Source organism: Epinephelus fuscoguttatus, linkage group LG2, assembly GCF_011397635.1.
Source record: "Epinephelus fuscoguttatus linkage group LG2, E.fuscoguttatus.final_Chr_v1".
NCBI classification, from domain to species: Eukaryota; Metazoa; Chordata; class Actinopteri; order Perciformes; family Serranidae; genus Epinephelus; species Epinephelus fuscoguttatus.
Window position 1 is genome coordinate 1768298 of NC_064753.1, and position 72089 is coordinate 1840386.

A 72089-nucleotide genomic window follows, 5' to 3' on the forward strand; every position below is an offset into this window, starting at 1 on the left:
GCAGAGGCTCCCAGCTTCATTTGAAACAAACTACATTATAGACGGTCAGTTATTTATTAATCCCTCTGTGTGTTTATATATTTACTTTTTATCCGCTCCCATTGTTTTTATAAAGTTAACATATCGCACCATCATTTCAAACTCAACATTTGTTTCAAATTAAAAGCCCCTTATAACCTCGGCTAGAGAATCCCTCCATTTTCTAAATAGGCTTTTATTCTGAAACATTTGTCAGAACTTCCTGTGGAAGATACAGTAGCTTGATAGTTTACTTATGGCGCTTCAAATGTAGCTCCTGCCATCTGCTGACGCTTTTAGGTGACTACAACAACATGTCGGCTGGCACATCAACAGACACAGTTCTGGCAGTGACTCAAATAATAGTGAAAGTAATAAAAATAGGACAAGAATAACCTGATGACATCACACACGCCGTGAAAGACGACGGGATAATTGGTGAGTACCAGCGTGTAGCGTGTACCAGGCATAATGCAAGTCCTGAGTCTGAAATATGTCTGTCAGCAAGTCCTACTCCACCTATTTAGACTCCACCGTAGACAATGGCAGCATTTCTCCGACTACGTAGCAAGCCAAAAGCTCCGTGGCTTCTTTCAGACTGATAGGTTTAACATTACCTCCGTTATTAGAACCAAACGACAGCCGTTGCTGTTTCGGAGCTGAAGGACCAGCGTTCTAAAAGTAACGTAAGTAACTGATGTCTTGTTTGAAAATGTACTTAAGTATTTGATTACTCAAACAGCAAACTAACGCGTTAGGTTACTCGTTACTGCAAAAAGTAATCAAAGTACTCTAACGCTATGTTACTTTGTAACACTTTATACCCAACTCTGCTCTCAACACAGCACTGAGACTGCTCTGGTTAAGGTCTCCAGTGACTTGCTGCTGACTCAGGTCTGTTCTTAATTTTAATTATTCTGCTCAACCTTTGACACAGTGGACCATTATGTCTTAATCAACCGCCTGAAAAGCTTTGTTGGTTTAAGTGACATGGCTCTGGATTGGTTCATCTCCTATCTGTCGATCAGGTCCATCTCTGTCTTGTTTGAAGATGCCGTCTCCTCTCATGCGCCTCTCTTTTGTGTGCCCTCTCAGGGATATATGGATATGCTGGGTCCCCTCATATTTACCATACGCATGCTACCCCTTAGGCATATCATGTATAAATAATAGTACAGGTTTTAATTGCTATGCAAATGACATGCAATTGTATGTCCTGTTAAAGCCTGGCACCACCGATGTTTCATGTTTTATGTCCTGCTTCACTGAAATCAAGAATTGGATGTTCAAAAATCCTGAAAGATTTAAAATCTGAAATTATGGTAATTTCTAGTCCCAGTACTAGTTAACAATATCTCTTGTAGTCTGGAACAGCCATCGCTCAAGGATGCTTGGCATGCGGACTGGAGGAGCCGGGGATTAAACCGCTAATCTTCTAATTAGTGGACGACCCACTCTACCTTCTGAGCCACAGCCACCCTAGGTTACTAGAGTGTTGCACACCTGCTTTGCCCAACTTAGACATATAACGGAGGTCAGGTTGTTTCTTTCCACTGCAGATTTCGAAAAGGTGGTCCATGCTTTTATCTCCTCCAGACTTGATTATTGCAACATTTTATTCTGGCATCAGCAGGCGAAACATCAAAAGACGTCAAAATGCTGCTCCCAGGGTTTCAGCTGGTACTAAGAGAAGCGACCACATCACACTGATCCTTGCTGCCCTTCACTGGTTACCTGCGACATTTAGAATGAATTCTAAGATTTGTCTGCCTGTTTTGTAAAGCCTTTAATGGAAAGGCTCACAGGCGCAATCACTGCCTGAAATCCTCCAATAAAGCTCTTTTAATGATGAAGAAAAAATTGGGAAGTGCTGCACTGGGTCAAGACACTAGGTGTAGGTAATTGTAAAAAATCAAGTGCTCATCAAAAACAGGGCAAATAATCACATAGGAATAAAAAGCAGGTCCAGGAGCTCCTTACCCTCTGAGCAAGCAAGATCAGCTGCCATATAACACTGACAATAAATGACTGTTATTGAAACGGTAATGCTATTGTTGTTGTTTAGAAAGCTCTGCTGACGCATACGTTATATGTCATACTAGAGGCCGACTGATGTGTTATGTGTAATAGTACAGCGGATAAGCTCTCAAATTATGAGGAATTGTGCACTTTTTGAAAAAAGCATGAAATTTCTACTATAGTTACTACATACCATAAGGTTTATTTTCAGATGTGGAGGGAAGTCAGATTCGACTTCTGAGGCCCCGGAGAGGTCAAATTCAAGATGGCCGCCAATAATATTTGAAAAAACATTTAAGGTGTCATTTCCAACTAAGTTTAGGGTCCCCTTTCAGTTAGTGATACTTTTGAGATCAATGGAATTCAAGAAAATGCATTTAGGTCAAGGTCAGGGTAAAAATTTGCTTTAAAAAACAAAACATTTTCCTCTCTTTTTTTTAAATTTTTTTTTAATGAACCCCAAAAATATTTCAATTACTTTTTACTCTCATGCATTATTCAGTAATTAGTTATCATTTACTGGGATGTGTGGTTATTTTTTCCTGCTAAGCACATCATTATCAGCAGATGGTCCTCTAGAGCATCAGTAGCTAATGCCAGTAGCGATGTAGTCAGTAGGCAACATGATGAGTAGGCTACAGTATGCACAAGTGACGAGACAGAGAGCACTTCTGACATAAATAACCTACCAGCTAAACTGACTGACTATGTACAGACAATGGCCGTGTTTCACAGTTAAGAGTGATCTTAAGACTTAAGAGCACAGTTAAAAATGTCTTTGGTAAGAAGGGTCGCTAAGATACAAGTGTTTCCCAGATGCGTTCTTAATGCCCTTCTTAGGATCGCTCTTAAGTAGGGCTGTAACGGTACATGTATTTGTGTCGAACCATTCGGTACGCGACTTTCGGTTCGGCACGACCCTGTACCGAATTATTGGGCGCAGGATATTATTTTATTTTATTTTATTTTTTATTTTATTTTATTTTAATTCCGTTTTTGCGAGCCGAACCATTTAAAATATCTAGTTCCCCGACTGACATAATTGAGTGACGGACCGAGTCCGACCGTAAATCTTCGCTTTCACTTTGTGCAGCGCATTCTCGCATTTTGACAACATGGCAAGTGAGCCTGACGAACCTGAAGACCCACCAGCAAACCTTAAGTCCTCCGTTTGGGAACACTTTGGTTTCAGGGTAAAATACGAAGATGGAAATAAACAAGTGGACAAGACAAAAGCAGTGTGCCAACACTGCAGAACAGCGGTCGGGTATGTACTTGGAAACACGTCTAACATGCTAACGCATCTAAAGCGACACCACCCAAGTTTGAACGTTAACCGGCACAACTAGAAAAAGCAATCTGGTGCAAACTACAATATCGTCGTCGTTTAAAAAGAAAGAGCGTTTCCCTGACCATCGCGCTAAAGAAATAACCAGCGCCATTGGAGTTGAGTAAAATTGTTTAAGCTGCACTTTAGATATAAGCATGTTTTGTTTACTGCACTTTAACAAAGTGGGAAAGCTAAGTAAGTTCCTAGTAAAACTGAATCTGAGCAGGCTTTAAAGCTGACCAGCTGCACTATACTTTTTATTTTAATTGAATGAAACTGTTAAAGCAGAAATGTATATTTATATTTTTCATTCAAAAAATGTGTTAAAAAACAGCAGGATTTTATTTTTCACTTTTATATTTCTATTTTCATTCAAACAATGTGAAAAAGCAGGATTTTATATATATTTGTTTCATTCAAAAATTGTGTAAAAAGAGTTAACTGCTGTGGTGGTATGTTTTAATAAGGTTACCAATAAGTAAAAGATATTTAATAGTTGTCTATTTTTTTCTTTACTGTACCGAAAAATACCGAACCGTGACTTGTGTACCGAGGTACATACCGAACCGTGATTTTGGTGTACCGTTACACCTCTACTCTTAAGATCGCTCTTTAAGAAGCTCTTAACAGGAGCTGTCCACTACCATGGTGCTAAAACAATCGATGTTAGGCAAATGGATCACCCACCACTTAATCAGTGCATAAGTCACACACAGTACTGCTACCTAATGTAATAATTCCCTGCTGCTCATGTGTATGTGTGTTCTAATAATTCTAATGAAAAACTAAGACGATAAATATTTGTTAATGACCTTTCATGATGAAAACAAGACTACAACTAAATAAGTAGTAGTCTTGGTAAGAGAATCAAGGAGATGTAGTATATATAAACAAAAAAAACACAGACGCCTCGCTGAGGCCGGTGCTGTCTCCCACCACGTCCAGGAAGCTCCCCACTGCATAAAAACGCAGCGCAGCCAGGCATTGCACCTCTGGCCTGAGGGCAAAATTGCACCGGGTTGCCCTCTGGATGTGTGGAGACACTAGTTGATGAGACGTTGTATCTCGGTACTTCATTTGGACAGCTCAGTCTGACAGCACGTCGAGTGGGCTGAAGTGCTGACGCACAAATGCATTTACATATACGGTTTGGCTTTGCACACGGCGACGCTGTTGGTTAGCATCGAGAATATGTTGTAAAGCAGCCATGGCATCTCACACGTGTGATGTGGCAACGCCTTTATATAGAGTAGCGGGTGGAGCATCCATTGATGTGGTTCCAGCTGAGCTCAGTTACACCTGTCAGTTGCCTGATATCTGTGAAATGTCGCAGGTTTGGAGGGTGGATGTGTTTCTGTTGTGCCTTGACGCATTTTTCGGATGCGGTAAACTATCTCATGTGTTCATACAGATGTGGGATATGTGTGGACAAATTATGATAAATGATGGTCATGATGATTCATTTTATTTGTGTGCCTGATGTGCACAGCACATACAGGAACACACTTGTTATTTCTCATACTTATTTTTCTTATTATTATTTCGGTGCGTAACTTGTGCCACAGCTTTGAGTGCACATAGGGTCTTCATAAAACATGGATTCAAGATTCAAAGTGTTTCCCTGCAGAATGAAATTCGTTCTTTTCTGTCACCAATTAATGCTAAACAATATAAATAAATTAAATCTTAAGTATAAAATAGATCCAAATATATACGGTGCGCACTGTTTCAATATCTCCTTGCTTAGTGTAATATTAATGTGCCTGCCGCGGCTGGATCTGTGAGCGTTTGGTCGCTAACTGTGCGTTCACACCAAACGCGATAGACGCGATGAACGCCACAAGTTTCCATTCAAAATCAATGTAAATCACGCAATGTCGCTTCGGGAGATACGTTTCAGGCGATAAGAGCGACGCGATGAAGCGATGACGTGTCCATCACCTCATCGCGTGTGTCGCTTGAAGTTGAAAAAGTTTAACTTTTCAAGCGACATCCAATCAGCGTTCATTTTCATAAAGAAATTATAAGCAACTAACCGGAGACAGATGGACAGGCACTCTGCAGCTGGGATGGAGCGCCTGCAGTGGGTGTCCAGGCGGGAGATCTTCGCACCGATACGGGCCAACAGGTCCTCAAACTGGGCCAGCGTCAGCCTTGAAACGACTGTCATCCAGACGCAGCTCTTGCAGGAGGTGATGATATTCACCCAGCTGTGTGTTTCTGGAGGATATTGTGAACCCAGAAACGGCGGCGTTTGAGTCTCCAATCCAAATCAGATGTCCACAACAGATAAACAGCAGCTACGGTAGTTAACTCAGCCATTATCATTATTCATTATCATTACTGTTATTATGTTGGAAATAAACCATCTTTTTGCACCCTTTATCTCACTCCGTCTGCATAATTTGACCATGACTTTGACCTAAATACATTTTCTTGAATATTGGTGATTTCAAAAGCATCATCAACTGAATGGGCCCCCTAAATTTAGTTGGAAATGACACCTAAAATGTTTTTCTGCTGTGTTTGGTTCCAAAGTTAAGCATATTTGAATATTATTGGCGACCATCTTGAATTTGACATCTCCGGGGCCTCAGAGGTCAAATCTGACTTCCCTCCACATCTGAAAATAAACCTTATGGTATGTACTAACTATGGTAGAAATTTCATGCTTTTTTCAAAAAGTGCACAATTTATCTGCTAATCTGCTGTACTATAATGCTGTCACACATCTTATGATTTCGCAAAGCTGCGATGCAGTGTATAATCACACACTGGAGCAGTACGATGCTGCAAACATTTGGTTCTGTTTAAAAATGCAAAGGCGGCATCGAGAAAGGACATTGTCACGGAGCTATCTCTTAAAATAACAATAATAATAAATTTCATTTGCAACACACTTTTCATAAAATAACAAATCTCAAAGTGCTACAGAAGGCAGTGCAGATATGCTATGCTAAGAGTTAAAAACAGACAACAAAATAAAATACATCAAAAGGCTTTAGTAAAAAGGTAAGTCTTTATGTTGCGTTTAAAAGCATCCACAGGCTGCGGTGCTCTCAGGTGGTCAGGGAGAGCATTCCACAGTCTGCACTGTTAGACATTTCAGAGGGTTTTTACAGTAACTTACTGGCAACACTGTTGCCAGTAAGTTACTGTAATATAGTTTTACAGTACTATTACTGTATTTCACTTATACAGTAACTTGGTGTTACTGTAATTATGTAATACAGTCTGCTACTTTTTTTAAAAAAAAGAACATACTGCTGAAATTATTTAAAATATAAATTCTTTATTTAAAACATTTGAATGTGCAAAAACATGTAAAATATTCACATCCATTTCATTTAAAACATTAATATTTAAAACCAGATAAATAAACTTCATGATGGCTCACTGCCAAGCCAAGACAGTAGGACATAAGTCCTAAACTGAAATATGAACATATTCACCTTTCAGTGCACACAATAAAACAAAATTATACAAGTGCATCAACTCCCCTCTCAAACAATAATAACATAAACTTGACATTACAATCTGTGTAATGGAGGGATCTTTTAGATGACATATTAAGACATTAGCATATGCTTTTAACTCATTGTTAACTGTGTATATAGAGAACCCTCAGATGAATGTGATTCTTCAAGTAGAGCATTTTTCATTCATTTTTATTGTCAACTCACTATTTTTTGAGGCATTCTGGTCTCCAGACATAGGTACAGAGTGAGCGCTCTTCTCGTTGCTTGTCACATTGTCCCATCTGCTCTGTGAAGATGTTTCTGCAACATGCAGAGGCTGCAGGAAGGAGAGAGCTTTCCACTCGGAGTCTAAGGTAATTCACCTAGTCCAAGTTCTTCCACTCAAACTCTGTTAGCTGGTGAAGGAAGGAGGCCACTCGACTATTGATGGCTTCCGCCTTCCTCTTCACCACTGCTCCTGTCTTGCGACTCACTCCAGTTTTTGCAGTGCATTTTGTGCCTTCCTCCGGATTGATCCTCATGAAGAATCTTAAGGTCAGAGAAGATTGATGGGAAAAAACAAAACATTGAAGGTACACATTAAAATACATTTACATGGCTCAGAGAAGATGAAAAAAAGATCAACTTTGAATCAACAGCAACATGTGGCAAAGAAGAGAAAAGCACTTACCGTTGTATGAGTTCCAATGTTGCACAGGCAGGCTCCTGATATTCTATGTTGAAAACATAGAAGCATCCAAAAAACACTGACAGGGCATCTGCAAACCCCAGGTGCTCCTCTAAAACATAGGCCACCCTCCCTTTGATGCTCACCATCCATTTTGTGGCCGAGAGAAATGTGTTCCCTTGAAGACAAAAAAGGCACATTGCACATCTTGACAAGGCATACGGGACATGCTAAACTTCCTCAAAATCATAAGGAAGTCTTCTCTTACCAAGCATAATCAGTCTTGGTGTGGATGGGAATGTCATGTCTGTCTCAATCGATCGCTTTGTCGCAGTTGCCTTTAAAACACACAAAAAAGCTTGGGATTACAACTGGTTTAAAACACATCTTAAAAACAACAATACAGTGGGGTCCATAAGTCTCAATTGAACCACATGGCCCACTATATATATGATGCCATTTAATGTAATTCATTACACTATACTTACATCTGCCAAAAGAAAGATGGAGCCCTCTTGCTCCTGGAAGTGCTTCATCAGAAGAAGCACTGCAGCTATGCTGGTCCGGCTCTGCTGCATGGCTGTTGTGTTGCTCTCAATGTCTTGTAGAAGACGCTGAATGTCTCTGTTCTGGGTCTGTCTTTGGAAGAAGTTGATGATCCTCGTCCCCTTGGATTGAAGAGCCTCCCCCACTCGATCACAGATATCAATACCTGTGAGAGCTTTGAAATGGTCACAGAGTCCTCTTTTTGTAAAGAGGAAAGGCCAGTGTTCTTCAATCACACTAATACTCGGAGGAGGACAGGAGTTTAACATGTGACGCTGATAGATGTATGTCAACCTCATTGACTCGTCAACATCTGGCCTGTCCACAGCTCTGGGGCCGGCAGACTGGAAAATGGCCATTATATCTTTTCTTCTGTCTTCTAAAGACTCAGAAGTCTCTCCTTCTGGGACACATTTTGGCTGCCAGTTAATGCAGCCGTAGCTGTCAACTTTACACCGCACTGTTTTGGTGCTACCATCATCACTGGTTTGTGACATTATCCTCGGTCTTCGTATTTTCTCACTCACATTATTGCGATTCACGTGTTCAACTCTAGTCTTAAGTTGTTTTGCAAGTGAATAATACCCTACTCCTAGCTGTTCATCTTCCTCAGTCATGTCAGCAAAGGTGGAAGGATATTTTGACACGATCATTTTGCGATTTCATCACAGGCAGCCTTGTTTGGATTTGGACAGTGTTCCTGCATGGCACTCACCACGGTTCTCTTCCAGGCTCTTCTGTCCTCAGGTCTAGCCCTCTGCCCTGTTAATGTTGCCTTCAAGAGTGAGGCAGGCATCTTGTTCCATGGGATCTCAAACTGGCTGATCCATGCGTTTTGTGGTCTTGTTGATGGAAATCTGGAGGAGTGGGATTGGGTACGAGGAGGTGTAGGTGTAGGTGTCAGTTGTGTGTCCAAGGATGGGAAGAGTGCCGTTTGTTCATCCGGTATGGTGCTGAGAATAATGGACTGATCAGTGTCCACTGCTCCATTCAGCACAAAAGAAGAAATACGTTAACGGATTAGTTTTGGTTATTCACAGTATTTACAGTTTACATAAAAGAGAACTTAAAATTGCTTTATAGTGAACCTTAAAATCTGCCTCTTTCTTAAACAATACAACATCTGCATCAGTAGAACTGCTGAACTATTGTTATGCTTGCTTATTGTTATCCATTTTAACTTTAGAGACAACATTAATAGTAGTTAAAATCAATTTATTAATTAGCTCAAACCATAGAAGTATCAGAAAAAACTCTATCTAGACTCATACAGTATTTTCACCATTTTACATTCTCTTAGATTTATTTCCCCTCACCTACTGGCCTGAAGGCCTGGATAAGTCTGCGGCGTAGAATTGGCTTTAAATGCTGCTGCAAATCATCTGGCTCAAGTAAGGCAAGGTCCGCTTTCTTTGTTAGTCCAAGTTCAGATGATAGATGTTCAACAAGGGCCAAGAAATTCTCACTTTCCAATTCCGGTATCACTTTACGAAGTTCCTGAATGCATTCGGCCTCCATACCTAAAAGGAAGAACACACTGAGTGATGCAAGGAAACAGCAGGGAGGTCCAAGATGTTGTACACCAGCAGTGGATAATAGTCCTGCAGGCTATCTGCATTAATATATGCATATTTATTATCTGACAACAAGTAGTAGACACCAAGATCAATTAACAGAACTGAGTGATGCACCAAAACAACAAAGCACACACTTTTATCATCAGCAAGTATCAGACATATTTTCCCAAAAATCAGTGTTTCCCCAGTGTTCTCTAGAACAACAACAAGGCCTTTGGTGTACTTGGTCCCTTTGTAAGTCACTGCTGAAACCTCTGAGGTTTTATGTCTGTCAATATCAGCTGTGCTTAACACCATCTGTATATCCCTGTTATATGACTGTTCATCAATTTCATTTGCTTCATTGCCTGCAATCTGAATGGGAGCTGGGAATAACTGACCTTGCCATAAGTATGACTGAAGAAGCTGGTGTCTTTCAGCCAGTGTTTTACTTAAGTGAATAAAATTGTGAAGCTTTCTTGCACAGTCTTTAAAGTAGCAGTGCTTGCTCTCAAACCTCAGAGTCCACAAGCATATTAGTGGCCCAAATTTTAGGATAAGGTCAGGATAATGCAAAATGTAGTGATGCTTTGGTTTGAGAGGGGAGTCAGGAAACATGCTTTTCCATAAATACACATATTCCTCTAGCAAAACTTTCAGATATGCCACCTCATTCTGATGAATTTTTGTAGCACAAATCAACTCCGCAATTTCCCTTAGTTTCAGGCACAATTGCCAGGCCTCACTGTCAATAGGGTTTTTGATCCACTGACTGACATAAAGTGGTAAGAGTCGTAACAGACACCAATTTTGTGTGGCAGAACCACTGAGTTTTTTAGCCTTTTCCTTTATCTCACATGGTTTGTTGTGTGAGTCACTGCCCAGGAGTTTTGTCTGTGAGATGGCCCGATTTATCTGGTCATAGGTAAGTTGTTTTTCAACTTTTTCCAAATGTTCAATATAGAGAGCCAAATCATTCGCCACTACTCCCTCAAAAAGATCATGCCCAAGACACGGAGGAAGGCTAGAGCAGACATGAAAAGACTTCAGAGAGTTGAAACATGAATCAAATTTGATTCCATCTATGATGTTGTGTTCTGGGGTCAGTTGTTGAACACTGTCATTATAATTTGCTGGTGTTCTTTGTGGGCCAAGTACCAATGGCGAACTGACAAATGTCTCTCTGTCAATCAGGCAGTACCTGCAAAAGTGTTTGCTCGAGCTAAAATTTTCTGTGAATCCACCAACACCATGTGAACCAAGGTTGTCACCACATATGGCAATCAGTGATGCCATAAGTTGGCTCCTGTCTTCCAACTGAAAACCTGAATCCTCCAAGTCTTTTAGATCAGCAATAAGGTGGGAAAATACTTTGTTCTGACCAAAAGACTTAAAATCTTCCTCTCTGCAAAGCAAAACAAGCTGCGCTGCGTCAACAGTGGAACAGTTATGTGGTAATATTTCCCCAAGTGTCATGTACATGGCCATGATTTTGTGTTTTCTCTTGCCAGAGCCTAGGGGGTTAACCACCTCAAAGGCATCCATGTACAGAATGACTGACAGAGAATGTGATGATCCTTGTAAAAGAGCATTTTGTTTGAAGTATTTGCCATCATTAACATCATTTAGAACCATATCACTGTGCACATGTAATTTAGACTGTGCATACTGGTCTTTCACATTGGACTGCTTAAACAAGGCAGCAAGCGTATCCTTTACGGGTACATACTGATAAATGCGCTCTTTACCAGTCTTGTCTGTTCCAAGGTACATCTGAACGGGTGCAACATATTCAAATTTTTCTTTGAAATATGTTTTCCTGGTTCTGTCTGATCTCAAAATACCTTTATTGTAAATAGTTAACAGATCCTCTTGTTCAAGTTCTGTAACTATTTTCTGGATTTCATCATTAGTGATGTTTAACCCTTTCAGTCTCTCCTCTACCTTTTTAAGCACATGCTTCATTCCACTGCTATGGGCCTCCTGAAATTCTTCAACAATGCACTGCACTGTTGTGGCTGGTTACCCTTTTATGCTTCTCCTTCTTACCTGCTTGCATCGTTGGTGGTCTCACACGCATCTCACGGATCCATGGGGGGGTCTTCTCAAACGGTGTCCGTCACTGAATTGGCTCCCTCGGTATATGTTGGTTCCACACACAACGAAAAAATGAAGGGGTCTGGTAAAACGCGGTAAAACGCGCTAAAAGCAGCCGTTAAAAAAATACAGTATCATACATCATTTTTAAAAAACATAGTACAGTACTGTATATTGTGGATGTTCCCACTAAAACTTACCATGATGCAATGCAAATTACAGTAATTTACTACAAAGAGGATTTACAGTAGGCTATTATACTGGCTGATATGTGGTAAATAACTGTTTATATTACAGATCTGTCTAACAGTGTGGGAGCAGCCAAGCAGAAGGCCCGGTCTCCCATGCTGTGGAGTCTGGTCCTGGGGGAGTTCAATCAATCAATCAATCAATTTTATTTATAAAGCCCAATATCACAAATCACAATTTGCCTCACAGGGCTTTACAGCATACGACATCCCTCTGTCCTTAAGACCCTCACAGCGGATAAGGAAAAACTCCCTAAAAAAAGAGGTTGGCAATGCAGCGGGTGTGTGAGGAAGTCTGAGGAGTGAGGAGTTCTTTGAGATAGAATGGAACATATCCATGAACGCACTGATGTGTGAGGGGGGAGACCTTGTATTGAATTCTGTGTTCATCAGGCAGCCAGTGGAGTGATTTGAGGATAGGTGTGATGGTCATGCTTGCGCGCCCTCATCAGGATCCTAGCAGGGCTGTTCCGGATGTATTGAAGCCTCTGGATGCTTTTACTAGGGATCCCGATGAGAAGTGCATTACAGTAGTCCAAGCTGGAGGAGACAAAGGTGTGGACGAGCTTTTCAGCATCTGCCAGGTTGAGTGGTGGACGGAGTTTTGCAATGTTCCTGAGGTGGTAAAAAGAAGTCTTGCGTAGGTGTTTAATGTGGGTCTCGAATGTAAGATGGGGGTCCATTTTAATGCCGAGGTTGGTAACTGAATTAGACAAGGGATGTTCTCAACGGAGAAAGAGATGCTGGTGAGGGTGGATGATCTGACCTGGTGTGGGGTGCCAACAAGGATGGCTTCAGTCTTGGAGCTGTTAAGTTGTAAGAAATTTAACTTCATCCACGCCTTTTCCTCCTGGCAGGTAGTGAGTGAGGCAGATAACAGAAGTGCAGAGGGGTGGGAACTGTCTCTGTGTAAAAAGGGCTATAGAAACAACCATTCATGCTCACATTAACACTTTGTGGCAATTTAGAGTCATCAGCTGACCTTCACGTCTTTGGACTGAACCCAGAGAAAACCCACACTGACACGGTTGGAACCTGTAACCCTCTTGTTGTGAGGCAAAAAGTGCTAACCACATGTTAGCTATTCTTCTTCTTATTATTATTATTGTTATTATTATTATTATTATTACTACTGTTATTATTATTATTATTATTATTATCAGTTTTTGGTTCCACATGGTGAATGTTAGTCCAATACCAGATCCAGTGTATCATTTTGTCATATTAATTGTTTGTACTGTAATTTTATTGTGGTGGTCTGTCAAAACATCTATTGAGCATCTGTCCATCCTGGAGGAGGGATCCCTCCTCAGTTGCTCTTCCCAAGGTTTATTCCATAATATTCCTGATAAAGTGGCCAAATAGTTATACTCCCAGCTGATCAGTACCGGCAGTTCTACATTTTATCCTTGGTATACTGTGACTTTTCACAAGCTGCTGGTCCTCTTTTCTTCACTGTCCATATCAGGTTCTCGAGGCAGTTTATAATGGTTCTATAAACTGCAGGGACAGAGTCAAAAGATGACACAAAAGAGCTTTGAAGATCCAATCCTACATTATTAAATGCAGGCCGAGCTAGACAATGACAAGCGAGCATTGACAGCAAGCACTGCATTATTGACTAGCACACTGGATTTACTGTTGATGTCAACACACTCTGACCTCGTCACATACCAAGCGTTTGGCAGGGCTTGACAGTGCGAGCGTTTCACTCGCATTTGCGACTAAAAATAGGTGTGTGCAAACTGTAAAAAATATTTAGGGGCACATGTGCGCATAAAGAAATCAGCCGAAGCAGCCTATATTTTTGTCAATAAAAAAATATGATAATCTAACTGCAAATATTGAAGGAACTCCAGCCGCCTTCCCTCTTCCCTCTTCCCTGTGTGACACGGTTATGGGCGGTTTTCCAAGCCACTGTCGGCATAATGAATATAACGGCCGGGGTCCACAGCGTAGCGTCGCGGCGTATTCAGCTCCACTGACTGCGTACAGAAGTGACACGTAGAGAAGCCGAGCCGAGAGGCTGCATGTAGGCTGCATGAAATGTTAAAGCATTTTCCACCTAAGTTATTACATATATTTGAGTTATCTACAAGTTTACTGTACTGTTTGTCATCTACTCGCTTTCAAATGTCCGCCACGGACATTTAGCCTACACAATGTCACGGATAAACATGGGTAAATGCATGAAAAAAAAATCATCACGTATCACCTCTGATAATGGTTTATTCATTTAAAAACACATTGTGCTCATTTAGCACACTATTTCATGTAGTTTTTATCTGCTGGAGGGTCGCGTATAGGGAGCGTAGCCCGACAAAAATAGAAGAGCATCCTAAAATAGAGAGTTGTCGCGCCGCTCCCGTTGCCGGTGGAGCCGCTGTAATTGATTAACAGGGGGGCGAGCTGCTACGAGACTCGCGCTGCAGACGTGTCGCGCCGCTGACGTGCCCGGTGGATCTCGGCCAAAAGTCCCACTGTCGGCAGGGTGGAAATAAGTCAAAGTGTGGCGGAGGCAGGGACAGTTTTTGCTATGGACAATGTGGGCGACTGCCCAGGGTGCAATCTATGTGAGGGCACACGAGCACCCTCCAAAAAAACCCAAAACAAACAAACAACAACAACAAAAAACTCTCCAGTTTTCTAGACTACCGCTCATTTCCACGTCAAGTTAGTGGAGTGGGTGCTGGGGCGCCCCTATTATCACGGCGGTTGTGGGTTGAACGGGGGTCAGACAGTAATACGGCGGAGGATCATAGTGCGCAAGATAACGGCTTACCACGACAGAGAAGTCCGACTCCAGGTCCAGTAATTTCCTCTTTCGTTGGCGTCATGACTGCCCAGTAGTACCTGGACAACTGAGGCGTGGCGGCACACAGGTATGTAGCGTGTCAGAGGAGAAACGAGCCATTCACATTTCTCTCTTGTGGCAGCCAGGTAACGGTCCACAAACCTCACCGCACTTTCGGGACTGTTCTTTACTTATGAAGGGACTTTCGGGGGAGGAGGGTGGCTGGTTGATTTTTATCTTATTTATTTATTTATTTATTTTATTTTGATCCCCCCCTATGTTAATCACTTATTGATGCAGTTAGGGATCGTTCTCCACGGCCAGGCTGTCGGCTGGGTGGGAATAAGTCAAAGTGTGGCGGAGAAGAGGGACTGGGAAAAGAGGCTCCGTTCTCCCCGCAGTTACGGACTGTTTGCCATGGTACCGCTGCTGGGCAGGGTGGAAATAAGTCCTGCAGAGTTTCAGAGGACCTGGAGAATGTTTTAGGATAGTAATAACATTATATAGCCTACTGTAAGATAATCATATTGCAAAGATAATATATATAAGATAATAACATTAAAGACAAAATTAAATTGCAATACTTTTTCAAAACTTGATGATTTTACCTTTCTGTACATTTTGTATACAAATTCATTAAATCATTTTGCTTGTAAATGTCTATTTGCATCACGTTTATTATGGAAAACACATTATTTGATCAAATTACATTGTGCCCCTAAAGTTCTTTGTGCGCTCCTTACTTTTTCAACATGTGCTCCTTGGGAAAAAAGTTAGCATCAAGCCCTGGTTTGGTAATGGATTTTCCATGTCCGCATACAACATGCGAGGTATCCTGGGTGCATTGGTTGCTGACTTTCTGGGACGCTGTGTCAAGTTCAAGTCAAGTTCCTATTACATGCATTGTTTGTTTTCAAAATACACCTGCGTTTTCACAAGAAAAGTACCATTTGCATACAGTCTCTTTCAAAATAACTACAAATTGACATTGGTACATCACCACAAATTTACTTCTTTTTTTTTCCTCCAACAACACATGCACATGGTTATGATTAGCCAACACACAGACGTGGCTGTGTTTACAAAAAAAAGAACAGGGTTGGGCTTTACAATCTTAGGGGATTTGAACACCTGCCTGAAAGCCGGCGGTTGTTGGACCCATCCACCACCCCTCCTGCCTGCCCTACTCAGACTTCAGCTGCCTTAAATTTCACTGTCGTCCCGCTGTGTTTTTCCCTGATGCCGCCGGGCAATGTTAAACAATAACGGCTATTGGTACCACAGGCTATTGATAGGCTTTGAGGCCAAAGGAAGTAGAGGGGCACTTCCCTCAACAAAGGCCCTCTCTGCCTACTGAAGCTCAGACTGTCAGTATGGAAGCTCCTATTGGCTCAAGTGAAGTGTCAATCAGAAGGTCAGAGTTCAGCCACCATTTTGACAGCTAAGAGTCAGCAATGGGTGTGTTCCAAATCGCATACTTTTTCTTTTTACTTCAGTAAAGTACATTCTGTTGCATGCAGTCTGCACACAATAGAGACATACTACTGTCTCATAACATTATGCCCTGAACTTTGACCCTCTATCTCACATATCCATTGCCTTGGAAATAAAACAAAATGCCATTCACCAGCTCACCAGAGACGGAGGTCAACCTGGAGAGCTCTACTGTTGTAACTTTACAATGTATGTAGTTTAACTGTAAAGTTATAACTGCATACAAGGTAGACTCCAAATTATCATATTCACCATGGTAAAATAACAATACAGCAGTTGTTTACATATCATAATTATCAAATAAAATCTTACAAGGGCCTGCGGGTGGGATGTCAGATTTTTGATGTGTATAAGCTGTGATCCTACATAATGTGATAATTCACAATAGAATGGTTTAACTTTCTGCATTGTTGCAAAATACAATTTTCAAAGCTACCTAGAACTCCTCTCTCTGCATCTCACTTACTAGTTGACTATTGTATAAAACCTGGCAGCTGGTAAAAATCAGTATTGGTGAAACTACTTGTCTCCACTAACTCCTGAAAAAATGTGTAGCTCTTAAGCTGCTTAATGCTCCACTGTGTTCACTAGCAGCTAACTTTGTCAGTCTGCTGTTTGTTGTTGTACAGGTACCTTACAGTGGGTTTATCAAAATTGTTCCTGCTTTTGAAAGATTTATTAGAGGATATACATAGATATCAATTAATGCAGCTTTAAAGAGTCCATTACAGGAATAAATGACATAAGAGGGAGTTTATTAGCATTGCTGTGGAGTAGTTTTTGTCTGACTACTGAAGTAGAACCAGCCATACATGATCTGTTAACAAGGCATTACTGTGATTTGCATACAGGATGCATCAGACAGCTAGAGTATGCATGCATGTGTATATGGGGTCAGGGTGTGATAAAGCAGTCTGCAGACAGGATACACTGTATCCTGTGACCCGCTGTTTACCGTGACCCAATGTCTGTGTCTGCAGCCCTGCAGCTACAGCACAGTGACCGGCAGAGCGATCACTAAGCCCTGTCTGTCCCTGTCGCTCTCTGGGTTAGGGCAGACTAAGCTTTTCTTCCTCTCATTAAAAGGCATACGGGTAATCGCCTCTAAGCAGCTGGCTAACGCCTAATACCAAACAACAAATATCGGTGATGGGGATATTTGTGGACTTGTGCAATTCCACATAAAAACACCAAGCTCTTAATTAAATTCAGTAGCACTTTATTTCATCTGGTCCTAAAAGCTTAGGGAGAATTTTACACCAGAAATTTGAATGAATTTAAGGGTTTCATGATATGGGGAAAAGCTACACAACTTTTGATTTAAATGTCAAGAATGAACGTTGAACCTCACCATTTAAGCTAATCACACTAAATTCTTAAAGTGGTCAGAAAAAATGGAAATTGAACATGAGGTGACAGCTCGATGACTTCATCTGCTGATGAGCAACATGTGCTTTGGTGAAAGGTCCAGAACAGCTAAGGACCTTGATGTGAGATTTTTTTGTCAGCTAATTTTGTGATGGATTTTACATCCTATACGCTGAGGAGTTGTAGGGTATTCTGCATGCTCATATGGAAGGACTATATCGCTGGATAATTAATGGATAATTAATTTTTCAATCAGTGGTATCCCACCAGGGGGTTGGAGCTACAAAATAATTTCAAGACATCTCAAAACATAGAGTAAATAGTGAAATCATTCTGCACTAATTCATTTATAATCACAAAAAAGATCTGCACTAGTCAAAATCTTAACAAATGTGTGTCATGTGTTTTTCTATTTGCAGACCAGGATTTAAGAAAGTATGGGAAACTCTGCCTTTATAGACTGGAATTGGTTGAGGATATCTAGGGGGGAGCTGAGGTGTCAAATATTAACAGCAGGCTCCCATTCCATCACCTCCCTCAGTTCTTGAGCAGCTTCTCATTAGCATTGGTATTGTGCCCCAGAAATGGGGTGACAAAGCAAAGTGCTTCTCGTCTCAACAGTTCTGAATCGGCTTGAAATCACTATTGTGCTGGGACAACAGCAACATTTAACAAAGGTAACGGCACACAATTTGGCTCCATTTTTACTCACAAGTTTTACCGACAAAACAACTTTCATACTAAACACGTATCCAAAGAAATACAAAATGCTAACATTATTAGCGCAAGGCTACGGCATTTTACATTGTATAAATTAGCCTAGCGATGAACAGAGGTTTCCTCTGTTCATATGAAGCCAGGATAAATCCCTAAGTATAAATCCCTGAAGGATAAATCACACACAAGACTTAAAATGCTATTTTAATGGAGGCCTCATTGTCTTCACAATTTATTGTTTCTTACATGTGAAATAAAAGTAAATAAAAGCTTCGTTTCCACTGAGGGAAATGGTGTCAGTATACAGAAACAGTCAGGAGGTCTATGTCACCGAGACGGTAGTAACAATTCAAGGGAGGTGCACGTCAGGCTATGGCGTAGGCTCTATGTCGACATGGAGCCTACGCCGTAGCTACGGCGTTGATTCAATGCAGAAGTATAAATGAACTTTAAGTGTGTGTGCGTGTTGGCAAAACATAACCACGCGTGTTAGTTGTTGAGGGTGAAAAAAACCCCATCAATTTGCGGTGTCATACATACATAGTGTGTTAATTTTGAAAGACACTGTTTACAAATGATACATTTCCTGTGAAAACAGAAGAGTATTTTGAGATCAGACGATACGTGTAACAGGCTGAAGTTGACACAGCGTCCCAGAACGCTAACGCAGCTAACGCATCCAGGGTCCCTTGCACGTCATATCTGGATGTGGAAAGTCCATGACCAAACGTCCACATGTGACGAGGTCAGAGTGAAAACATGTTGTTCATGCTGGCTGGATTCAGGTTGGTACGGCCTCTAGCAAGGTGGTCTGAAGCCACAGAGAGTGAGACAGACAACACACTGTGATATGAGGCTCTAGCCAATATTAGCTAATTGAGGCTATGGCTATGAGCCTTTGGCTCTGGTTAGCAGAAGGCTAAACTATTTGCAACATATTCTGTCCATCTCTGAAACACGTTGCAGATATTGTTATCTTTTTGATAAGTCCGTCTTCCTGTTTTTTTATGTTGCCTTGCAGTGTAGGCAGTTGCTGCCAAAGCTGTAATAGAAACTTTATCTGCATGATTCTCCACCATTGAATCAGGCTTTCACTCAAGGGATGTGCACGCACATCTGCATTCGTAGATCATCCAATATGACCACCCCCTCTCTCATCACAGTCTAGATTATCTTCATCTTGAAAACAGAGCCAAGTTATGCTCAATGTTTATTATGGGAGTTTGGCCCAGTACAGCCAAAATAAAGCTGCCTACTCCAGCTTTAGCTGTTCACTGTCTACAACATTCAGACATGGTACCTAGACCCTGCAGTGTTTCTAGCTCCACCTTTTAGTACCAGATCTATGTGCTAGGTACCCGAAAACAGAGGGGTGACCAAAAATGGGGACAGTAGGCAACGGTTCTATTGGTACCATCCACAACTTTTCACAGTGGAAACAGAGAAAATGCATACTGAACTGAACTGAGCCCCACTGGACTGCTTGGTGGAAACAGGGTTTTAGAGTCACTTTAGCACCATACCTGCAATCCTGATGTGAATAAATAGAAATGTTATTTATAAATATTTGATATAAATAAAAGAATATTTAATGGTAACATTGAAACATACTTTTTAGAATAAAAAAATGGATGGTTGCAAATTAATTAAATTGTGTCTTTTTGTTTATTTTTTGTGTTTATGCCACTATCACCGTTAGTCTCAAAATGCTGTCCACATGTTGTTTAAAATTTCACATGAGATAATAAACTTTTTCTTAGCCTTTATGTGATGTGTCAACATACATATTTGCATTGCAGTATAAGATAATATTTCACTGTATTGCTGGAGAGTTTTTATTCACGTATTGAATACCTTTTTTTTTCCTTTGGACAAATTGATGATAAAATATAACAGGAGCTTGTGTCATTGTCTTTTGACACAATTGACCATCAAATTCTACTGCAGAGACTGGATCACTTAATTGGCCTAAAAGGTTCTGCACTAAGCTGGTTTAAATCTTATTTATCTGATCGTTTTCAGTTTGTTCACGTTCATAATGAATCGTCCTTACGTACCAAAGTTTGTTTTGGAGTTCCGCAAGGTTCTGTGCTCGGACCAAACCTATTTACTCTATATATGCTTCCTCTAGGTAACATCATTAGAAATCACTCTATAAATTTCCATTGTTATGCGGATGATACTCAGTTGTATTTATTGATGAAGCCAGAAGAAAGTAATCAATTAACTAAACTCCATAACTGCCTTAAAGACATAAAAACTGGGATGAGCACCAATTTCCTGATGTTAAATTCAGACAAAACTGAAGTTATTGTTCTTGGCCCCAAACAACTCCGAGACTCTTTATCTGATGACATAGTTTCTCTAGATGGCATTGCTCTGGCCTCTAGCACTACCGTAAGAAACCTCGGAGTAATATTTGATCAAGAGTTGTCTTTTAATTCTCATTTAAAACAAACCTCACGGACTGCATTTTTTCATCTGCGTAATATTGCGAAAATTAGGCCGATCCTGACCCGAAAAGATGCAGAAAAATTGGTCCACGCTTTTGTTACCTCAAGGCTGGATTACTGTAACTCTCTATTATCAGGTAGCTCCAGTAAGTCCTTAAAAACTCTCCAGCTAATTCAGAATGCAGCAGCACGTATACTAACAGGAACTAAGAAACGCGATCATATTTCTCCTGTTTTAGCTTCTCTGCACTGGCTCCCTGTAAAATCCAGAATTGAATTTAAAATCCTACTGTTAACTTATAAAGCTCTAAATGGTCAAGCTCTGTCATATCTTAGAGAGTTCATAGTGCCATATTATCCCACCAGAACACTGCGCTCTGAGAACGCAGGGTTACTCGTGGTCCCTAAAGTCTCCAAAAGTAGATCAGGAGCCAGAGCCTTTAGCTATCAGGCTCCTCTCCTGTGGAATCATCTTCCTGTTACGGTCCGGGAGGCAGACACCGTCTTCACATTTAAGACTAGACTTAAGACTTTCCTCTTTGATAAAGCTTATAGTTAGGGCTGGCTCAGGCCTGCCCTGTACCAGCCCCTAGTTAGGCTGACTTAGGCCTAGTCTGCCGGAGGACCCCCTATAATACACCGGGCACCTTCTTCTCTCCTTCTCTCTCTCTCGTATTCTATTACTGCATCTTGCTAACTCAGCCATTCTGGATGTCACTAACTCGGCTTCTTCTCCGGAGCCTTTGTGCTCCACTGTCTCTCAGATTAACTCATATCGCAGCGGTGCCTGGACAGCGTGACGTGTGGTTGTGCTGCTGCCGTGGTCCTGCCAGATGCCTCCTGCTGCTGCTGCCATCATTAGTCATTAGTCATACTTCTACTGTTATTATACACATATGACTATTGTCACACTTGTATACTGCCAGATATTAATACATACTTTCAACATATTGTACCGCAGTAGCCAGAACTATAACTATAATATTATTACTTTCAATAATGTTGTTGTAAGCTACTGTCATTACCTGCATCTCTCTCTCTCTCTCTCTTTCTCTGTCTCATTGTGTCATGTGGATTACTGTTAATTTGTTATGCTGATCTGTTCTGTACGACATCTATTGCACGTCTGTCCGTCCTGGAAGAGGGATCCCTCCTCAGTTGCTCTTCCTGAGGTTTCTACCGTTTTTTTTTCCCCGTTTTTGGGGAGTTTTTCCTTATCCGCTGCGAGGGTCATAAGGACAGAGGGATGTCGTATGCTGTAAAGCCCTGTGAGGCAAATTGTGATTTGTGATATTGGGCTTTATAAATAAAATTGAAAATTGAATTGAATCTCAAGACCTTCATGCACTGACCTCTCTTAGTTTGGAGTTTGTCATCAATCTAGGTTCCTCTCAGAAAATGAAAGAATTATAATGTAATCGAATTTTAAACTGAATTGTATCCCACAATCCTATCTTGATGCTCTCCTCTTTGAATTTTTGTGTTTTGTAGACATGCCCTCATTGTCTGGGGTCTTGCACTGTATTTGTGTCATATTAATAATGGCAAAATCTGAATTTTCTTCTTCAAAGACCACAGAACGGCTGAACTACCTGTTAGACCTCTTGTGAACACACTGCTGTAATACTCCAATCCAAATAGATTAGAATAGAATTTGGGACTGGTAGTGCTGTGTAAAAAAGTATTTTCAACCCTAATCATTGATATAGAGTAGACTGACATCTATTGTATTCAAATAGCTTGTATTTCTTTGCAGCCCAGAACAGAAGTAATGTGTCTTTTTCTGTTGTGGACTTCTGAAACATCATCATTTCAAATGTTTAGAAGCAATTCTCATACAATGAAGAAATGTCCTGAGGGATAAAGCTGATAAAACTATAGTGTAATTAGGTTCATGTTGTCAGCTCAAAATAGATTAAATGTAGAAAGTTTCAAGGTAAACTACATCTCCTTAAAAACTCATTGTCTGGTAAAAAGAAACTTTCTACACTTGATAAAACTATATTATGTGTGTTTTTGAGCTGTTCAGGGGGGGAGAGGCCCCAGACTAGGGGTGTGCCGTATCATATTATTCAAGGTAACACAGGTAAAATTTTTGATATGTTGTGAAAAACCCATATATTGTTCACCAGAGTGCCTCTAAAACTACCCTTCAGCCTCTTAATGTTATATTTAACAGACACTGTAGATTTATTTTAGGTTGTTCTTTCTTTACACACCACTGCACAATGTTAAACACACTCATCTGGCTCATCTGGAGACGTCAGTTTCATTGGTATCAGTTTTTTTTCAAATGCATTAACTTTCATTTTCCCTATTGTTTAAAAAAATTCTTTGTTCCTTATACACCTAGTTACTCACTAAGAAGCTCTGGTCAAACCCTATTTATGATCCCGTTTGTGTCTTAGGAAGTTGGTAAAAAAGCCTTCATGGTTCGGGCTCCTTCTGATTGGAATAAGTTACCCTTAAAAGGATAGTGCACCCCAAAATGAAAATTCAGCCATTATCTACTCACCCTCATGCAGAGGAAGGCTCTGGTGAAGTTTTAGAGTCTTCACATCCCTTGCTGAGATCGGCGGGGGGAGCGGCTAGCACACCTAATGGCTGACAGCACGCTAGACTAACATCCAAGAACACAAAATTGAAACCACAAAATATCTCCAACATGCTCATCCGTAGTGATCCAAGTGTCCTGAAGCCCCGACATAGAAAGTTGTTTCTAAAAACGTCATATGAACTCTGTTTTTAGCCTCACTGTAGCCTGTAGCTCTGACTGCTTCTCTGTGCTCCGCGCTCACGTGCGCGCGCTTGCACAAGACCAGTGAAAGCATGAGCTTTGCTTACCTGTGTTTACATCACGTGACACGTGCACCGCAGGGAGAGACAACAGTAACCACAGTAGCTAAAAGATAATTTGCACTAGGGTCTTTTAGCAAAGGACAGCCCAACATGTCTGAAGACTTTGAAACTGAGGAGGAACAGCATTTCTTTGTTGAGCCGTATTTGTTTGAGACCGAGTATACGGACGGAACTCAGGCTACGGGACGAAGAAGCCGCCACAGCTTATGAGCCTGAACCCTCAGCCAGCCACAAAATACTGGAGTTGAGCACTGGAAACCTGGTGGTGTAGTTGTTTCAAATGCAAAGCAATGCCAACGGATGAGGAAAGTCTTTGCTGCTTGGACTGGGAATTGGTGATGCCTGCACTTGAGAATCTGGACATCAGTACTGACGAGACTGCTGCTCTTCAGAGACCGTGCATCACCGATCATCCTGAGCGCGCACACGTGAACGCGGAGCACAGAGAAGCAGTCAGAGCTACAGGCTACAGTGAGGCTAAAAACAGAGCTCAAAAGACATTTTTCGAAACAACTTCTTATGTCTGGGCTTCAGGACACTTGGATCACTACAGATGAGCATGTTGGAGATACTGAGGGTGAGTAGATAATGGCTGAATTTTCATTTTGGGGTGCACTATCCCTTTAAATATTCGTTCTCTATCATAATCATTTATTCAAAAATGTCTTGTTTTCGCATCTTAAGGCAAATTGCCAATGTTTTTCGTAATGATGTCACTGTTCCTTGTTATTCCTTTTATCTGTAGATTGATCGTTTTTTTGATTGTGTCTAGTTTAAGATTGTAAATTACGCCCTTTTTGTATGTATGTTGTTGTTGTTATCTAGGTGTCTGTTTGTTCCTTTGTTGTTTGTTTTGTAAAGGTAACAGGAAACCTGTTCTGCATTATTGTACATTGTATTGTTCATTTTCCCACTTTTAAGTGTTTGGGACCCCCTCGAAAACGAGATGATACATCAATATATCATGATACTTGCAATATTTCGACTTGTTGACATATTGATGTCATATTGTTACCCACGGCAACAATAAGCATTGCTAATAGCGAAATTAGTATGGACTCTGCAGTGGTTCCAAAAATAGTAGCAGCTTCAGTAGTGCGGAATAAACTGCGTTGTCCTGAATGTTTTATGAACAGCCCCAGACTTCTCAGACTCTTATAGCGACTTACCGCTCAGAGGGATCTCACTCAGCAGCTCCTCTGGCAGTAGCACAGCGTCTCTTCCTCTCCTCTCTCGCCGTGCGCACTTGGGAGTCGGTGTTATCACGTGATTTTGTCATAAACCTTTGGTAATGTAAACCTACATGAAGCTTGCGTCTAAAACTAAATATATGTGAATGTGCAATAGTTATGGTAGCACAACAGCCTGCCACAGGTTACAGCTCAATGATTACAGGAGACATGGCAGAGCATAAAGGTCCAGGTGGAAAGAAAAAACACTCAGTCATTTAGGATTTGGCTAAAAGAGAAGGAAATCACCTGCTGATTTATATATATATGTACTATATATATGTGTGTGTTTGTGTGTGTGTATAGATCCCAGGGTACATTTTTTTGTATTTAGGAACTGTTTAAATGTGCAATTTGTGGTAGATTTTAAAATGCTTAACTATTATTATTGTATACAGAATCTCAGTCTCACTCAGAGTAGGCTAACTATTGTTCACAAACTACAGAAATATGAAATCTTTTTTTATTCAGCTGCTGGTCAGCTGTTGGTTGTTTATGGTCTGCAACTAGGAATCAGGAAAGGTTTGTTTTTTCTAAGGTGTTTGCCTGGGTGATATCAACAGCCTGTGTTGTAAAGAAAGACAATGTAGCTTAAACTCTTCAAAATGATATGTGAGGATTTTGAAAAGGACAGAGGAGATGCCAGTCCGCCCTGGAGGAAAAAACACATTTACAAATTGTATGACCCTGACAATGTCTTTTGTTTTGGTGCATTCAAATTAATGTTAATGTTCATTGTTGTGACATCTAACTGTAGGTGATACTGTATATTTATTTTAAAAAATGGCAAACGGGGAAACAGACAACGAAGGGAGACAAAGAGACTGAGAACAAAGAAGTGGGCGGCCCCCTAGGCAGAGACACGCCCGTTAATCGCATGTCCAGCCAATCAGTTCACGGATATGCAAATGGCCTCGCAGCACTGCATCGTCCCTGCCCAGCCGGTGACGTCATCCGCACATCTCTCTGTCTGGCTCCGCAAGGACTCAGAATCAGACAGAAGCAACAGAGGACCTGAGGGAAGTCAGCTAGGGAGGGGCACTTTGTCAGGAAGGAATAATTTTACTATCTCCACAGCCGGCTCTGGAATAACAACGCCTCTTCTTCACCGTTTTTCCGTGCAGCAGCTCGGACCGGGCCATCCAGAACACAAAGGGGGTGGATGTTTTTTTGTAGCTCCTCGCACTGCCCCCCCGCCCCCTCCACCCATCCCTTAGCCGGACTGATTTATTTGCACTGATCCAACCCCCACCCCCAAGGCGTCTTCCTTTACGTTCTTTCCTCTCGCCTTTATCCGGTCCCTCAACGCTGCAGAGTCGCAGAGATGCCCAGCTCGCTCTTCGCCGACAACAGCGTTCAGGGAGATGCACTGGACGACCAGAGAGCTCTGCAGATCGCCCTCGATCAGCTCTCCCTGCTCGGCTTGGACAACGAGGAGAATCCCCCGTACGACAACCAGGAGCCCCGGAAAAAGAGCGTCAACATGACCGAATGCGTCCCAGTTCCTAGCTCTGAGCACGTGGCTGAGATTGTTGGCAGACAGGGTGTGTATTTCTCTCTCTTTACGCTGTTAAGCTTCGGAGGCTATTTGTCATGTTTTGCAGCTGAACAGCAACACGCTGCCATGCTCCTAAACACTTGAGGTATGAGCACGTCCTGAGCCATTATCCTGTGTGGGAGGACCACAATGCCAATACACACCAGAACTATAATATATATAACATAATATTGAATATCTAAATGTGTAGGTACCACTTCTGAATTCGGCATCTATGAACTCCGCTAAGCAGTAAACAATTAAATTAAACGCCAACTTTTGTCTGTGGCTCGCCACATAGTCACACATTGTCCCTCCTCTATAAATACATTATTGTAGGCGGCAGTAAGCAGCAGGAACCAATTCAGAAAGTTGGCATTTAAATCAAACAGCAGCCTATTTGGATGTTTCTGTACATGCCGAATTGCTTGAGTGACCCGAAACAACTGTGTTGAAAGATAAAGTCTTAGTTGCTTGTGTGTACTCCTTTTTAGGCATTTAAAAAACCTTTAGAATATTAGAAATATGAACGGAGTTCAGTTTTGAAGAAAGACAAAAGATAAAAACCAGGGCAAAGGGAACTCCCTGCCTTTAAATAACATGAGAGACGTTTGCAATGGCCGATTATTTGTTTCTCTCTTTCGTAATAAACGGCATGGAAAGTAATTCCCGGATTTATTTTATGATTATGATAATGAGTTGTACAGGATCAAATTAGGACAACAGTCACGATCTTCCATTGCCACAGGCAGCAGACGCCCATAGCTGCACAGACTGAGCTCACATAGTCTTCCAGCTGTAGGGCTGCAGGGCGGAACTGGTGCTTGGTTACATATGCGAAATCGTTTCCCCTCCCTGCAATACTGCTGCTGCTGTTCCCAGGAAAACAAAGGAACCACATACTCCCACTTTCCACTGTAAAGCCACCACAGTGGGACATTTCTGAAGTACATCTCTTTTACCTTAGATACCCCCTTCAGTCAGGTTATATCAGGTTAGAAATTGGAAATGAGGCAGTGTATTAACCATAACCTCTGGGATTATTTAAAGGCAGGGGGCCTCCATAAAAGAGACCCCTTCCTCATTTAATCAGGTTGATACTGACACTTTATGAATTCATGCCATAGATTGAAATTGACTGTGTAGACTGAGTTTAGGTGGGTTCACCCTCCTCTTCATCCCTGGTTACATCACCCTGTACCACTCAGCTGACTTTGCTCTGCTAATTATGTCATTCTTCTAAGGCGGTTTCCTCAGCCAGTCCCATTTTGATCATAAAGAGATGTGTTTATGTGCTTGTGTTTGTGTTGGAATGCAACTTAATGCACCAGCACCAGGCTATGAAGTAGCTTTCCCCTCTTCTAATAATGCTATTAGTTTAAAATAAGGATCACGAGTCTAACAGCAGCTTTTGTAGATGCTAGCTGTGCTGTGGTAAAGGAAGAGAGATGATAACAGATCCAGAAGTGAGTTTTCTTTTGTGAGTTATTTTTATCCCACTGTATTTTTGCGGTGGTGCAGCATGTGGTTTGAATCTGTTCTTCTCCGAAAGGGTGGTTTCACTGATTTCTGAAGCCACTGGCCTTTTAAGAAACAATAATAAACATCAGCAGCTGTTTTGAATGTAATAGTGGATGAACACATGACATCATTGGAGCTGCTGTTGTGGAGCCAGCCCTCACTTATGCCCCCTTTTTTGTTTTTAAACATGCCTTAGGTTGCAAGATCAAAGCACTGCGAGCAAAGACCAACACCTACATCAAGACCCCAGTTCGAGGCGAGGAGCCTGTTTTTGTGGTAACAGGCAGGAGGGAAGACGTGGCTATGGCCAGGAGGGAGATCATCTCTGCTGCTGAACACTTCTCCATGATCCGAGCCTCCAGGAACAAAAATACTGGTCTGAATGGGAGCAGCACCCCAGTCCCTGGACCACCCAATCTGCCTGGACAGACCACCATCCAGGTGCGGGTGCCTTATCGTGTAGTGGGGCTGGTTGTAGGCCCAAAAGGTGCCACCATCAAGCGCATCCAGCAGCAGACCCACACCTACATTGTGACACCCAGCCGAGACAAGGAGCCGGTGTTTGAGGTGACAGGGATGCCGGAGAATGTGGACCGAGCACGTGAAGAAATCGAAGCCCACATCGCCATGAGGACGGGAGGCCTAATTGAGCTCCAGGATGAAAATGACTTCCATGCCAATGGGACTGATGTGGGTTTTGATCTGCATGGACACGCCACCCTATGGTCCAAGCCAAACGCCGGGATGACCCCCACCTCAGTGCGTAAACCCTTCTCCAACTACCGCAACAACTCGTCCTCCTCCCTGGGCAGCGGCTCCACGGATTCCTACTTTGGTAACAGCAGCTCACGTATGGCAGACTACAGCCCTCCCAGCCCCACACTCAGTTATGCCACGACCAATAATAACGGCAACAACAATAACAACAACATCAATGTCAACACCAACGGCAACGGGTTTGTTTATGGAAGTGAGTTGATCTCACCTGACTGCACTGAACTGACTTTTGACTCCGTGTCAGGGTTTGACCCTACGCTAACCCCACCAGGCCTCCTGTGGTCCCAGTACGATAGTCGCATGACCCCCTCCTCCACTGGAGGCAGCTCCCCCACCTTGACCTCAGCCATATTCCCCACCAACACCTCCACTAATGCCAATGTGATAGTGGTTAGTCAGAAAAGGTTGAATGGTTGTACCCCACAGCCCAGACTGTCGCCTCCCCTCCACAGCCACACGGGAGGATCCAGTGAGCACCCGTTAGCCCGGAGGGTGCGCAGCGACCCAGGCGGAGGCCCGCTCAGTTTCCCTGGCTATTCCAGCATTATTGCCTCCCTGCAGGGCCCTCACCTCCCTGGGGTTCCATGCGATTCCTCTGCCTTGTCGTCGTCGTCGTCATCGTCGTCGTCGTCCTCTTCCTCCTCCTCCACTTCCTCTGGCACTAGCCGAAAAGGCAGTCGCGACTGCTCAGTGTGCTTTGAGAGTGAGGTCATTGCGGCCCTGGTCCCCTGTGGACACAACCTCTTCTGTATGGAATGTGCCAATCGTATCTGTGAGAGGAGTGAACCCAAATGCCCTGTCTGCCACACTGGCGTTACTCAGGCTATACGTATATTTTCATAAAAAGTGAAACTCTGTGACTGTCTCTTTATTGAGACAGTCTACAATAGCAACAAACAGACTCCTCATACTGCTTTAATGAAATCACCCAATCATCAGTTTGGAAATGTACATAGATATATATATGTATGTGAGAGGCTGCAGTATCCAGAAGAAGGGACAGGCACCCTTTTTGGGCTCCGTCATAGTTTTTGCTAAAGATACTGTAGCTTGGGGAAATATTTTCTGCATCTAAGTGCATGTTTTAAATGTTACAGCATAGTAATCAATAGTTCTAGTAAATTGTACCCTATATTTATGAAGTGAAGAGGCACAGTGGGGTCAAGACGGAGCTGCGTGGGTCAAACTGTAGACTGTTAGCTGGCTGAGCCCTCCAGTGTTGCTGATCAAATGTAGTAAGGAGAGGCCATGGCTATGAAACATGGAAGGCCTCTAGCCAAACAGGACTTTTGACTTAGCAAGATACTGCAGCTTAAGGTCAGAAACCATGCAAGGGATGGAAACAACATATCCTACATATATATGAATAGAGTCAATTTCCACAAGTTGAGTTTTAAATGACATTAATACAGATTGAAGTATTTTATTCGTTTTTTGACTTGAAAGATTATATCTCTTATTGCAAAGATGTTTACAGATATTTTAATTTAAGTTCAGTGAACTTTTTGTAGCTGGGTTGAAATATTGTTTATTTTTTAGTATGGCCTTATGGCATTGATCACTGTATTATTTTATTATCCCATGACTGTGAAAACCCACATCCACAAAATGTGTATTGCATTTGACAGTATTCTGTTGGTATGGAGTTTTCATAGGTTCAGCAAAAAAAATGTGTTTCACATCTGCGTCACCCAGAATATTTTTTATTCAGTAATATAAAGCCTATTTTATTCTATATTAATATGAAACATTGAAATGTACAAAACTTAGTAAGTTGAACACAAAGAAACCGTTTATGCTTTCTAAAATTTGTATGAATTAGATTCCAGTGGGAATTACAGGCTTCTGTTGCACCACTATAGTTTTCGTATTTCTATTTTAATACATTTGTTTACCACTTGTTTATGTATATGAAGGTGAAGTTACTTGAGGGTAAATGTACTTTATTGAGCAAAGTTTAAGAACAAAGTATATATTTTATTTTATGATAAAGGGCCTTTAACCTCATGGTCAAATACTAATATTATATTTGCTGAGACAAAATTTGAAAATGTATCAAGAGTTTTATTTTTCTGACATTTAAAGTTATACATGATAAAAAGTAAATCTTCAGTAATGGTGCTACATCATGTTTTTTTAAGTATTTCTATACAAGTCCAATAAAAAAATGGTACATTTAAATGGTGTGTGCCTGTGGTGTTCTTCTTGAACTGCTGTGTTTTGTTGTGCTGGTATTGAGAGCATACAGAGTTGAGCAGGGAGGCTGTGGAGGATTGTGAAAGTGTAACACTTTTCTGAACATCTGACCCTCTCTGCTTCCTAATAGAAGCTCGGAGGCAGCAGGATTATCACAGTGGCCTAATTATTGAGTGTAGGCTGTGCCAGTCAGACAGAGGGGGACTTGGCCTGCCTTATCACTAATTAGTAGTGCTGTTGACCTATCCTTATACAGCCTGCTACAAAGACCATAATCTGGTTCTTCTGGGAAGTGATGGGTTTGGGTTTTGGAGTTTTGGTCAAACAAGAGGAGACATTTTAACATGTAACCTTTGGCCCTGGGAATGTGTCATGTTTAGTGACTTCATTTTATAAAGCCAATGATGAGTGAAGAATGTAAAAGGACATAGAGAAGGACTAAATTACAGAGCACAAGTTAAAGGGGTTGATTGAATCTCATTTCACCTGGAGTTATACCTTGTATAATTACATGTAACAAATGATGATTGATTGAATTTGTTTAAATGCAATATCAAGTTTCAGAGATTTAGTTAAGAAAACTGCATTTCAGAGATACAACATTTTTGTGAGGTTGGATTGTTAACCAGGCAAAACAAGCAGGGGCCCCTGGATTTCTGTATGGAAATGTCTTTGTGTTAATTTGACAAATTGGTGGCTGTGACTCAGGAAGTAAAGTGGGTCATCCGCCAGTCAGAAGATGATGGTTTGATCCCTGGCTCCTCCTGTCCTTATGTTGAAGCATCCTTGGGCAAGACACTGAAGCCAAATTGCTCCCGATGGCTGTTCCATTGGAGTGTGAGCGCATATAAATTTAGTAGCAGGTGGCACCTCGAATGGTTACCTCTGCCGCCAGTGTGTGATTGTGACATATAGTGTCAAAGTGTTTTGAGTGGTTGGAAGACTGGAAAGGTGCTATACACATGCAGCACCATTAACCGTTTAATTACACATTGGTTTTGTAACATGCACCACTCAAAAAACTATTTCAAAATGGTGATGGGAACTTCTTTTCCATTAATTAATTATTCACTGTTAGAAAATATGAAAGATTTCCATAATAATAATAATAATCTTTTATTTACAATAGCATAACACATAAGAAAAGAGCAGCAAATCCTACAGTTTAGAAGCTGGGTCAAGGGAATGGCTTTCTGGTTAAAATACAGTAGTTGCAGATTATTGTTGATCAGCTGATTGATTAATGGACTAATTGTTTCTGTTCTCATTACACACTAACATGAGCCTTTGGGCTCAGACATGCAGGAGGCCTCACCTCTCCAACATGGGAGCAAGACACACAGACTTTATAGTTGTTGTTTTGCATTTCTTTGTAATTGTTAGACGTCTCTTTGTGGTTTTGTGTCTCTAGTTACTTTGCATCTCTTTGTCGTAACGTTGTGTCTCTCCGTGGACATTTTAGTCTCTGTGGTCATTTTGTGTTTCTTTGTGGTAATTTTGAGTCCCTTGGTAGGTGTTTTTTGTGTCTCTTTGTGATTGTTTTGGCCCTCTGATTAGTCGCCATTAGTCTCCTAATGTTTCTTTGCAGCTGTTTTGCATCTCTTGTAGTTGTATCTCTCTGTGGTCAGTTTGACCCTTCCTGGTGGGTAGGTGTTTCTCTTTGAGTGACTTCTTGCAGATGAAGGCCAGGGGGGCCCTGACACTTTGGGCCCCTTGGCCCAGTTCAGTAATCCATACATGGTGGCAGGGTGCAAATACCAGTCAGTGTCTGTGACTTTGGACCCTAAATTCTGGTACAAGTAACTCAACATACCAACACTCACACACCAATGCTGAATGGGCAAACAATATCAGGCGAGCGTACTGCGAAAGGAGATTAATGGGTTGGTGCAGTGAGTCTGATGTCGGAGTGTTAAATGTCACAAAGGTGGATCTCCTTTAACCTGGTTAGATCTCAATGGTAACTTGCGCTGCATACTTAACCTGCTCTGGAGGAGATTATGTTCTCAGTTTTAGAAGAAATGTGGCTGTAAAAAAAGCACCTTTCACAAGACAGTTCCTTTGGAAATTGGGTCACCATTCAAAATCTTGGAGACCTTGGAGACAGAACTTAAAGAGGTTCTGTCAGAGTGTGATTAGAGACCCAATAGATCTGCTGGCTTTTCCTGACTATATTCTCTGTGGGTGATAGATTTTCAGCTGTATATGCAAACTTTTTGAGACATAACATTAGACAAGTTACATGAATAATGCCACTGAACGAGACCATGCAATTACTGTAGCAAAAACTGTATGCAGTTGTATTTTTTTGCCATGTTAACTCAGTTGAGGCAGAGAATGTGAGTAGGAACATTTTTTTTCCACTTGTGTGTTTGGTGTAGCTCTCAAATGCTGTTATTGACAAATAAAAGCATCAGTAAAATTCATTTCAATTTTATTTGGCTAAAAAGTAAAGGGATTTCCATGTTTACTTCATAATGGGACAGTGTCAGTACACGTAAATGTAGTATAACATTTAAATCCGCTGCATGGAGTTTGAAGTGTAAGAGCTGTAGAATGTGCAGCTGTCACCTTAGAAATAAATGGTAGGCATTGTGAGTGCATTGAGTGGAAAAATAAATATATGTCATAATCATGTAATTTTCTGCCAGCATTCCCCTACTGCCTTATTTGCAGCTACATTGTTGCTTTTTAGTGTAACATACAGTACAGGCCAAAAGTTTGGACACACCTTCTCATTCAATGCGTTTTCTTTATTTTCATGACTATTTACATTGTAGATTCTCACTGAAGGCATCAAAACTATGAATGAACACGTGGAGTTATGTACTTAACAAAAATATGAAATAACTGAAAACATGTTTATATTCTAGTTTCTTCAAAATAGCCACCCTTTGCTCTGATTACTGCTTTGCACACTCTTGGCATTCTCTCCATGAGCTTCAAGAGGTAGTCACCTGAAATGGTTTTCCAACAGTCTTGAAGGAGTTCCCAGAGGTGTTTAGCACTTGTTGGCCCCTTTGCCTTCACTCTGCGGTCCAGCTCACCCCAAACCATCTCGACTGGGTTCAGGTCCGGTGACTGTGGAGGCCAGGTCATCTGCCGCAGCACTCCATCACTCTCCTTCTTGGTCAAATAGCCCTTACACAGCCTGGAGGTGTGTTTGGGGTCATTGTCCTGTTGAAAAATAAATGATCATCCAACTAAACGCAAACCGGATGGGATGGCATGTCGCTGCAGGATGCTGTGGTAGCCATGCTGGTTCAGTGTGCCTTCAATTTTGAATAAATCCCCAACAGTGTCAGCAGCAAAACACCCCCACACCATCACACCTCCTCCTCCATGCTTCACAGTGGGAACCAGGCATGTGGAATCCATCCGTTCACCTTTTCTGCGTCTCACAAAGACACGGCGGTTGGAACCAAAGATCTCAAATTTGGACTCATCAGACCAAAGCACAGATTTCCACTGGTCTAATGTCCATTCCTTGTGTTTCTTGGCCCAAACAATCTCTTCTGCTTGTTGCCTCTCCTTAGCAGTGGTTTCCTAGCAGCTATTTGACCATGAAGGCCTGATTCGCGCAGTCTCCTCTTAACAGTTGTTCTAGAGATGGGTCTGCTGCTAGAACTCTGTGTGGCATTTATCTGGTCTCTGATCTGAGCTGCTGTTAACTTGCGATTTCTGAGGCTGGTGACTCGGATGAACTTATCCTCAGAAGCAGAGGTGACTCTTGGTCTTCCTTTCTTGGGTCGGTCCTCATGTGTGCCAGTTTCGTTGTAGCGCTTGATGGTTTTTGCGACTCCACTTGGGGACACATTTAAAGTTTTTGCAATTTTCCGGACTGACTGACCTTCATTTCTTAAAGTAATGATGGCCACTCGTTTTTCTTTAGTTAGCTGATTGGTTCTTGCCATAATATGAATTTTAATAGTTGTCCAATAGGACTGTCGGCTGTGTATTAACCTGACTTCTGCACAACACAACTGATGGTCCCAACCCCATTGATAAAGCAAGAAATTCCACTAATTAACCCTGATAAGGCACACCTGTGAAGTGGAAACCATTTCAGGTGACTACCTCTTGAAGCTCATGGAGAGAATGCCAAGAGTGTGCAAAGCAGTAATCAGAGCAAAGGGTGGCTATTTTGAAGAAACTAGAATATAAAACATGTTTTCAGTTATTTCACCTTTTTTTGTTAAGTACATAACTCCACATGTGTTCATTCATAGTTTTGATGCCTTCAGTGAGCATCTACAATGTAAATAGTCATGAAAATAAAGAAAACGCATTGAATGAGAAGGTGTGTCCAAACTTTTGGCCTGTACTGTATATTTTTTAAATATTCTCTATAGCTATTCATTCTAATAATGGGCTTTGAGTCGAACGACACGCCAAACGCCCTCTTTAATGAGAATGTGTACAAAGCCCGATGAAGAAAGCCTGGTTGACAAAGAAAGTTAATAACCACTGTCATGGTACCCGTTGTCTCTGATTGGGATTTTAGATTTTATTGGGACAACTAAGGCAAAGAATGACTGGCTATGGTGAACTTGCTTCGTAGTACACCCCTCAGGTCTGGTATATGAGCAGCAATAGATCATTGACTGACCTTAAGATTTAAAGAGGGAAGCGACTTTTGATGAAAGACAGTGGGCTTTTAACCAACAAACATTTTAAGACTTATAAAATCCAACAGTCAACTGACAGTGGCTCAGCCTTTCTGGTATCCAGGAGCTGATGTGTTTTGTCCTATGAATGTGTAAATGTGATTGTAAATACCTTAAGCAAAGAATGTCTAGTAAGCACAGAGCTCTTGGAAATGCAATAAAAAGAAGCAATGCTGTGTTTTGGTATTCCAGCTAACTTTAACCCCCTGAACTATGGGTAAATCGGTATTGTCTCAGCAGGGGATATTTTGTCTGCCAATAATGAGAGGGGTACATATTTTTATAATTTCATTTAATATTCCATGATCGTTAGATTCAATTTAAAATTTTCAGACAATTTCAACATTGCCATGGGATTGTTCTTGCACAGACAAAAGGGGTAATGTTTTTTGTATCTCTTTTTTTCATTTGAATATGTTGGGTATTTTGATTGGTGAACCACCTGTTGCATTGTGATAGCTGTGTGGACATTCTTTTTCAATATTTGAAGCTAAAGGAGACAGGTATGTAGATCGAGTATTCCACTTCTAAACTTCATTCCAGTGTTTAATGCGCAATACTGTGACTGTGTTGTGAAAGAGCCATGTAAGACAGTTTTAACATCCAAGCAGAAGTCTGTAGTCTAAGGTGTTTTAAAGTTACTGCAGAGTTCTCAATCTTTAACAAATTATATACAATCGTAATCTGTATGCCCCTAATAATGATGATCCAGCCTTCTTTCACTACTATCTAACCTGTCAGACAGCTTGACAACTATAATTGGAGGAGACTTTAACACAGTCCTCAATGGTTCATTAGACCGATCTAGTAACTCAGTACACACAAAGCAATCACAATCGGCTAAGGTAATACAGGAATATATGGATGAATTTGGGCTTGGCGATGGCTGGAGACTCAAATACCCATCAAAGAGGGAATATACTTTCTTCTCTCCTGTGCATCGCTCATTTTCAAGAATTGACTTTTTTCTCTTAAATAACTCCATCTCACAAAAAATTACCACAAAAATACACCCGATCATTATCAGCGACCATGCACCAATATCACTCAATCTGCAAATAGAAACCATCCATAAACGGCCCCCAACATGACGCTTTAATATCTCTTTACTTAAAGACCCAGACTTTGACAAAATGGTGAGACGGGAGTGGGCAAACTTTCTTGAAGACAATGACTCTCCAAATTTATCTCCATCTTTAATATGGGAAACTGGGAAGGCAGTAATCAGAGGAAAAATTACATCATACTCCTCCTACAAGAAGAAACAGGAATTGCAAGCAGAAAAAAACATTGAGGAAAAAATTAAACAATTAACACAGGAATATGCAAACAATCCAAGTGATCAAGTATGGACCCAATTACAGTGTACAAAATTGCAGCTGGACAATATTCTATCAAAGAAAACTGAATTTATCATACAGCAACTAAGATATAATAATTTTGAACACAGTAACAAATCAGGAAAATTTTTGGCTAATCAGCTCCAACGCAATAAAGAAAAATCTCTGATACCAACAATCCAGGGACCGTCCGGAAATTACACACAATCTCCTCAGGAGATCAATCAGATTTTCTATTCTTTCTACCATAACTTATATTCAACAGTAAACAATCCAAACCCAGAAGATATCCAGGCTTTTCTCGATAACCTAAATTTACCTCAGTTATCCACGGAACACAGAAATATGTTAGACGCCCCCCTGACTATTAATGACCTGCAGAGCGCATCAGACAAAATGCCAACAGGTAAGGCTCCAGGTCCAGACGGCTTTCCTGCCGAATTTATAAAACATTTCTGGACAATATTAGCACCACTTTTCATCAGGACAGTGACAGAGATCAAAAAGAACGGAGGTATAAGACCTCACATGAATACAGCAGCAATCAAATTATTACTAAAGCCAGACAAAGACCCCACAATACCGTCTAGCTACAGTCCTCTATCACTAATTAACATTGATATTAAAATTATATCAAAGGCACTTGCTTCTAGACTTGATAAAATAATCGCATCAATAATTCATAATGATCAAACGGGCTTCATTAATGGCAGACACTCAAGTAATAATGTCAGAAGAGTTCTTAATCTGATAAGTAAAGTACAACGCGTTAATACCAAAGCAATTATTCTGTCACTTGATGCAGAAAAAGCCTTCGACAAGGTCAACTGGTCCTTCCTATTTGCCACCCTGAGTGGATTTGGCTTTGGAGAGTCATTTATCCAGTGGGTATCAGCCTTATATAATTCCCCTAAGGCCACAGTCACCACCAACGGATCACATCTAAAAGCTTCATTTTGCAGAGAGGAACCAGACAAGGGTGCCTCTCACCTCTACTGTTTGCAATATTCATCGAACCATTGGCTATGGCAGTCCGTCAGAACAGCAAGATCATAGGTATCCATTCCGCCAATGCAGAGCATAAAATTAATCTATATGCCGACGACATTTTACTTTATCTACAAGAACCGAAATCGTCTTTACATGAAGTATTTAATCTCATAACAAATTTTTCTAAACTTTCGGACTACTCCATCAACTGGTCCAAATCGACAATACTGCCAATAACGGAGAACTCTTGGAATCCTGCAGACCAAAAATTTTCTCTCCCTGTGGGCAACATAAGATATCTTGGCATAAATATTTCACCCAAACTCTCAGGCTTGGTCCACCTGAACTTTAGCCCGCTGCTAGATAAGATCTGTGGTGACCTGAAGCTCTGGAATAATCTTCCCATCTCCCTCCTGGGATGAATAGCCACAGTTAAAATGAAAATTCTACCCCAAATTAACTATTTTTTTTTCCATGATTCCATTCACACCCACATCGAAATGCTCCCTGTCATTGCTTCTGCAATTATAAAATTCTACTCAAAGAACAAAACAGCAAAAATTAGCCTAAGCACCCTTCAGAAAAACAAATTGGAAGGGGGATTGGACGCTCCTAACTTTAAACATTACTATTTAGCGAACCAGCTACAATACCTATTGAAATGGATATATCCTAACGAAGACTACAACTCCTGGCTCGAACTAGAACAGGCGGACTGCAACAATATAAAACTCTCTGACCTCCCGTTTATCACCACTACACTCAGACATCATAACTGTTTTAAGAACCCAATATATTGCTTCCACCTTATCAGCCTGGTGGAAAACACTAGAAATCACAAACTCTCCGATAGAACCTTGCTTGCTCTCTCCAATTTGGCACAACCCGAATTTTGAAATTAACAAAAGACCTCTCCATTTTAGCACATGGGAGATGAAGGGAGTAACTCATCTCCATCACCTTTTCCAAGACAATATTCTTATGACATACACAAACTTATTTCAAACTTTTGAAATAAGAAATGGAAATTTTCTACAATATTTACAATTGATAAAAACAATCAAGAGGAGAATTCCAGCGCCTCAGGACACTTTGCAGCCACCATAATTTGTCAAACATATTACAAATCTTTCTCCGAGTAATAAGAAGAACCTTTCTAAGATTTATAAATTACTGTGAAAGACCAGTTCTATACATTTACCAATTTTAAAATGGGAAAAAGAGCTGGGTGTATCACCGGACCCTGACTTCTGGACTCAGATATGCAAAAATACATTTAAGATGACAAGACACACTAATATACAACTTATCCAATTTAAAGTACTCCACAGAACACACATCACCCAACAAAAGATGAGTAGAATGGGCTTTAGTCAATCTGACACATGCACTCAGTGTACTCAGAACACTGCTGACACCTACTTTCATGCACTCTGGTTATGTTCACCCGTCCAGCACTTCTGGTCAACAGTCACTCAGAAACTCTCCTCCATTTTGAACTGCAGGATCCCATTATCTCCCAACCTGTGCTTAATTGGTGACCTGATGACAATTGACCTCCCAAACAGCCACTGCAACTCGTAGCTCGAGTTGTAGCTTGTAGCTCTTGCCATCGCCAAGAAAACAATCCTAGTCAATTGGAAAGATAAACAGACCCTCAACATCAACCATTGGCTGAATCTCCTTGTAGAACATATTTCGCTGGAGAAAATATCTGCTAGCCACAGAAACCAATTAACATACTTTACAGAAAAATGGTCACCATTTATTCACTCACTAAACGTGTCTGTATAGTGCCACTCAGCCTGTGAGCATATGCCACCTGTACATATAAATATTACAACTCAAGAAAGACTGTTGTGTAATATGTAACGGGTTTCTGTTAATGATGTAACCCCTAATCCCTCTATCTCTCTCACCACAATATACCACAGCGGTTCATCAGAACTCAAGGTCTTAAGCATGTGTTAGGTGCACCTTCTCCCCCTTGAATCCGGGCCTGCTCCCTGGCTCTCTGGGGGATCGCGGGGTCGGGCGGTTTCCCCTGAGGGCGGGTGTGTCTGGACTGCTCGCCCTGTGTGCCTGGTGGGGGCGGGGTCTCCTCGTGCTCCCTGGGCCTGGGGCGGCATGGCCGGTCCCCCTGGGGGGCTGTTTCCGCCCCTGGTGGTGCGGGGTGGGTGGGCCCCCCCCCCCTCGCACTGACACACTTTGGTGTATCATGGCCCTCTCTGACTCATATTAGGAAGTTTTTCCAATAAAGGCTGTTAGGCTAGTCTCCAGGGAGGGTGGGTGACGGTCACAACCACGCATTATGGGTATAAAATATTTGACTGCAAGATTAACAGTGCATCAATCTTCACAAGAAGCTTACACCCTTTTGTGGCGCTAAGCTATGAAGACCAATGCAGACAAGTAGGGAAAAAAAATAAAAAATAAAAAAAATAAAGTTACTGCAGAGTTAGTATTGCCTTATTCGTTACTGTGTTTGTTTATAATGTGCTGCCACTAGCTTAGAGTCATGACTCGCAGCATTATGGCAAATGTATTTAATTTTTGTTATCTTTATTTGCCTTTTCCAGATTTCTGCCTACTCCATCTTACACGGTTGCGAAAATGCTTCTGCTGCTTAAGCTAAATAAACCATTAAAAAACACTGAATTCTTTGAAAAAGGCATTGAGAGCTAAAAACTAGGCTGCTTTTTTGCTCATAAAAAGTTAATGTTGTCGGGGCGTTGGTGGCTTAGTGGTAGAGCAGGCGCCCCATGTACAAGGCTGTTGCCGCAGCGGCCCAGGTTCGACTCCAGCCTCTGGCCCTTTGCTGCATGGCACTCCCTCTCTCTTTCCCCCCTTCACACTCATCTGTCCTATCGATTAAAGGCTTAAAAATGCCCAAAAAATATCTTAAAAAAAAAAAAAAGTTAATGTTATGGAGATACAGAATTTTAAAATTTTCCATTAACTTTAAAAATGCTTGCATGTAGTATTGATATTGCCTTTCTTTGGTTTCACTAAAGTCCTCTGATAGTATGGTTTTAATTGAGCTTGGTAAGGAAGTCCTGTTTGACAGTGGAAAGCTTTCCAGCTTCAATACTATAATGTTTGAAAAAGGCATTTAGTACACCTCAGATCCAGCAGTGAAGTCTTGGTCACAATACAATAGCTACAGGCCGCTTGCATATGAATTCCTCCTAATTTCAGTAGTGAGTGGCATATTGAAGCCTAAACATTCAGAACATTACAGGGTGATGGGAGGGAGGGAGGTGTGTGTGTGTGTGTGTGTGTGTGTGTGTGTGTGTGTGTGTGTGTGTGTGCGTTGTGAGAAGGAGGTCAGCCCTGGCATGGAGAGAGCAGGAGAGAGGCTGCAGAATGTTGATGAAACCAAAACTTTAAAAAGTAACGCCGATAATGGCGGAGCTTACTATTATTACAGTCTTGATTAAACTTGCCTTGGGTTGTTTAATACCGAGTCTTGGTACCGATCCCTGCCCAGGCGTTTGATGAGGTCTCCTGGTTGGCTGGTGATAGAATGGTGTCAAACTGTCGTTACAGCCCGTCCGAGCAGTTCATGCCAGGCTTGAATCAAACCCACCACTGCTGATGTATGCATCGTCTCATTTGATGTTGCCGAATAAGAATCCAGATTGACTGATTCTAAATATTAATTCTCCAAGCACTGGAATAATCACTGGCGCGTGAACCTGTCCAACCTGGGTTTTGGGTCCAAATCTTCTTCTTCTTTATTGGAGATTTGCAAACACGATGCACTACCTCCACTAACTGTTTAGGTGCGGTTTATATTTAGATGGGACAACAGCGGCCGCTGCACAATGCGTCTGTTTGTTTTTGGTGTGAATACACGTGTGCTGCTGCTACGCTTGTGGACCACTTCGTGAACGCATCGCTTGTGGTGTAAATGAGGCCTTAGGGTGTCTATCTTGTTCACATTGCCTTCAAGGGAAATCAAAAGTACGTAAACTCCATAACTAAAGTAAAGTAAAGTTTATTTATACAGCACCTTTCGCAGAAAGAATTCACAAAGTGCTTTACAGTAAAATTAGAAAACAGTAGGACACATAGTATAAAACAAAGAGACACAACCACAAACATATAAACAAATTGTCATAAAACCCAAACCTAACTAAAGGCCTGTCTAACCAACAGGGTCTTCAGCTGCTTTTTAAAAGACTCAACAGAATTTAAGGTGCAAAGAGACAGTGGCAAAGCATTCCAAAGTCTCGGGCCACTGCTTGAAAGGCTCAATCCCCTCTAGTTTTAAACTGAGTGTGGGGGATGACCAGCAGGCATTGACTCAAGGATCTAAGAGAATATGTGGGATTATACAATTTCAGTATCTCAGACATGTAAGCAGGAGCTTGATCGTTTAAAGCTCTGAAAATAAGAACAAAAATTTTACAATAAATCCTGAGATGAACTGGGAGCCAGTGTAGTTCTGCTAAAACCGGTGTGATGTGTGCTCTTTTACTGGTGTGAGTTAAAAGTCTTGCAGCAGAGTTCTGAACAGCCTGGAGGCGATGAAGTTCTTTCTGAGTCAGACAAGTAAAAAGGCTGTTACAGTAATCTAAGTGGGATGAAATAAAAGCATGAATGATCATCTCAAATTCCGCCAGCAGGGTTCTCAGCTTAGAGATGTTCCTCAGCTGAAAAAACAATTTCTAATCAATTTTTTGGTGTGATGCTCGAGAGACATAGCTGAGTCGAAAACAACACCCAGATTCTGAAGACTCAACTGGATGGATGAGCCTAAAGTACACATGTGATGCCTAAAAAGGGAGATCTGATTTTCCAGGGCAATAATCAAAGTCTCTGTCTTGTCCGAGTTTAATTACAGAAAATCTGATTTATAAACACATTAAAACTTCTTTCAGTGAGGTAAGAATCAAACCATTTTAAAACGGAACCAGACAACCCTAATTCTTTAAGTCTGTTAATCATAACACTATGATCAACAGTATAAAAAGCAGAAGAAAGGTCCAATAAAACTAGAACCATGTATTCACCAGAGTCAGCTGCCATCATAATGTCATTGGAAACTCTGATCAAAGCAGTTTCAGTAGAATGATTTCTGCAGAAACCTGACTGAAATTTATTCAAGACATTATTTACCTTTAAGAACATTGTAAGTTCCACTGCCACTATTTTTTCTAAGATCTTGGACAAAAATGAAAGTTTGAAAACTGGCCTATAGTGGTTGGTGGTTGGTTGTGATGGGTCCAGATTAGGCTTTTTAAGTGCTGGTTCAACAACTGCATGTTTAAAAAAGCTGGGTACCACACCAGTTGAAATTGACAGATTTATCAAATTCACAATAGAGGGGCCAATAGAATTAAAAACTGCTTTAAGCAGCTTAGTAGGGAGAACATCAGTTGGAGATGAGGAGGGTTTTATTTTTAGGGACAGAGCAGTGATGTCCTAAAAGGACACAGGGTTAAAAGAGGACCAAGTGCAAGGTGAGGACATTACATAGGCAGAGTTAAAAGAAGACAATGGTGAAATATTCCCCCTCATGTCTCTGATCTTTTCCACAAAGAAATGAAGAAATTCATTGCTGCCTGGTTTACAATACACAGGAATTTGGGGGACAACAAGTGAAACAAGAGTGTTAACCGTATCAAAGACTCTAGGACTTTTCTTATTTGAAGAAATTATTTGAGAAAAATACTGCGTCCTTGCATTCCTCAACATTTCATTTAAAGAGGCTCCAAGTTCCCTTGGTGGAGCCTGTGAACCTCTAGCTGTGTTGACTTCCACAGGCGTTCCACCTTTCGACAGTTTCTCCTAAAAGAGCGGATGGAGTCATTTATCCAGGGATAAGGCAGGTTTACTAGGGCACAATGAAAGTTACGTATGTAACTACAGTTGTATGAATCCTGGATGACCACCAGAGGCAGTGCTTTAAGCACTGAATGTCTCCATCTTGCGCATGTGCAGGTCGAGTATCAATAGGCCCATTTCCACTGAAGAAGTTCCTGGTACTATCTGGGGGGCAGGAACTACTACAGGAACGTCCTCTCGCTTGGCCCTCTCAACCGCCGTGTCTCCACTGAGAGAGCGGAGTAGGAGGAAGGTTTCTGTAAAGTTACGGGCTCCGGATGTGACGTAATCGTTGCACGACCATTTTGGCCGGGGGACGAAGGGACGCCGTTAGCCAATAGCGGTGTCTGTAATAACTCACTAAATGGCCCGTGAAGAAAATATTTTTTCCAGCGGATGTCTTAGTTACAACATGATTGAGCTAAATGGAGTAGTTTCATGTCGTATCCGACAACGGGAGGCTTTTAACAGATGACATCCTGATGTTAGCTTTGATGCTGCTGTTAGCTGTCCCTGTCAGCTGATGCTTTCTAGACATCGTGATTTCCCATAACTGAATAAATACCACACATATCAACACAAAACTGCTTTGCTAGCTCAGTCATGTTGTAACTAAGATATCCGCTGGATAAGATATTTTTTTCACGGGCCATTTAGTGAGTTTTTTTTACATGGCGGCAGAAGCTATATGAACGAGCTAACCCTCGTCTGCTGAGTTTTAAAAATGCTGGCTATTTTGTTGCTTTCTGTTGACGTCACATCCCTCCTTGAGTATATCCAATCAGCACCAAGTAAACCCCAAGCCCCAGCCAGGAGTCTTTCGGGGCCGTTCTGAGTACCTACCCTGAGGCAGGGACTTGTTTAGCCCACGTAAAAGTTCCGGAACTCTGTCCTTTGGGGGTGGTTCCTGCGGTGGAGACATGCACCAACGGCCCCAGCCCCGTAAATTTAAACGGGCCTTATACCAACAAAATCACCTGTGACCTCTGATGACCTCAGCTAAAGTATATCTCCCAGTGACATCAGAGGATTGTTTCCTGCAGAATCTTCTCCCAAAACCAGGAGGATTCTGAGTGACAGAACGCTCTTGCGGTCATCCAGGATTCATAGAACCGTAGTTACACACATAACTTTCGTTCTATTTCATCCTTACTGACTGCAAGAGGTGGTGCTTTAAGCACTGGATGACCCATAACAACAAAGTCACGAGGAATCCCAATACACACCTCAGTTAGAGGAAGCAGCAGATAAAACTGATTGGTTAGTTAAGGTTTGATGGTGACAGAACCTTAGAAAGAAATGTTATATTCGGAGCCCCTGAGCCATCACAGTTCCACCTCAGACACGAGTCACTCACGGACAGGACGTGTAGCTCCCCAACATGCTTCGCTGAGGTGATGGCAGGGAGAAAAGCTGTTTTTTCAGACACCCACTTCAGTTCTGCCTGCACCAGGGGCTCAAAGGGAGGTAAACACAGAGCATCCAACACCATAGGCAGATCCCATGCTGGAGCTCTCGGTGCTCGTGGAGGACGTAGCCTCAAAGCTCCTTTTAGGAAGAGAGACACAAGCCTGTGGCACCCCACTGTGTTGTTATCAACTCGAACATGTTGAGAGGAAATGGCTGGCACATATACCCTCAGGGTAGCGGGTGACCGGCCGTCCTCTAGAAGTGATTGTAGGAACTCCAGAATCAGAGGAACTGAAAAGCGAACTGGGTCCTCACCCATATCTGAACACCATGCAGAGAACAGCTGCCACCTGTTCTCATACTAGGCCTGTGTAGAAGGCGCCCTGGCATTCAGTACAGTACCGCGGACAGCGTCTGTACAATCTGTCAGCAGTGGTTCGGGCCCTATAACAGCCAGACCAATAGCTGCAGGTGGTGAGGGTTGGTATGACAAATCTGGCCCCCTAGTTGAGACAGGAGATCCTTCCTGTTGGGGAGGCGCCATGGTGAGCCGCGGCAGAGCCTTTACAGCAGAGGAAACCATGTCCTCCCTGGCCAGAAGGGAGCTACCAGTATCAACCTGTGGCCCTGCTGGAGGACCCTCTGCAGTACCGGAAGAATCAGAGGGATTGGTGGAAGTGCATAAAGAAAACTCTCTGGCCAATCGAGGGCGAGAGCATCCTGGCCCAAAGGGCTGGTCTCCTCTGTCCAGGAGAACCAGAGGGGGCAATGGGTTGACTCCTGTGTGGCAAACAGATCTACCTCTGCCCTGCCAGAGATGTCCCAGATGTTGAGCACCACCTGTGGGTGAAGCCGCCACTCCCCCAGTGGAGGCTTGCAGCAGGAGAGGAAGTCTGCAGCCCGGTTCCGCTCCCCGGTTAAATACATTGCCCTCAGGCTGGCTAGGCGGGAGGCGGCCTACATAAGGAGTTCCCGGGACACATGCAACAATGGTGCAGACCTGGTGCTCCCCCGGTGATTTATCTAAGAGAGACGGTTGAGACATTGTCTGACTGTACAAGCACATGCCTCCCTCTCAGGAATGGAATAAAGTACCTGAGAGCCATGTGCACGGTCCGTAGCACCAGTACATTGATGTGCTCTGTGCAGTCCAGAGCAGACCACAGCCCCCGAGCTGTACCGTTCTGCCACACTGAACCCCATCCCGAGAAGGAGGCATCTGTTGTAATTGCTTCTCGACAGGATGGAATGGAGCCCATGGCCATGCCTTGAAGCAAATATGAGCTCTCTCCATGGAGCCAGAGCAAGGAGGCAACGCCGTGACACCTTGAGTTTCCTGTAAAGCCCAGAAAGCTGTTGCCTAGTCTGTCTGGCTTGGACCGTGCGCTCAAGTGCCTCTAAAGCAGCTGACCCAAACAGCTCACCAGGTTCCACTGGAACACTGCGGAGGGTCCTCCTACATGTCTCAGTGAGAGGTGACTGTGCTAGCCAAACCTGGCAGTGAGCCTGGACAAGAGTGGACATTAACCTCCCCAGTTCTCTGGACATAAGCGCAAAAGCCTGCAGAGATGTGTCACTAAAATTGTGGACGGAAGCATCCAGTGTAGCCTCCTGCAGGGATGCTGAGAGAGTGAGCGTTAGGTGTGATAATGAATTTCCGATGCGCCCCATACATGCCGCAGCATCATATGCCTTGGAGAGCAGGTCATCTGTGACCCGACACTGAGGGCGAGGACACCTTGCATTGAGTCTCAGAGCCTCATCAGGTGAGACAATGACATCAGCTATAGTTGGCTCAATTGCTGGAATGCAGCCCAAGCCAAACATGTTCTGCCATCAGATGTTGCATGAGAGAGGACTCTAGTATCCCTCCAACACACATGCAACTCCCTCAAATATTCATCTGACAGAGGGACAGTGAAGGTGGCAGGGGCTGGTCCATGCCTGAAAAAAGCACTGGCAGGGGCTGGCTGAGCTTGTGGAACATCCAACTGCAGGTGGGCCAAGGCCATACGAATGATGGCTCCCATAGAGCCATCCTCGGAACCATCTCCACAACTGTGAGCACAACTAAAACAGTTGCTACTACCAAAAGAAAATGAAGTTAATAAGACACACCTATGCTGGGGTGCGAGCGAACATACTGCCTTCACCAACAAACAATAACAAAAAACATGTACAACCAACGTTGGTACCGATAGTCAATAAGATTAGCTCAAGCGGGCACAATGCTAACCGCTAAGACAGGTACATAAGGTAACTTTAAACAACACTACCATGTCGGGAGAGGGAGCGAGTACACTCCCTTCACCAACATTTAGTTAGCGTGATATGAAACAAGAAAATATTTAATAAAGTAAACTTATCACTACACTAAGCTTCGTACTTAACCAGCTGTAGAAACCGACCGGGTATGATGATCCGAAGAAAGGAGTGTCCATAGCAAACTGCAACAACCTCTCACTGGCGGAGCATTAGCTCTTCGCAGCCCTTGGAAGACGAGCAGCTCACAACTCCGACAAAGTTGTCACAAGGCTACCCGCGATGAACAGCACGAAGCAATCATTAACTTAGCTTTAGCTATCAATCAATTTTCAATCAATTTTATTTATTAAGCCCAATATCACACATCACAATTCACCTCACAGGGCTTTATAGCATACGACATCCCTCTGTCCTTAGGACCCTCGCAGCGGATAAGGAAAAACTTCCCCCAAAAAAACCTTTAACGGGGGAAAACAACGGTAGAAACCTCAGGAAGAGCAACTGAGGAGGGATCCCTCTTCCAGGACGGACATACGCGCAATAGATGTCGTACAGAACAGATCAACATAATAACTCAACTGTAATCCGTATGACACAATGAGAAAGAGAGACAGAGACAGAGAGAGATGCAGGACAGACGGTAATGACAGTAGCCTACAACAACATTAATGAAAGTAATAATATTATAATAATTTTATAATTATAATTCTGGCTATTGTGGTACAATATGTTGAAAGTATATATTAATATCTGATAGTATACATATGTGACAATAATTATATGTGTGTAATAACAGTAGAAGTATGACTAATGATAACAGCAGCAGCAGGAGGCATCTGGCAGGACCACGGCAGCAGCACAACCACACACGTCACACTATCTAGGCACCGCTGCGATATGAGTTAACCCGTGAGACAGTGGAGCACAAAGGCTCCGGAGAAGAAGCTGAGTTAGTGACATGCAGTACGACCGAGTTAGCAAGATGCAGTAACAGGACATGAGAGAGAGAGAGAGAGCGAGAGAGAGAGAGAGAGAGAGAGAGAGAGAGAGAGAGAGAGAGATTCTTGATGCTTTGGCAACATAGTTCTCGTAACATTCATGCCAATAAAGCAAATTTGAATTTGAATTTGAGAGAGAGAGAGAGAGAGGGAGAGAGGAAGAGAGGAGAGAAGGTGCCCAGTGTATTATCGGAGGTCCCCCGGCAGACTGCATAAGTCAGCCTAACTAGGGGCTGGTACAAGCCAAGCCTGAGCCAGCCCTAACTATAAGCTTTATCAAAGAGGAAAGTCTTAAGTCTGGTCTTAAATGTGGAGACGGTGTCTGCCTCCTGGACCGTAACAGGAAGATGATTCCACAGGAGAGGAGCCTGATAGCTGAAGGCTCTGGCTCCTGATCTACTTTTGGGGTCTTTTCGGGTCAGGATAGTCCTAATTTTCGCAATATTACACAAATGAAAAAATGCAGTCCGTGAGGTTTGTTTTAAATGAGAATTAAAAGACAAATCATGATCAAATATTACTCCGAGGTTTCTTACGGTAGTGCAAGAGGCCAGAGCAATGCCATCTAGAGAAACTATGTCATCAGATAAAGAGTCTCTGAGTTGTTTGGGGCCAAGAACAATAACTTCAGTTTTGTCTGAATTTAACGTAAGGAAATTGGTGCTCATCCAGTTTTTATGTCTTTAAGACAATTATTAAGTTTAGTTAATTGATTACTTTCTTCTGGCTTCATCGATAAATAGAACTGTGTGTCATCCGCATAACAATGGAAATTTATAGAGTGATTTCTAATGATGTTACCTAAAGAAAGCATATATAGAGCACAGAACCTTGTGGAACTCCAAAACAAACTTTAGTATGTAGGGATGATTCATCATGAACGTGAACAAAGTGAAAACGATCAGATAAATAGGATTTAAACCAGCTTAGTGCAGAACCTTTTAGGCCAATTAAGTGTTCCAGTCTCTGTAGCAGAATTTGATGGTCAATTGTGTCAAACGCCGCACTAAGATCTAATAAAACAAGTACAGAGACAGGTCCTTTGTCTAGAGCAATCAGAAGATCATTTGTAATTTTAACTAGTGCTGTCTCAGTGCTATGATGCACTCTAAATCCTGACTGAAAGCTCATAAAATCATTACTGCTAAGGGCTAAAGGAATACAAGGCTCAATAGAGCTGTGACTTTCAGTCAGCCAGTGCTGAAAAGAAACCTGGGGTTGTTCTTATTTTCTTCTATTAAAGCTGAGTAATAGTTTGCTCTGGCATTGCGGAGGCCCCTCTTATCCATTTTGAGACTGTCTGCCCAGATTAGACTAGATTCTTCCAGTTTGGTTTATCGCCAATTCCTTTCAAATTTTTCGCGACATTTGTTTTAACTTACGGGTTTGAGAGTTATACCAAGGAGCGAACTTTCTTTGCTTTGTTAACTTCTTTTTAAGAGGTGCTATGGAGTCGAGTGTTGTTCACAGCTAGCCTATGGTGCTATCGACAAGATGATCAATTCGGGAGAGTTTAAAGTCAGTACGGGAAACTTACTGAAGGACATGGTATTAAATTTAACGACGGAGTAATGATTTCCTTAAATTTTGCGACAGCACTATCTGATAAACATCTAGTATAGTAACTGTTGCTGAGTGGCGTGTAATCGAGTAAAAAGAAATCAAAAATGATCAAATAATGATCTGATAGCAAGGGATTCTGTGGAAAGACTGTTAGGTTATCAATTTCAATTCCATACATCAGAACTAGATCTAGGGTATGGTTAAAACAATGAGTGGGTTCATGTACACCCTGACTGAAGCCAATGGAGTCTAATAATGAGATAAACACAGTAGCCAGGGAGTCATTATCAACGTCGACATGAAAGTTAAAATCGCCTACAATAATAATTTTATCTGATTTAAGAACTAAACTGGATGAAAACTCTGAGAATTCAGATACAAATTCAGAATACAGGCCAGTAGCATGGTACACTATAACAAATAAAAAAATAAAAGTGGCTGCAAGGTTTTCCAGGTCGGATGTAAAAGACTAAGAACAAGGCTTTCAAATGAATTATAATCTAGTTTAGGTTTAGGGCTGATTAACAGACTAGAGTTAAAAATGGCTGCAACTCCCCCTCCTCGGCCGCTGCCTCGAGGAATGTGGGTATTATTATGACTGGGCGGAGTGGACTCATTTAGACTAACATATTCATCTTGACACAGCCAGGTTTCAGTGAGGCTGAGTAAATCAATATGATTATCTGATATTAATTCATTTACTAACACTGCTTTAGATGATAGACACCTGATATTTACCAGTCCGCATTTGATTCTCCTGTTTTGTCTTTCTGTCACAGGAGAATTTTTATGAGGTTGTTATGCACAACTCCTCTTTGTTTAATTTTAGATTTAGAGCTCAGTAACGTGCAATCTAGCTGAGAAAGTGAAAAGATGAACAGGAAACGATCCTCTGATGTCACCGGGAGATATAGGTTAGCCGGGGTCATCAGGGGTCACAGTTGACTTTGTTGGTATAGATAATCGGCCTGCGCATGCATGAGATGGAGACATTCAGTGCTAAAAGCACCAACTCTGGCCGCCAGTAAGGATGAAATAGAACTAGATTTCACCACAGATACTTTATCCAAAATAGCCACACAGTGGCTATTAAAAGTCTGGATAAAGACATCAGGATGGTCAGTTCCCATCAGTATATGTGGCTCAAACAAAGGGGAGAAGTTATCAGCTGCATCCTGATTCATAATCTGCCTTTGTGCTTTAATTTTCAAAGAGGGAGGATTTACAGGGAAGTTAACATTCAAAAGCACACTGCAGTTGTTGAACTACTGAAAATGACCTGTGTTACATAGTTTCCTCAAATGATATACTGGGGGGGACAATTCCCCGTTTTCCCAAAGATGGAGTCCGGACCCCCCCGTCCCCCCTGGGATTTCCACCTACGTTTCCTGCTGTTCTTCCAGTATGATGCCACAACCAACACCAGGGTGTGAAAAAAAACCATGTGGTTAGGTTTAGGCATTAAAAAGCACATGGTAAGGGTCAGGCAATAAAAGCATGTGGTTAGGTTTAGGCAACAAAAGCAGGCAGTTAGATTTTAGGCAACAAATTCACATGGTTGGGTTTATGTAACAAAAGTACATGGTTTTGTTTAGGCAACAAAAGCACGTGGTTAAGTTAAGGCAACAAAAGGACATGGTTAGGTTTAAACGACAAAATTACATGGTTTGGTGAAGGAAACAAAAGCATGTAATTACATTTAGGCAACAAAAGCACATGGTTTTGTTTAGACAACAAAAGCAGGGGGGCAATTGCTCATAGACTCTATTTCTCCTGGACCATGATCTGCATGCCCACAGCAGGGCAAGAACCTGGAAACCAGTGACATTAGTGTGCAAACACAAGGTTTGTAACTAACTTTCCAGCAACAAGGACAACCAAGTTGAGTTAGCACCTCAACGTCTAACTCTGCAAGGACCCTGAGTGACTGGCTTCCTCGGGACTGCACCTTTGGAACAAGGACACATCAAAGACTGCATCTGGAACAACAGCTCTTTCCAGCCTTCCTCTGTCGACTAACAAAAGCAGCACGCCTCAAACCAATTCTTCCCTCCCTCCATTCAAGGATCGGTAACAACTGGGCATAGCTTTATCACAGCTGTACAAGCTAAGCAAGACTGTTTAACTTGTCGATTGTGATTTAATGCTGTTTATTGAGTCATTGTTGTGATTGTTTGCAGTTAGGTCATTTGACGAAGCCAGCTAACCAAGTGTTTGGTTTTGCTAATGCTTTTCACAGAGTCTTGCATGCATCTAAACATCCTCTGTACTAACCAGACTCTTTGCAACATAAATTACATTCACATAGACTCATTTACAAATTTGCTTTCTACAGAGCTACACCCAAAGGCAGCTCAAAGCTCCCGCTTCTTTTCCTTTGTCTTTGTCCTGATCAAATGGTCAGACAGCACCTCCCCCGATCTGAAGCCAGCTTTGATTTGGCCATCTTGTAGTTCTCTGCTGTCAGCCATTTTAGTTAGTTAGTTAGTTAGTTAGTTAGAATTTGTGTGTTTTGGTTTTGCTTTGCTTTCTTTACTGTGGACCAGCTCTTTACCCTCGCCAGGGTGCTGGGGGGGGGCATGGGAGTTCGCCCAACCAGTTCATGTGTTTTGTGGATTTGGAGAAGGCTTACGACCGTGTCCCCAGGGGCACGGTCATGTGGGGGTGCTCTGGGAGTATGGGGTTGGTGGCCCCTTGCTAAGGGCCATCCAGTCCCTGCATGGCCGGCAGTAAGGCGGACCTGTTCCCAGTGAGAGTTGGACTCTGCCAGGGCTGCTCTTTGTCACCGGTTCTGTTCATAACTTTAATGGACAGAATTTCTAGGTGCAGCCAAGTGGTGGACGGTGTCAGGTTCAGTGACGGGAGGATCTCGTCCCTGCTTTTTGCGGATGACATGTTCTTCCTAGCCCCATTGAACAGTGACCTCCAGCTCTTGCTGGGATGGTTCGCAGCCGAGTGTGAAGCGGCTGGGATGAGTGTCAGCACCTCCAAGTCTGAGGCCATAGTCCTCAGCTGGAAAAGGGTGGATTGCCCACTCCAGGTCAGGGGGGAGGTCCTGCCTCAGGTGGAGGAGTTTAAGTATCTCGGGATCTTGTTCATGAGTGGGGGTAGGATGGAGCAGGAGATTGACAGACGGATTGGGGGCAGCATCAGCAGTGATGCAGGCGCTTAACCGGTCCGTTGTGGTGAAGAGGGAGCATAGCCAGAAAGTGAAGTTCTTGATTTACCGGTCGATCTACGTTCAATTCAGTCAATTTCAATTTTATTTATAAAGCCCAGGGTTCCAACCCTCACCTATGGTCACGAACAGCCGAAATGAGTTTCCTCTGCAGGGTGGCTGGGCTCAACCTTAGAGATAGGGTGAGGAGCTTGGACATCCGGGAGGGACTCAGAGTAGAGCCGCTGCTCATCCACATCGAGAGGAGCCAGTTGAGGCTGTTCGGGCATCTGGTAAGGATGCTTTCCGGACTCCTTCCTTAGGAGGTGTTTTGGGCATGTCCAACCGGGAGGAGACCTCGGGGCCGCCCCAGGACATGCTGGAGGGATTACATCACCCAGTTGGCCTGGGAACACCTCGGGGTTCCCTTGGAAGAGCTGACGGAAGTGGCTGGGGAGAGGACTGTCTGGGCTTCTTTGACGAGGCTGCTGCCCCCGTGACCCGGACCCGGATAAGCGGAGGACGACGAGTACGAGAATGAGTACGACCTAGGCCGCCCTTTTGTTTCTTGACTCTCTGGATGAGGAAAGACACCTTTTACTTTTTGTTTTGAAGACGCCAGAGACCCCCTTTTTTCCCGAGGAAGATGAAGCCATCAAGGCCCCGCTTCTTCAAATGAGTCGACTCCGCTGATCCCTCTTCTGCCACACCGAGGATAGCATCTTTCATCCCGCTGTAGGATGCTACAGTGGCCCCGCGCACTCATCCCGGAGCAACAGACGGGATGCACACTTGTCGCGCCATGTGACCCAAGTAAGAGAGCTACAGTCTGGGCAGATACTCTTTACATTACATTATTATCGGATCATTATCTGATTACTTTTGATTTCTTTTTACTCAATTACACGCCACTCAGCAACAGTTACTATACTAGATGTTTATCAGATAGTGCTGTCGCAAAATTTAAGGAAAAGATTACTCCGTCATTAAATTCAATACCAAGTCCCTCAGTAACAGAGGTTTCCTGTACCGACTTTGATCATTTTGTCGATAGCGCTGTAGGCTCGCTGCGAACAACACTTGACTCTGTAGCTCCTCTTAAAAAGAAGTTAAGAAAGCAAAGAAAGTTCGCTCCTTGGTATAACTCTCAAACCCGTAAGTTAAAACAAATATCGCGAAAATTTGAAAGGAATTGGCGATTAACCAAACTGGAAGAATCTCGTTTAATCTGGACAGACAGTCTCCAAACTTATAAGAGGGGCCTCCGCAATGCCAGAGCAAACTATTACTCAGCATTAATAGAAGACAATAAGAACAACCCCAGGTTTCTTTTCAGCACTGTAGCCAGTCTGACTGAGAGTCAAAGCTCTATTGAGCCTTGTATTCCTTTAGCCCTTAGCAGTAATGATTTTATGAGCTTTTTTAATGACAAAATTCTAACTATAATATAATTCTAATATATTGCTAGATTGCTTCTCTCCAATCTCTCGTCAAGAATTGACCGCATTGATTTCTTCATCTAAATCATCAATGTGTCTCTTAGACCCCGTCCCAACTAGGCTACTTAAGGAGGTCTTTCCTTTAGTTAACACTCATATATTAGATATGATCAATATGTCCTTATTAACAGGCTATGTACCACAGTCTTTTAAGGTAGCTGTAATTAAACCTCTACTAAAAAAGCCCACCCTGGATCCACAGGTGTTAGACAACTATAGACCAATATCTAATCTTCCCTTTATGTCAAAGATCCTTGAGAAAGTAGTCACAGACCAGCTGTGTGATTTTCTCCATGATAATAATTTATTTGAGGAATTTCAGTCAGGATTTAGAGTGCATCATAGCACTGAGACAGCACTAGTTAAAATTACAAATGACCTTCTGATTGCTTCGGACAAAGGACTTGTCTCTGTACTTGTTTTATTAGATCTTAGTGCGGCGTTTGACACAATTGACCATCAAATTCTACAGCAGAGACTGGATCACTTAATTGGCCTAAAAGGTTCTGTACTGAGCTGGTTTAAATCTTATTTATCTGATCGTTTTCAGTTTGTTCACATTCATAATGAATCGTCCTTACGTACCAAAGTTTGTTTTGGAGTTCCATGAGTTCTGTGCTCGGACCAATCCTATTTACTCTATATATGCTTCCTTTAGGTAACATCATTAGAAATCACTCTATAAATTTCCATTGTTATGCGGATGATACTCAGTTGTATTTATTGATGAAGCCAGAAGAAAATAATCAATTAACTAAACTCCATAACTGCCTTAAAGACATAAAAACTTGGATGAGCACCAATTTCCTGATGTTAAATTCAGACAAAACTGAAGTTATTGTTCTTGGCCCCAAACAACTCCGAGACTCTTTATCTGATGACATAGTTTCTCTAGATGGCATTGCTCTGGCCTCTGCCACTACCGTAAGAAACCTCGGAGTAATATTTGATCAAGATTTGTCTTTTAATTCTCATTTAAAACAAACCTCACGGACTGCATTTTTTCATCTGCGTAATATTGCGAAAATTAGGCCTATCCTGAAAAGATGCAAAAAAATTGGTCCACGCTTTTGTTACCTCAAGGCTGGATTACTGTAACTCTCTATTATCAGGTAGCTCTAGTAAGTCCTTAAAAACTCTCCAGCTAATTCAGAATGCAGCAGCACGTGAGAACTGAATTTAAAATCCTACTGTTAACTTATAAAGCTCTAAATGGTCAAGCTCCGTCATATCTTAGAGAGCTCATAGTGCCATATTATCCCACCAGAACACTGCGCTCTGAGAACGCAGGGTTACGCGTGGTCCCTAAAGTCTCCAAAGTAGATCAGGAGCCAGAGCCTTCAGCTATCAGGCTCCTCTCCTGTGGAATCATCTTCCTGTTACGGTCCGGGAGGCAGACACCGTGTTCACATTTAAGACTAGACTTAAGACTTTCCTCTTTGATAAAGCTTATAGTTAGGGCTGGCTCAGGCTTGCCCTGTACCAGCCCCTAGTTAGGCTGACTTAGGCCTAGTCTGCCGGAGGACCCCCCTATAATACACCGGGCACCTTCTCTCCTTCTCTCTCTCTCTCTCTCTCTCTCTCTCTCTCTCTCTCTCTCTCTCTCTCTCGTATTCTATTACTGCATCTTGCTAACTCGGCCATTCTGGATGTCACTAACTCGGCTTCTTCTCCGGAGCCTTTGTGCTCCACTGTCTCTCAGATTAACTCATATCGCAGCGGTGCCTGGACAGCATGACGTGTGTGGTTATGCTGCCGTCGTGGTCCTGCCAGATGCCTCCTGCTGCTGCTGCCATCATTAGTCATTAGTCATACTTCTACTGTTATTATACACATATGACTATTGTCACACTTGTATACTGCCAGATATTAATACATACTTTCAACATATTGTACCACAGTAGCCAGAACTATAACTATAATATTATTACTTTCAATAATGTTGTTGTAAGCTACTGTCATTACCTGCATCTCTCTCTCTCTGTCTCTTTCTCTGTCTCATTGTGTCATGTGGATTACTGTTAATTTGTTATGCTGATCTGTTCTGTATGACATCTATTACACGTCTGTCCGTCCTGGAAGAGGGATCCCTCCTCAGTTGCTCTTCCTGAGGTTTCTACCGTTTTTTTTCCCCGTTAAAGGGTTTTTTTTGGGGAGTTTTTCCTTATCCGCTGCGAGGGTCATAAGGACAGAGGGATGTCGTATGCTGTAAAGCCCTGTGAGGCAAATTGTGATTTGTGATATTGGGCTTTATAAATAAAATTGAATTGAAATTGAATTATGGTGTGATTTAAGTGTGACTTTTAACTGTGACTGTGAACTTTGAGGACCGCTGTGTCCCATTTCTTTTGATAGTCTGATCATTGATTGCTGTTTGTTATTTGTGCTTGCCAGCCTCCTCCACCATCGGTGGATGGTGGAGCAGGCTTCTAGGCCAACCGCGCCCCAGGTCGAGGGCCGCTGGTGGTGTTAGCTTCCCGGGTGGCACTGACGGTGGAGGAGGCCTCTCAGCTGCTCGGCTATTTGCCGGTAGTGCAACTCCGCTGAGGGCCGCTGGTGGTGTTATCTCCCCGGCTAACACCAAAGGTGGAGGAGGCTTCTCAGCTGCTTAGCCATTCGCCGTTAGCGCGACCCCGCTGATGGCCGCTGGAGGTGTTAGCTCCCTGGCTAGCACCGATGGTGGAGGAGGCCTCTCACCTGCTGGGCTAATAGCCGTTGGCGCGACCTTGCTTAGGGCCCCTGGTGGTTTTAGCTCCCCGGCTATCACCAATGGTGGAGGAGGCTTCTCCGCTGCTCGGCTATTCGCTGTTAGTGCGACTCTCCCAAGGGCTGCTGGTGGTGTTAGCTCCCTGGCTAGTGGAGGATACCCCTTAATCGCTAGGCCTGCAGATGCAGAGGACAGAGGATATCAACACTTCCTTTCCTGCCGTTTTCATTGGTATGAATGAGGGGACGCCACGGACGCCTCAGTAGATCTTCTACTGCAGCGTATCCGAAGCCAGGGTGTTTGTTTACCAGGTAATCATCTATTATGTAGAAGTTAGGGAGATTTACCATCTGTTTCCCGACAGTTTGAGCATTTATGACAAGCGTTTTTTTGACAGAGTAATCGTTAAAACCATTAGAAACACATAAAAACAGCGTGCTGTGCCAGACGCTGCTGCCACTGCTGCTGCTGCTGCCGTCATCTTGCTCTGGGATCATAACAGGAAGTAACCCCCACGTGAGGCCTACTATTTTAATTTACAACAAAAGGACATGATTAGGTATAGGCAACAAAAGGGCAAGGTGAAATTTAGGCAACAAAGTAGTGATGGGAAGTCCGGCTCTTTTAGCTTGGCTCCCTTCGAAGAGCCGGCCCTTACGGCTCCCAAATGGCTCTTCATTTAGTATCACTCGGAGTCTTCTTTAGCCTAAATTAGCAATTATGAACGTTTTTTCTGTTGGTAAGCAATTTTTCATTCAGTGTTTTCATAAAAGCGTCATTTTTATATATTTTTTTTCATCATTAAAAAAAAAAACCCCACAGTGCTCTCTCCCCTCCAGTTGCACAGATGGGTGGGCGGTTCTAAGATGTCTGTGCAGGTTTGTTGTTGACCCTGTTCTGATGGATATTTTCACTTTACAAATTCTGCACTCAGCTTTGCAGTCTCCATTATCATTGACGCACTTGCATTCCCCTGTCTTTCTGTCACACTGTGTGTGTACCTGGCCTGTACCACTGCACTCACAGTCTTTGGAGCATCTGCCCCCTTCCTTCTTTCACATAATGGTATGATCCTAGACTGTCCTCGCATGTGATTGGCCACATGGTGTGCCAATCAAAATAAAGTCCCGCCCATGCCTGCATGGATTTTCAGCAGAGATAAGCAGCGGTAGCTGAAGATTCAGCTCTCCCCGATGGGAGTGGGCTCTTCTCATTCACGACATTCACGCAAACGACACATCACTACAACAAATCATGTGGTTAGGTTTAGGAAACAGAAGCATGTGGTTATGTTCAGACCACAAAAGCTCATACTTTATTAAGTATGATAAAAGCCGACTCACACTCAAACTCCGGTTACAGCCTGACATTTTTACAAAAAAATGCAGGTCTGACTTCCAACCAGCCTGTCGGCTAATCGCTCAAGCTAGCGGCAGTTAGCTGCTGAGATCAGGCATCACACATTGAAATGTTGACAGTATGGACATACTGCACATTGTTAGCTCTGTTAGATTCTCCACAATTCAATTGTCTCGTATCGATCGCAGGCCCCTGAATCACATCAAATCAAAATCCTATTGGCAAATATTCTGCAAGTCACTTATTAATTCGTCAGCACGCTTATCAATAATGAATCAATCTCAATATCTGGGTTATGAATTCTCTATACAGTGATCTCAGCTCCTGTCCAAAAGATATATACACAGACAACGTCTTGGCAATAAATGAAGATTTATTTAAGCTAAATATGTAACAACTGAATAAATGAATAGCAAATGATAATTATATGACATAACACAAAATGGAATGAAATGAGGAGTTCTGCCTACTTTTTAGCAGCGGGGATCAAAGGCGAAGTTCCTCTTGGGGCCCCGGACTGTCGCTTTGCAGCTCCTGGACTTTCCAGCAGAATGAAACAGGCTGTGTCACAGCAGTGTGGGAGTGGTTGAGTCTGCAATGTCCTGTGGGTACCCCAGGTTGGTTGCTTTATGAAAGCCTTTGGGCTTGGCACAAGAACCACTGTGGCAAGTGGCTGGCAGCCGCTGGTTCCGATGAATCTGGGGCGAAGAGGTTGGTCGGCAGGTGCTGGTCTACTTCATTCTGATTACTTGCTTATAATAATGGTGAAAACAATATCACTGGCCGTTCGATATTGTTGTAAAAGTTATTATTAACGTGCAAAAATGCTGAAAACACTGGATATAACAGAAAAACTGGATCAGCAAAATTTATAAGTTCAAAATAACTTTGATCGTGAGCACAAAAGGGTTATGCATGAACTAAATAAAGTAAAAATGAAAGAGCGTACGCAAACATAAAAGCAAGAGACTAAAAATGAAAAAGAGAGTAACAAGAGGAATAAAACGAGGAATCACAGAGCACAAGAGAGACAAGAGAGAAAAAACAAGAACAACAAGAGCACGAGCCGCGCCGAGGGCAATCATATTTATCCAGCCAAAGTGGACGGATTTGATAAGGGAGGCTTCTCTCTAGATGAAAAATAGTCTCATCATTATTTTGGAGGAAACTTAATGCTTTTCTTATACGGGGCCGTACACTTTGATATGTTATGCGCGATGGACACATACTCTTCTCATTATGGTCAAAATTGATTCTTAACATCCAGTTAAAAATACAGATTAAAGGTGCTGTATGTAAGAATGTGGCCAAAACGGTGACTGCACTCAAATTCAAAATACTGCCGCGAGTCGTGTCCGCCCGCCCTCCCCTACAGATTCGAGGTTGCTGGACAGCGGCACGCTGGAGACTGATTGGCTTGCCCATGGGCGGCTGCCGTGGCAGGGTCGCGTCGCAGCGTCCTTGATCTTCGGTTTTCCAGTGGACCGTTCGAGCAAGTCCGGCTTCTCTGCTGCTGACACTGCTGCCGGGATACAGCTGAGGAGGAGCCGGCTGCTAATGCTGCTTGCCATGCTGCTGTAGCTCAGTCGTAACTGTAACTGATGCTGAGACTCTACTGACTGCGTGACTGGTAGACGGTGGTGGGTGGGGCAACAGGCCAAAACACAAAACATATTGAACATGATATGCAGACCGTAATTTTTTTTTTAAATGCGAATATTCTGGCTGTACTATTGTTGTTGGTGAGATCAGTATGTTAACATTATTCCTTAGTCTCTGTGACATATTAGGATGCTTTTACGACTATTTGCTTTAGATTTCTTACATATAGCTCCTTTAACATTAAATCAAAATACAGTTATTATGCCACGGTATCAACTAGGCTACTTCAAATACACACACTCTGGAAGAACTCATAGTGGCATGTTATGTCCGGTCTAGAGGTGTGGGTGCGTAACAGTGCGTCACACGCAGAGAGCACTGCGTGTGACGTACTGCTTCAACATATTCACATGGCACACTAGAGTTTTTTGTCTGCAGTCAGGGGTGCGCACAACATAATCAGTCTCACTAACTTTTTTCTCAATCACATAAGGACCACAGAACTTTGCCTGGAGAGCGGCACCAGACATTGGTAGAAGGGCCAACACCTCATCCCCAACCTGGAACTCTCCTGACGGATTTCTTGTCAAATCTTCTTTTCATTTTAACCTGAGTTTCAGTCAGGGCGCTGCGGGCAGCGTCACGTGCTTTGTGCAACCTCTCTCTGAATTTACTGACATAGTCTAACACATTGACGCTGGGACTGGCAGACTCAGACAAAAATTGCTCTCAGAGCAAATGAAGGGGACCACGCATGGTGTGTCCAAACACCAACTCTGCAGGACTGAAACAGGTGGACTCCTGCACACTCTCTCTTGCCGCTAACAGGAGAAAAGGCAAGCCCTCGTCCCAATCTTTTTCACTTTCCAAGCAGTATTTTTTCATCATGGATCTAAGCATCTGGTGAAAATGCTCAAGCGCCCCCCTGGGACTGGGAATGGTAAGTGCTACACTTGCAGTGCTTGATTGACAGTGAAGCCAACACTTGCGCAAACAGTTTACACATGAAGTTTGATCCCTGATCGGTCTGAACGTAATTCGGCAACCCAAAAGTGGAGAAGAATTTAGTGAGTGCCTTGATAACAGCCTTGGCTTTTAGGGTGCGTAATGGAATGGCTTCAGGGTAACGAGTAGCAGCACACATCAACATCAACAAGTACTGATGGCCGGACTTTTTCTTAGGAAGCAGACCGACACAGTCCAAGATCAGGTGCTCAAACGGCTCCCCAAGTACAGGAATGGGCTGAAGTGGAGCGGGAGGAATTATCTGATGACAAGAACGACAGAAACGAATGACATCAGACTTCAGCCCTGGCCAATAGAAATAGCGCATGATGCAGTGGTAAGTCTTTTTGATTCCTAAGTGGCCAGAGAGATTGTCATGAGCCAGACTAAGAACTTGTGACTGAAAACTCTGGGGAACAACTAACTGCTGGACCACATTCCACTCCAGATTGCCAACAGCTTGGGGGAACCAGTTGTGCATCAAGACCCCGTCTACAACAGTGTACACATGCGGGGTTTCAGAGCTTGGAGCAGTCGCAAGCGTCAAGCACGTGGCCAGAGTCGGTTCATTCTGCTGTGCGGCAGTGAACACGCTTCGGTCCACTTCAAACGCCAACTCCACCTCTGCAGGCAGTAGGTTCATAGGCACATTCCACATGTTTGGCTGCAAGAGGAGACTCTATTTTATCATCAGGGGAGAACATGACATTACGTCTCCGAATTTGCGTGACTGCCCACGTGTCACAACACAGGCAGGGAACACAGGATTGACAGCACCGGACACAGGTGAAACAGAGTCAGGCACAGGGTTTTCAACCATCTCAGGTGTTGGGAAAATCTTCTTTCCTGCCAAATCATTACCAAGGATTAGATCCACACCCTGAATTGGCACGCGGGAACGTAAGCCGAGTTTCACAGGACCGGTAACCAGAGTTGAGCGCAGAAACACAGTGCAGCGGTGCTCTCACAGTACTCATCTTCACCCCCCACAGAGGAGCATCGGAACCACAGAATGAACTGCAGGAAAAAGGTAAGACACTCCACAACAAAAGGGACTGATACGCTCCTGAGTCATGTAGAATTGTGACTGGTATCTGGTCTTTATCTTCCCCTGTCAGTGAGACTGAACCTTGGGTGATAAACGGCTTGTACAACTCATCTATTTCATCTTCCTTAGGTTCGTCTGAGCCGACAGCGGGCAAAGCAGGAGCAGACTGGATGGAGGATGGAGCAGGAACCGACTGGACAAAACCCACACTTTTTGGCTTTCTGGGGCCTGATTAGCCTCTTTTCGCTGGAGAGCAGGACAAGTAGTGATAGTGAAGAGTTTTGGATTTTTATGGACATTTACACCTGGACTTGGAGTATGCTCGCGGTGCGCAGACGGAAAGGCAACTCGGTGAGTCAGCACAAACTCATCTGCACACACCACAGCTTTTGACAGCGACTCAACTTTTTGCTCATTTAAATACACAACAATTTTCTCAGGAAGACATGTCTTGAATTCCTCCAACAGAACTAGTTCATGGAGTTGAGCAAAATCTGTCACCATACTGGCAGCGCACCAAGTATCCAACAGAACAGTTTTCTCCCTCGCAAACTCCACATAAGTCTGGTTGGCAGACTTCTCACAGGCATGGAACTTTTGGCGATATGCCTCGGGGACCAACTCATATACACGCAGGACTGTGGCTTTCACCACGTCATAATCAAGACTTTGGTCAATGGTTAAGCTTGCACATACTTCTTGGGCTTTACCCACCAGCTTACATTGTAACAAAAGACTCCAGACATCTCTAAGCCACCTCAAAGTTGCTGTGATGCGTTCAAAAGCATTAAAGTAAGAGTCAACTTCACTCTCCCTAAACGGCGGCACTAAGGAAATGTGTCTGCTTACGTCAAACTGTTCAGCAAAAGTGGCAGGAAGGCGCATACTCACCGGGGTACAAGTGGTTGAAGGTCTGTCAAGCTCCATAACCCTTATGCGGAGGTGCATGAGCTCAACCTTGCGTTTTTTTGTCTCCAGCTCCACCTCTTTCATACGAAGAGCCAGCTTCAGATCCTCCGTGTCCCCCCCAGCCTGTAGCAGCGCAATCGGCAGCCGCTGCTCCCACTTCCACGTCTAAACCCTCAGATACAAGGACTGACTGTAACTTCACTACTTTAACTACACCCTTCTCCACCGACCACAGTGACAGACAACTTTTAATCTCTGCCTTACATGCATTTAAGGGAGTAGAGACATCAAAGAACAAGGCAATCAAAAATAAGTCTGCTTTTGTGCATCTTTTCAACTTGTCCATGGTGGGATTTTGTGCAAGCTTGTCCATATCAAACATGTTGTGCCCCCACACAACAAAGAAGACTGCCAACCAAAGACTTGCAACAACAGATCTCATCAACGAAAACAGGAATAAAGAATGGACGAGCCCCCACTTTATGTTACGCCCCGGCCTAGGGGTGTGGGTGCATAACATAAGGATACACAGGAGAACGAGAATCAGTGTACAGGTGAGCAATTTATTGCTACACTCACTCAAAAACACACAGTACAATATTGCACACAAATGGAGCAATGACGTCAGGGTGAACACAGGCCAAAATAACAAACAAAAAGCAACGTGTCTACCGACCGGCGAAATAACTAATCCCTGCTGCCATGTACGAGAGTCGTTTCGCAGCTTCCGTGTGGCCGGCATTACGAAGGCTGAGCCCCTTGCTCAGTCAATCCGGCAGCAGTGACGTCATGCTCGTTATCCAGTAGGTGACCGTTGACAATGAAGGCCAAGCCCCTTGCTCAGCCAATCACACGATCTCTATCTCGATACAGATCAGATGCATATACATATCACATACACATACACATAATAAATACACAGATTATAATGCACATACACATATAGATAATAGATACACAGGCAGCCGGGGGGCGTAACATGGCAATATATAATGAAAAACAAAATGAAGAAGCACATATTCATGCAAACAAGTTGATTAATAATCTCCAAATATATCTTCATTCAAACTATGAAGTTGACTAGGAAGCATTGTCTTAGGATCCTAGCAGGGCTGTTAATCAAGGCGTTGCCTCAGGGCGGAGGAGGGGACACTTTTATAAGTTAATGACTTAAAAAGCATTTGAAGCACCTCAAATGAACTCTCTACCCCACTTTTTTGGTGCCAGGATGTCTGGAGGACGCATCCCTCCTGACCGGACTAAGCTCAGGGGCAGGGTAATAAACATTTGACCCTCGCTTGAAGGCTGTATGCTCCTACAAATATATGCATAGTTATGATAAGAACACCCATACAGTAGCCTATCCAGACATAGAACACTTGGAGACAGGCTTTGAACAGTTGGTAATTCTCAACAGAGGAATGGTCTTGGGTTATCCAGCTTCAGATGTAGGGAGTGTCTGCTGCTGACACTCCCTACATGCTTGTGGCACTATTTGTCTCTTGACTCATATCTCACCAGCACTGTTCAATATGTTTGAGCTGTGGACATTTGTTGTGATTTTGTTGAGGTTGTCCTACTTGTTGTGGAACACCTTATTCCTTTTCCCTGTAATGATGAAGGTAGTGAGGAAGGTTGATGGCCTTTATGGCCTTGGCCAAATTCACATGACTTGCAGTGGCTGAGTCTTAGCAGAGTGGTGGTCAGCTGCTTGCTGCAGGACAAGTAATGAACTGTGGGACATAGAAATATGTGCATAAGAAGGTTTCTTTTGCCATTTGTCACTGCTCTGCAGAGGTCCTATCCTAAAGAAAGCACAAGTCAATATGTCTACTCACACTGAAAATCACTGAAAAGCACCAGACAAGGAGACAACATCATCCTATGACAACTGATTTGAGATTTATGCTTATGATGGCAAGTCCACTGAGACATTCTTGCATCATAGTAGATCTCATGTAAGTTTTAATGAGTTTGAGCTTAGAGAAGCTTCTTTCAGCAGCAGCCACGGTAACAGGAAGAGTGGCAGAGATTCTCAGAGCAACCCAAATGTTGGGGTAAATTTCTGTCAGCTTCTTCTCATGCAGGAAGGTCAAGAGTTCCATGTTTGTCATATTCTTTGATGGCAGTTGTGGAAAATTATGGATTTCCATTACAGGTTCTGTGCCAATGTCCAGCTGGCTGTCATGGGTCAGAGCAGTACTCAGGGTTTGACAGTGCTGTAGCAGCTCTTCTTTTTGTATGTTGGGGAAGTTGAGGAGCATTCCAAACTTGTCATTCACCTCTCCAAGGTTCTGAAATCTCTCAACAAATGAAGAGATGGCTGTATCCACTACCACATTAAAAAATGTGGTTTCCATTTTTTGAAGTTCATCTCCTATGGTTCTCAACCGCTTTTGTTTAAGTTCAGTCCCCACATTAATTTCTGCACACATCTCCTTTGCAGTTGTCTGTGCATCAGAAAATTTTGTTTCTGTAGCAGGAGAGGGAATCTCTGGTTTTCTTCAGCATGACGACAGCCACATCTACACTGAACAAAAATATAAACACAACGCTTTTGTTTGTGCTCCCATTTTTCATGAGCTGAACTCAAAGATCTAAAACATTTTCTATACACACAAAAGACCATTTCCCTCAAATCTTGTTCATAAATCTGTCTAAATCTGTGTTAGTGAGCACTTCTCCTTTGCCGAGATAATCCATCCCACCTCACAGGTGTGGCATATCAAGATGCTGATTAGACAGCATGATTATTGCACAGATGTGCCTTAGGCTGGCCACAATAAAAGGCCACTCTAGAGTTTAGTCACATGCTGGATCTTGCTGAGAATATCATGCCATATGGCTGTACAAATGCAAAAGCGATAGGATCCAATCTCCTCAGCCAAAGACTGGGCTTCAGCTCTCACCACAGGGTCTGCAGTTGTTTCCCTCACCTCCAGAAGAGCCTTGACTCTGACCAACCTGATATCTTACTGCCTCAATGCTTTTTATTCTGCTTTCCCATCTGGTCTCTGCCCATGATTTCAGAGTGGTTTTAACATATTTCAGGAGGACATGCCATGGGTGGAGGCTGAGAAGAGCTTGAATAAAGGCCCAAACATACTCGGGCGGAACGTACGTGGAGTGGACTCCGCGGAGGTCCCCCTGGACCAAAAGCAGACATTTGCAAGCCCTGTGTGCGCAAAGCTCAGATTTTTACGACCGCACGGACTCCGCTTCGCGCACCAGTGACTGCTCAGCATGTATTTTTCACATCGATGTGCAAGAATTGTGGGTAATGTTTCACATTGTCTGTTTCACAGACATTTTTACAGGAAACTACAACGCAGAAGTGCACTCGACTATGGAAGCCCAAATGACTGCGGACATTCCTCGCGGAGTACGCTCCGCTTATAGTACGCCTGAGTATGTTGGGGACTTAACTTTGTTAAACGCCTTTTTTTCCCCCTTCGTGTTGGCGCCGTTGTCATAGGACTGTCCTCTGCAGTCCTCACAGGGGATGTTAAGCTCCTCTAGCCTTTTTAGGATTAGAGATGACAAATGTTCTCCTGTTGACTTCTCTGCCACCAGAAAGCCCAAGAAATGCTCTTTAAAGGGACATTGTGTAACATTTTCAGTTGTTTAAAAATCGATGAGTGCATTCATAAATATGTCATAATTTGTATACTATTACCTCCACCAATGATCTAATTTATTCTCGTAAAAAGAGAATTTCGGCTTTGTTTGTACATTGTGCGGGTAAGTCGTTTCATAACGTCTCGCCATCTTGAGAATACATCCGCCAGCAAGGGACATACAGCCCCGCCTTCTGCGTTTTCGTTGAGAGCCAGGCCAGCGCTCCGTGACTGAGAAGCCGAAGGAGAGGAGCAAGAGGCACTTTGCTACTACCCCGGCACTACTGCAGCATAACAAAGTCCCACTCTTTGAGCATAATGCAGGATCATGCATATGCAGCATCATGGAGGACGGAATTCTCGTCACCAAGAAAACTCAAAAAGGAATCAAAACGGCAACGTGACCAGCAAATTCAAAAAACGAGGATCAACATTGGTGTAGCCTTTCCCAGTTGGAAACAGCGGCTAAAAGCGGCACTAGCCGATAACAGCCAGCCTAATCTCACAGAAATATGTGAAATGACCATGAACTCTTAACACCGCATTCTGTGGTGGCAGCACGTAATGTGTTGAAATTACCTGCTGGTACCATGGAAACAATGCCAGTGTAAAGTCAATTAGGATCTTTTTTCGTGGTGGACACACGAATTCCCTGGTTCAACAACGTCACGCAGTGGGCGGCGGTTAATGTTGTTTTCTAGTTTAGAAAACTTTATTTCATCTCTATTTTTATCGTCTTTCAACTGAATTTATTATAGTGCATTAGTTATGATTGTTTGTTTTCTAAAAATGTTGAATTGTATGTGATATAACTGTCATTTTGATGTAATGAGGTAGTTAGATGAAAGTTATTAGAGGATAAATTACCCCCCTTACATTATTTAAACGGCAAATAAATTCCTGTTTTATAATTTCCCCTAATAATGCATAATAACATGCATGACGATAACGACTGTGAAGACTACTCCCTCCGCATTGGAAGGATGAAGTTGTTAAATATGATCTTATGGTTGTTTTTTTTCAGCAGGGGTTGTAGCCGATTCCATGGTCTGTCCAGGGACTATGGTCTCTGGCACGGACCAGTGGTCACCACCACTAGGGGCGCTAGAGACACTGGTCGCGACCAGCTCATCAGTGGTCAGGACCAGCTGGTCTCTGGCACGGACCAGTGGTCCCTACCACTAGGGGCGCTAAAGTTACTGGTCCTGACCAGCTGCACTGTGGTCCCTGTGGTCTGTGAAGTGACTTTAGTCTTTTCTCCCTTTTCAAGTCATTTTGGCAGCACTGTTAGCTGGATAAATGTCAAAGATCATAATATTTTGTCTATAAAATAAACTTGATCAGAATTACTATGATTAATATTGTTATTATTATTAATGCTACGACCCTAGAGGTCATAGGCCTAAATGTTTCTATTTGTCTGTTTTTAGTATCCCTTTTTTACCTGTGTGAGTATGAGTGTGTGTGTGAGATTGGTTGCAGGTGTGTCTCATTGTAGGTTGCCCTGAGGAGCTGATTGGCTGCTTTCCTGGAGCCATGGGTTTAAAGGCCGGCTCCTCCCCAGTTCCTGGGGGCTCTCCTCTGCTGTCCCAGACTACCAGCATTTTGTGATTGTGAAGAAAATGTTTGTTAATAAAAATCATTTAAAAACGCTATTGTTGCTGGTGCCTGGAGGAGTCTCATTTTCATGTTGCGCCAGGGTTTCCCCTAGGCCCTGGTCGTAACAATTAATTATGAAGATCCCTGTGGTCAGGACCAGCTGGTCTCTGGCACAGACCAGTGGTCCCTACCACTAGGGGCGCTAAAGTTACTGGTCCTCACCAGCTGCACTGTGATCTGCCCTGTGGTCTGTGAAGTGACTTTAGTATTTTCTCCCCTTTCCAGTCGTTTAGGCAGCACTGTTAGCTGGATAAATGTCAAAGATCATATTATTTTGTCTATAAAATACACTTTATCAGAATTATTATGATTAATATTGTTATTATTATTGATTATAAAGATCCCTGTGGTCAGGACCAGCTGGTCTCTGGCACGGACCAGTGGTCCCTACCACTAGGGGCGCTAAAGTTACTGGTCCTCACCAGCTGCACTGTGGTCCCTGTGGTCTGTGAAGTGACTTTAGTATTTTCTCCCTTTTCAAGTCATTTTGGCAGCACTGATAGCTGGATAAATGTCAAAGATCATAATATTTTGTCTATAAAATAAACTTGATCAGAATTATTATGATTAATATTGTTATTATTATTGATTATGAAGATCCCTGTGGTCAGGACCAGCTGGTCTCTGGCACGGACCAGTGGTCCCTACCACTAGGGGCGCTAAAGTTACTGGTTCTGACCAGCTGCACTGTGATCTGTTCTGTTGTTTGGACCAGTTGAGTGATCTGTGGAGTCTTTGTTTGTTTGTATTTATTTTAATACAACTTTTCCCTTTTCTCACTGTGTTAGCAGAATAGCCTAAATGTGAGAAGCCATAATCGTTAGTCTATCCAATGTTATTGATCACTATTATTAGAAATCATAATAACAATGATTAAAATAATATTATTAGTCATTGTTGTATGAGTAATACTAGCGATTATGCAGGTCCGTGTCTTCCATCATCAGTCGACCAGGACTACTTAGCCTAACTCCTTTTTGAAGTTTTCAATTAGTTTTTTGATCATGCCATGGCTGCATGACCACTGCCTTTAAACCAATGAAATTAAGGAAACGGTTGATGATTCAGTTCCTGGCCAATCAGGAGCAATTTCCAATTTTGATGATAGGTGTGAATATGGTCTATATTCACTTGGATTCCTTGGATTCCCAGGCCCATTCCAGCAATCTGTGTAAGTAATCTTTGACTGTTATTATGTTTTCATTGTTATTCGTGGAGATATGCTTACATAATCGGAATCTTTTTAGATCTGAGCAATCTTGTGTGTCTTTGATTATAGCCTAACTGAAATCTCAATGAATATAAGCCCCAAATGTATAAAAACAACAACAATAATAATAATAATAATAAGAAGAAGAAGAACAAGAACAAGAACAAGAACAAGAAGAAAAAGAAGAATGAATAGCTTATAAAGCCACCAGAGGACCAATTAGCCAGTTAGAAAATAGCAGAAAAGAGAGAGAGAGAGAGAATAATGGTTTATTTAAAGCACTTATTTATAATTTATATATTAATTATTATAATAATTCCAACCCATCATTTTATGTTTATATTAAGGGCACAAAATCAAGATTGTAGTATGTGCAGTGCTTAATTTGTCCACGAGGAGGTGCTGTTCTGGCCAGCGCAGGACGTGAAACATAGTATGTTAGTATAGTATAGCTGTCTGTCTTATGTGAATGACACTATATAGAAGTAATGATATTTTTTTGCCTTGTAGTTGACAGGCTACTTGACAAATATGGCTGCAGGTAAACTATTTGATTTCATGTTATATATATTTTATTTAGTTTGAGCTATTCATCATATTTTTTAAGTCAATATCAGTATACCAATATTACCAATTTGTACTGTTATTTAGTTCTCAATACAGCCTTCACAAAAACAGAGGACTTTTATCGCAATGAGGACAACAATTGCCCTTACTGCAATGTTGCCACAGTGGCAACCAGAGACCATCTGAATAAGGTCCATTTAAAATATGCATTGTGCTTCAGCGACAATGCAGTTGGTAAGCATAATAAGTGTACCATGGGTGTTTAATTTTGTTAAAGATTTTCACCAAATTCCAGTGTCATATCAATCTGTGTTCTTGGTCTATTATGTTCATTTTCACATTTGTTTTCATCTTTCCACAGACACTTTTAGCATACCATGCCACTGTGAGGTGAAGCTGGCACAAAGGAGCCATTGGCACTGTCCCAAGTGCCAATCCATCATACAGAGAAAACATTCTTTTGAAAATCATCTGAAAAAACATGGTGAGATCACTCAAAAACACAGAAAAAAACAGATATTGTACTCTCTGCCATCAGCATTTTCCACAAACACAGTTATTTACACAGACTGGTGTATGTAAAAATAATTCATCACATCTACTGGCCATACCTTTTTGTGTTCCAGTAATTCAAAGCTGGCCTTGAATAAGTGTACCTTGGCATGATGAAGCAATGTTACTTAGTCTAATAGTGATGGCTGACTCACTGAAAAGGTCTCAAGTTTTTATAACTATCCCAACATATTGTTAGGCACCTCAAGTAATAATAATAATTTTGTAACTGTTACACAGTTACTGAAATTTGATTTTTTTTTCCCTCAATGGACAGGGTTGATTCTTCAGAGTAAGACACTCCTCCCAAGTATGTAAAAACATGAGAAAAAAATATATTTGCACTGATACAGTTGCCTCAAAGGCCTGTCATTTATGTCTTTGTATCATGTCTTGCTGGGTCTTTGTTTTGATTTTCAATGACCCTCTGTGTCCTTTAAGTTTCTCCTATGTTCTCGCCTCTGTCTCCCTCTGTCTGTTGTATTGTTGCCTTCATGTTTTCTCATGTGCTCCTCCCCTTCGTTACCACACCTGGCCTCCTCCCTCCTCTTTCTCCTCACCTGTTCCTCATCTGTTCATCAGCGTCTGTGTATTTAGTCTGTGTTTTCCCTTTACTCCTTGTTGGTCATTGTATGTATCTGTCAGGCTCAGATCTTGCTCCATGTCCATGTCCATGTCCCTGTCCCTGTCCCTGTCCCTGTCCCTGTCCCTGTCCCTGCCCCTGCCCCTGTCCCTGCTCCTGCTCCTGCTCCTGTCTGCGTCTTGTCCTCCCAGAGCTCCTTTTGTTTCCAGTCTCTCCTTGGTATGTGTTTTTGGACTTTGAGTTTTGCATTTTGGCATTTTTTGATTTGAACTTTGCTTTTTGGTTGTACTTTGTCTTACTAGTTTTGTTGCTACTTTGTCTTGCTGCTTTCTTTGCTACTTTGTTTTTTGGGTCTTTGGACGTCTTTGGTTTCATGCTCCTTGATTTTTGCATTCATCTTTGAGTTAATAAAGCTCGCCTTTTGTCTTTGCCTGATCTTGCCTCCTGTCTAACTGTGTTTGGGTCCACCTCCTTTATCCATTTTTCCCCTTTAACCCTGATCTAACAAGGCCCAGTGACTTTGTTTTGTATGAGTCTTAGAGAACACTGCCCACTGAGACTTATTGTATGGTAATCAGTGCTATAATGACAAAAATGGAATAGAGATATATGCATGTATATATGATATTTCCAGTCATATCATAG

General features: G+C 42.5%; 2 protein-coding genes and 1 pseudogene across 2 annotated transcripts in view; 2 read left to right on the forward strand and 1 right to left on the reverse strand.

The window, feature by feature from the left end:
- Positions 1-7208: 7208 nt before the first annotated feature.
- Positions 7209-11674, reverse strand: LOC125879068 (uncharacterized; annotated as a pseudogene).
- A 14451-nt stretch (positions 11675-26125) lies between these two features.
- On the forward strand, positions 26126-31102 carry mex3b (mex-3 RNA binding family member B). Its single transcript, XM_049603098.1, has 2 exons — positions 26126-26418; positions 28129-31102. The coding sequence occupies exons 1-2, from the start codon at positions 26199-26201 to the stop codon at positions 29550-29552; spliced, it is 1644 nt and encodes a 547-aa protein (XP_049459055.1). The 5' UTR covers positions 26126-26198; the 3' UTR covers positions 29553-31102.
- Positions 31103-70258: 39156 nt separating this feature from the next.
- Positions 70259-72089, forward strand: part of LOC125905312 (uncharacterized) — an 8309-nt gene continuing 6478 nt past the window's right edge. The window contains exons 1-4 of the mRNA XM_049603240.1: positions 70259-70283; positions 70394-70543; positions 70671-70793; positions 71139-71171. The gene's annotated coding sequence lies outside the window, so the exon portion shown is untranslated. The remainder of the gene's footprint in view (positions 70284-70393; positions 70544-70670; positions 70794-71138; positions 71172-72089) is intronic.

Coding starts and splice junctions, on each gene's coding strand:
- mex3b (XM_049603098.1), top strand. CDS start 26,199: ATGCCCAGCTCGCTCTTCGCCGACAACAGCGTTCAGGGAGATGCACTG. Junction 26,419..28,128: donor TGAGATTGTTGGCAGACAGG/GTGTGTATTTCT, acceptor AACATGCCTTAG/GTTGCAAGATCAAAGCACTG.